This window comes from Adiantum capillus-veneris, chromosome 4 (genome assembly GCF_014529385.1).
Source record: "Adiantum capillus-veneris isolate H3 chromosome 4, ASM1452938v2, whole genome shotgun sequence".
In the NCBI taxonomy this organism is placed as follows: Eukaryota; Viridiplantae; Streptophyta; class Polypodiopsida; order Polypodiales; family Pteridaceae; genus Adiantum; species Adiantum capillus-veneris.
Window position 1 is genome coordinate 162,763,515 of NC_140934.1, and position 72,089 is coordinate 162,835,603.

A 72,089-nucleotide genomic window follows, 5' to 3' on the forward strand; every position below is an offset into this window, starting at 1 on the left:
CAAATTAGCACCTTATTGCCTCTTTGAGTTAGAGCCCTCAATCCAAGCACATCGTCCCAGTGCAGGTTCAATTGCAACACGTTTACCGCCTCTAGGAGTAGTTTGGCTGTTTCTCTGCATCACCATCACCTGCAAGATGTGAGGGTCTAGGCTTCATTAGACCCGACTGGTTCTTCTTCTTCTTCAAGGAGCCGCCTCTGTTTTTTGAAGAACTTTGATTTTTTGAAAAACTATCTGATTTTAAGAGACTGATGGGCCAAGGCCTAGCAAAGATTAACCTCCCGCATTAACTCTGAGCAGTGTGACTGTGTTTCTCAGGCTATTTCTCAAGTTTGCAGGCTGCAAACCTCATCAACCCACCTTCTCCGATCCAACCCACCCCGACGCCAACCTCCTCTAAGAAGACCCCTTTTACCCCGGAAGAAATCCTTGGACTCACAAAGATTCATATCATACAAAGCACCACTTAAGAATAGGGAGAATATGCCCTTGTTGAGAAGATCAAGTGAAGAAAACAACTTGAAACCAAAATTCAAGGGTCTACCCATACGGACGAAAAGAAATGAAGGAGTAGAAGGAAGTAATCCATGCACTATAGAACATCTAAGTATTTATGCTTCTCCTCTTCTTCCAACATTCAATAAACAATAACACTAGTTACTCATACAAACTAATTCCACAAACACAAGGTAAACAAGTATTCTCTTCCACTATGAAGCATACCTTTGATCCTTATGAACTAATTCAAAATTAATAAGAACTTAGCTTAGATTGTGGAGTTATCCATTGCCATGGCCTTTTCATTCCCACAGCAGTGTGAAGGTAATTTGAGGGTGGAATGGGAAGAGGCAATGGAGGAGTAATGGCAAAGGAGGAGGAGCTAGAGGAGAGAGAGCCAAACCAGAGGAGGAGGGGAAGGTAAGGGGGGGATTTGCAAGGACGCCACTATGAATGGTAGCCACTTTGATTGGAAAAGGAGGAGCTTGCCTTGTCGGGGTGATTGGAAAAAGAGAGGCTTGCGTTGCTGAGGTTTTTGGTAGAGGGAAAGGAGAGTTGATCAAGATCTTTACATCCAATTAAACCTTAAAGAGGCCTTGTGGATATGTATATGCTAGGAAGTGATGATAGCACTCCATGTGACCCGTTGCATAGTTGTGCTTTGCTTATGTGACTACCAACTGCATATATGCATGCATAAAACAATTAGTAGGGAGCTAGTGCAATTAGAGAAGTACGAGTAGAGGAAAATAAATGTGAATCCATTAGAAACATAGGTTATAACCAATCCCACATCCTACAAATTATGCGAGTTGCCCATGGTCAGTCAAAGAGACAACTCATTGATAGAAATAATTATACCAATAGAGCCCAATCTAACCATGTTAAAGTTACCCCAAAAGGTTGCATCAAATAAAAGGATATTAGTTATTCAAGACCATAAATATTGCCACATCGAAGGCATAGACTTGAACTAGAAAGAAGAGCACAAGGTGCTCAATTTCAAAATCAAACATCAACAAAAATGACATGGAACTCCAAGTACATCAAGCAACTAAGAGATGCATTCTTTTGGTTTCTTTGGCAGTGATGATAAGTAAAGGAAATGTGTTTGGAATTGAGGTGGTCAAATTTTGATTTCCATCAAAGCTGCAAGTGGACACAATGAGGGTGTGGGAAAAAGGTAGTAGTGCCATACCAATAACGAGGGTACTACCATGAGGAGAATGATATACCGCCTTATAGATAGTTGGGTTGACTCATCATTCAATTTGTTGGTAAGCTCATTGTTGACTGTAATCCATCTCCTTTCGAAGGCATAGGGTGAATAGTATCACAATGCACATCTCTAGATTCAGCTACACCACCACCCTACAAGGATGGTAGGGAAGGATCCATATCCAAATAAAGAGAGTCCCATTTGATGATGCCAATGGCTAACGAGAGCAATGATTGCGTGGGATGAGCATAAAAAGATCCAAAATGTGTTATCAAGTATCTGCAAAAAAAAAGAGCTCTCAACTGATGTGTTTGCGAGCGAGTGTGATGATAGCATGGTCTCTCTATGCAAAATGCCAACGCCTACATCTCAAATGCAATTGTGTTAGGTAGGTAGGAATGGACGTAAGTCTATAGGCGCCAGCTGATACAAGAATGGTATGCATGATCTAGCAATTGGACTATACAGAAACTAGGGGAGAGTTACGTAAGTGAGATGGATGCTTTCATCTCGTCTCGTAGCAAGGGTGTTGGTCAATGAGGAAAAGGACCTGAACTAGTTCATCCCACATTCCTACTACATGCACCTTGATGTGCATGTATCTTTTGCGTATTTATATCCTATACTTTCCCATGGTCACAACTCCTTATGCATTTAACAAATATAGCTACCAATACCAAGCATGGAAAAATCTCACCCAATTGGAACATTCATGCCACATTAGTACCTTCCTCAATGATATCAACAAATCCCAATGTATTGTACCCCTACAAAGAGAGCGCGCGAGCTAAACGCGCTCACACATCTCCTAGAGGTCTATAAGACCTCTCTCTCTCTCTCTCTCTCTCTCTCTCTCTCTCTCACACACACACACACACACACACACACAAAATAATTTTTTGTAGGGCTTTGAGCTATTTGTCCTTCTTTTTTTAAAGATTACCTTTGAAAAACAGAATTGCAGTTTAAATTCTGAGAGCAAAGTGACCAGCAAGGCTCCTTTGCAAAGCAAAACAACAAAAGGAAAATGTTGTCAATTATTGGCACAACAGCTTCAATCCAAGGCATAAGCTGCAATTGACAAGACTCGTGATTTATGAACATGCTACAATAACTTCTCTTTCACAGTGCAACAAGACCTAAAATTGCTCACGGAAAAAGACGCTCAGGTGCCCCAGATCAACAAAAAAGAAATTATTTCAACTGCCCTGTATTGCATGGTTTTGGGGTATTCTATTTCCTTTCGCTAACACATCTCAAAATCTATTTCTTCAGAGATACATTCTATTTATAAAGAACCTTTGCACAATCACTTATGCTCTGTCTTCGAACCTGCAACTGCAGCAGTAGTTGCTGCTGTCATGGCAGCAGTTGCCACGCCTACCTTTGCACCCCCTGTTGCTTTAATGACAGCTGCTACTTTGGCAAAAGCTGCCACTGCCCCTGCTGCCACTGCTCGTAACGCAACAGATATCTTTGCTTCCATCTTGCTACATAAGGCAATAACTAGAACGTCTCTCTCTCTCTCTCTCTCTCTCTCTCTCTCTCTCACACACACACACACACACACACACACACACACAAAAACACACACTGTGAGGTGCAGCATAATTGAAATGGTGAAGATCTAGTTTTACACTTTCTTTCCTTGCATTACTGATTCCTTTAAGCTTAGATGATGGTTCCTTTTACTTTTCCTTGGAGAGAGGGCAATAGAGATGTGTAGAGGGAGAGAGAAAGAGAGAGAACAGGAGAGCGACGCCCGATGGGGTCCCAACCAGCCCTCTCAAGGGTCCCCCACACCGTTGCGGATGTGGTATTTGCTTTAGATTGCGTATGTGGAATGTACACACAATGCAATACCTCGAGTGCAGACTCTACTGACTCGAATGATGACAATCGCCGTAGTAACTCCTCAAGACGAGGCACCTCTGAGGCTGATTTGATGCACCTTTGGATCCTTCTCGATGTGGGATTGCAGATGGCCACCAAGGGGCTGATTTGCACTCCCGATGTGAGAGGAATAAAGGGCTGAAAACACAGATCTCAACGATGCCGATGATGGATAGCAATGGTTTTCCAAGCCGTTCCGCCGCAGGAAGGTGGGCTGAAAATTGAAAACGCTGGACTGATTTTCTTCTGGCTGCTAGCGCTGGGCTAATTGGGCGGAAATCTGCAAGCGATGGGGCTGAAATCCCAAAACACTGGCTGGGCTGAAAACGCTAGGCTGAATGCTGCAAAACGCTGAGGGCTGATCTGCAATCCATTAGCGCTAGCCACATCTGACTTTGATCGCTTGCTCTCTTGGGTCTTTTATAGGGCTGAAATTGCATTTAAATATTTCTTTAGGCTTAGGTAGGGCAATTCGTCCACCACACCCAACAAATAAATCATAAAAATGATTAATTTAAAAGTTAGGTTGAGGGGGATCCAGTTGGGGTGAAACTGTCGCACATCTGTCCACCCGGGAATCCGATCCATGCGGGGAATGGCTCGTTGGATTCCTCTAACCTAGAACTACATGCACGTCATGCCAGATGCCCACCAAAGTGTAATAACATCTATCAAAATGTGTGTGCAAACCATTTATGTTCCAAAATTGGAAAACCTAATCTAATGAATTTGTCTGGACATGGAAGTCATGCGAACAGGCTCACAAAATTTCCGTTACCAATCCTCCTACTATTCTAAACACACCTATCTAGGAAGAAGGAGAAAATTGGCTCTGGAAGTCGATGAAACATGTCCACGTGGCACACTGAGCCATGTGCACAGGACACACACACACACACACACACACACACACACACAAGTCTATATTGTCCTTGGCAAGGAGCCATACAAATCAAAACATATGTACAAGGACTCCAAGCTCAAGGTGGTCTCTAGGAGTCACGGAGGACGGACGAGTGCGGTGGAGAATAATGCCAAGTAAACCGTATCAAGAACAAGTGGCAGCGCTCTTCCATTGCATTGGAGGAGCCGACTGAAGTACCCCACTGACTAAGAAGAGTGTGAACTCAGTCAGCCAAAATACCACTGAGTGTATCAGGGGAAGTGGGAAGCTGACCACCAATAACATGCAAACATCTAGCCTTTCAAATCATCCACAAGGTGCCTTCAACTACGGTAACGAAAATCAGCTCTAGGGAGTGAGACTCAAAAGCATGTATAGAATCTGGCAACATCACCGATGTGCCCCATTGGTGGCCTGGATCTGTTAACAAGAAAAGGGGATCCTCTTCTTCCTCCTCAAAAATAAGGTGAGAACCCGGAACCTGGAACAGCCAACAAAGCCCAAGAAACAAAGCCTCTGCAAAAACCCACGTGACAGAGCAGGGCACAAACTGCACGCCATGCCATATGCACATGTGGGCAAACCCAAAAGCACTGGCTAATATTCTCATCCACATGTAAGGTGCAATGAAAAGTCCGATCATAGCCAACACTGCCAATGCATGTCCCCATTGGCAAACCAGTATGAACCATCAACCACGTGTAGTAAAGAAAACGGCTGCTGATCCATATATCCCAGAGGCAGGAGCATGAGATAGGCCAGCATTGAGCCAACAGTCCAATCGTGTAAGCAGACAATCCAGACTCTGCTGCTGCAATAAAAACAACCAATGCTAGAAGGATATTCCAAAAAGGAGAGTGTCTTGACGTTGATCCGCAGCTGAGGGCCAACACCACAGCCCCGCGATGTCCATGAGGGAGGACTGCTCTCCCAAATCCATAACTGCTACAAGGGAGCATCATTACGTGAGAAAACGGGATCCGCAACGCAGCGCTTGCGCACGAAGTGTCACAACCAGTCCAAGAGCAGGAGTCAAGCACAATGGTAACAAACTCCAACCTCAAGGATGTGGATCGGTCCACCAGCCACGACTTTACAAAAGAGAGGGGGGCAGGGGAGGGGGGGGGGGGGGGGGGGGGGGAAGAGAAAAAAAGCACCAATGGCCCAGTAGGGCCATGGGGAAAAATATGGAAGTCTGCCTTTTCCTCAAGCACATCTGTAGTAGGGTCAAAACCGTGATGCTAATGTCGGAAGTAAGCTTGAGCTGCTTTGATGCCGAGTGGGCTCTTCGAAATCACCTTGGTCGTCATATCTATAGACTCGAACTCGACCTGGTAGTACCCTCTCTCGAAGATTTGGACATTAGTGATCTTGCCCACATCGGACAAAAGACGGGCTTGTAGTAAATCACGAACTTCGCCCCGACTGGGCCGAGTGCCAATGATCTTACAGATAACCGAAGTGGCTTGCAAGCGCTCCACTTCGGCCATCAAGCTCGCTTGCTCTTCTGGCGAAAGAGCAAGTCGAAGGGCCGGCTCCGCGGTGTCGGAGCGAGGGGGCTTCTGTGGAGTCCCTCTGAGGTGGAGCAGAGGCCGCCATTCTGTGTCTGCTGCTGAAAAGATAGGGGCGTTGGTGTCGAGGCGTATACCAGCAAGCTGAAAAAACAGCCTACAGGCAGGCGGAAGGCGAAAAGAGAACAGGAGCCGCGGGGGTGAGTCGGAGGGCTGAGGCCAAGGGGCGGGCAGGTGCAGCGATGGCAAAAGGGGCACGAGGGAAGGCAAATGAGGGGGGGGTGGGCTGGGGCAGCGAGCGCGAGCAGGGGGGTGTCGGTGGGCTGGGGCAGCACGGGTCTGCGGGAGCAGAAACAGGGACAGTGGGCAGCGCGCGGGGGGTGGAGCAGGGCTTCGTGAGCTATAGGGGGGGGAGAGGATGCGATGGCGGGGGGGTGAGCGCAAGCAGCAGCGAGCTCTCAACTGCAATCTTCTTCTTCTGATGTTGCTTGTTCCGGAATTCGGAATCTGTTCTTGATGGTGATTTTATTGAGATCTCTCTAGTCAATGCACATTCTCCAAGATTCGTCTTTCTTTAGTACTAATAAAACCGGAGAACAATAAAGTGAAGTACTAGACTGGACGAGACCCTTTTCAAGAAGGTCTTTCATTTGGTTCATGATTTCTTCATTCTGGGCTCAGCTAACACTGTAAGGTGGCCGGTTCGGTGGTGTGGTTCCAGGCATCAGACCAATAGTGTGGTCCTCAAGATGAGATAGAGGTAACTTGCTTGGCAAGCCTTCTGAGAAACAGTCAGCATGTGTGTGCATAAATTCCGATATGTTCGTTCGTTGTTCATCATTCAATTCTTTCAAATAGATCGAGTAAACAAAAAGACTGGATTTCATTAATTTTGAAATGGCCGAAGCCGATACAATAGGAACGGACTCGCTCTTTAATTTTACATCAAGTACAATTTTCTTGCCTTCTCATTGGTCAAAGTCGCTTTGATGGCCCGATAGTCGACCACGGCCTTGTTCTTATGGTACCAAGGGATTCCTAAGAGGACGTCACACCCTTCCAAAGGCATGATGTAAAAGTCCTCGTGCCCTAAATACCCCTGACAATGCAAACGAAGTTTTCCAATGATAGGTGTAATGGCTACATCCTGTTTGGGCGCCGCTAGAACTGCCTCCGTCGTTGGTCCCATCCTATCGGGCGTAATCTTGAGTCAAGCCACCAATTCAGGTGAAATGAAGTTGGCCGTGGCTCCTCCATCAAAGAAGATGAGGGCTTCTTGATCTTTTACTTTGCCCCATGCACGGCAAAGTTCCGTACTTTCATCCATCTCGCTTAGGTCGGTTCCCATGTAATCCGGTACGAGTCCTGCTTTCATCTTGCCTTTTCTGCCACGTTCTTCCACTGCTCTAGAACTCTAAGGCCTGTCTTCAATCTGTCCTCATTGTGCCTTTTTTAGGCGCCAATTCAGGTGAAATGAAGTTGGCCTTGGCTCCTCCATCAAAGAAGATGAGGGCTTCCTGATCTTTTTACTTTGCCCCATGCGCGGCAAAGTTGTTCTGTACTTTCATCCATCTCGCTTGGGTCGGTTCCCATGGAATTAGGTATCAGTCCTGCTTTCATCTTGCCTTTTCTGCCACGTTCTTCCACTGCTCTAGAACTCTCAGGCCTGTCTTTAGTTTGTCCTCATTGTGCCTTATTGGGGCACTTTGCAGAGATGTGCCCTTGTTTCCCACAACCAAAACACGTCCCCTCTTTGCGATAGTCGGCTCCCTGCTCCGCAGTCAAACGGGGTCGTGCATCCTTCTTTTTCTGGGAGTTGTTCTTCTTTCTATTGTCGTTTGTCGAGGTCTATTTGGTCCTCTGAGTCAAAACTTCATCAGTGGGGTAGGTCAAGTTACCCAAATGTATCGAGAATCCCCGCTTAGTATGTCCCATCAGTCGTTGTATGGACTCGGACTTTTGTTCAAGGCAGTAATCTCCAATCTCTGTAGGGAGTCCGCAGCAAAACCGCTCAATTTGTTCTTTGAATGTGACCTTCTTAAACGAGGAGGTCGGTAGAAAGGAATCCTAAAACCTTTCACAACAGACATCCAAAGTGTCACCATTGGTCATCCGAAGATGGTTCCAAGCGGTTCTCATATCTAGTCGTACTCCTTGGTCAACCAAGAAGAAATAAAGAGTCGTTTGAACTTCAACCACTTGACCGGAGCTTCTTTCCTCAGAAGAAGAGTGGACCACCATGTTCGTGCATTTCCCTTTAAAAATGATGCTACCCTCTTGATCTTGGAGTGCTCTGAGTAATGCCCTCCGGAGAAGGCTACATGAAACTGCTGAATGAAAGCCAAAGCCTTCGAAGCATCTCGGAATCCTAAAAAGGATTCAAATTTCACTGAATGCCCTTGTTCCGTGCAACTAAAACACTTCCCCTCTTTGAGATAGTCAGCTCTCTGCTTCGTAGTCAAACGGGGTCATGCATCCTTCTTTTATTGGAAGTTCTTCTTCTTTCTATTGTCGTTTTTCCAGGTCTGTCTGGTCCTCTGAGTCAAAACTTCATCAGTGGGGTAGGTCAAGTTACCCGAATGTATTGAGAATCCCCACTTAGCATGTCCCATCAATTGTTGTATGGACTCAGACTTTTGTTCAAGGCAGTAATCTCGAATCTCTGTAGGGAGTCCGCAACAAAACCACTCAATTTGTTATTTGAAAGTGACCTTCTTAAACAAGGAGGTCGGTAGAAAAGAATCCCAAAACCTTTCACAATAGGCATCCAAAGTTTCACCATTGGTCATCCGAAGATGGTTCCAAGCAGTTCTCACATCTCGTTCGTACTCCTGGGTCAACCAAGAAGAAATAAAGAGCCATTTGAACTTCAACCACTTGGTCGGAGCTTCTTTCCTCAGAAGAAGAGTGGACCGCCATGTTCGTGCATTTCCCTTTAAAAACGATGCTGCCCTCCTAATCTTGGAGTGCTTTGAGTAATGCCCTCCGGAGAAGGCTATATCAAACTGCTGAATAAAAGGCAAAACCTTCGGAGCATCTCGGAATCCTAAAAAGGATTCAAATTTCACTGACTGTCCACCCTCTTTAAATTCCTTTGTCTCCTTGTTCTTATCTTCGAGGAAATTGTAGCGCGGATAATGTGTCGTGCTCTCTACAGTGGGTGGTCCTCAGTGCAATGTGCGTGACAATCTCACTTAAACAGACTGAATCTCCCTCAAAAAGATGAACAGAAAGGAAACAATAGACGTCAACAGAGCTCTCAAAGACACAACAGCAGACCGGAACATATGACTCGACTATCTCCAAGACTGATACAGACTCTGGCGTGGCAGCACACTCAGCTCCAGCCCAGGACTCTCAGGTACAATCGGGTGTCGAGGCTCAGATGTGTCGGGATGGTGCAGACGTGCTCTGTGTCAGACTCTCCCTAGACGACTACGTGCAAGATAAGATAGATCTGCCCCAAAAATGACTACTCATATGTACAACCATAAGAGCCACCAACGGCCCATAAAGAACATCATCTAAGTCTATCCCCACTGGGTGGCGGTGGTGACCTGGCCACGATGTCCACTAGACCACCCTGCCACGTGTCTGCCCAAGTGTGAACCGACCAGACCAAAGGCCAACTGACCAAAGCCCAACTATAAACTACTGTCATATGAAAGTGAAAGTGACACTGTAGCAAGCTACAGGTTGCCCGCCACAAGTCCGCTGCCCGTCCCGGAGAGCGGAACTGATGAATTGAAATAACGGCGCTCTACTGTTGGTGGTCGGATGATGGAGGAGGAGGTGGCGGAGGCTGATAGTAAGTTGGGTAAGGAGATGGAGGCCAAGTGTATGGTGAGGGGTAGTGGCCATGAGGAGGGTACATCGGGTATGGAGCAGCAGGCTGCGTCATGTTTTGCGGTTGAGTAGGTGGAGCCGGTGGAAACCCAGGAAACGACTGCGCAGGCTGCGAGGGTGGAACCGGTTGTTGGAATCCTGGGAAGCCGTAGAAGTGTTGAGGATAGGATGGAGACTGGGAGGGGGAGGCCATAGAGGGACCCTAAAATTGTGATGAGACCAAGCCTGTTGGTTTAGACTCCATTCTGGTAGGATTTGCTTTTTCTGCTGTTTGAGAGTCCCCTGAATGTGCTTTGGACACGTCCGTCTGTGTCGGTACCTGTGGTGCCAATGCAGGAACTTGCTGAGAAACCGGGGTTGTAGTTGTAGTTGTAGCTTGAACTGCCTGTGAAATGGCTACAGCTTGGTATTTTGCACAAGAAGGACATAGTGTATGTACCACCGGAGAGAGATCCTGAACTGTTGCAGTCATATCATTTGCCTCTTTTAACTGTTTTTGCTGAGTGTGGACGATATGTTTGAGGTCCACTACCTGTTGAGTTAAGATTCTTATACGATCCTGAGATGTAGCAATGAAATTGTCCCTATCCATCGCTCGTTGAAGATGCGTTTGCACTTCCCTTGTCATACCGTTGTAGCAAGAGCGATGCATACCGTTGGTACCTTGCAATGAGAGTGCTGCATTGATAATCGTCGAAATGGCTCTTCTGTCTGCCACTAAAAGTCTGTCAGCTTTAGGTGCAAAAGTCTTATACATGTTATGTTTGTCAGATGTAGGCGCCCCAGAGCTAGATGCCCCTGCAGTATCCTTCAGTGCCCCAGCAGTAAGAGTAGTATGTAGTGCCGGCGAGACAACTGGATGTTGTGTTTTAGTGACGGCAACACTACTCACAATAGGTGGTGTGAAAGTGGAGGTGGCCACAGAAGTAGACATACGCACTGCTGGTGCTGTAGTATGGACGTCCGAGATTTTGACCTGCGATTCTGAGAAAGGTAGTGTTGCCAGCTGCGCAGATGAATCTTTTTGTACCTTTGCCCTCTTGCGCGAGATGCCCTTTCCTTTTGCCATTTTGGAACGTTCTTGCTCTTTCGGATCATCTGGAAGGGTGAGAACTGCCTTTGCATCCGGCTTTTGCTGCATAATCTGTACCACCCAAGACATAATAGGCGCTGCATAGCAATTGAACTTTTCCGCTTTGCCTTTGCGTTGAGTCCGAAACCGCTTTGCCCTGTCCTGTAGCGCTTTAAACAGCAAATTGTGAAATGGGTATGGCAGGCAATGGTAGAGACAAAAGAGAGCATCGCATATTGCTGGAGAACCTGGAGAAGATGAAACCCCTGATCTTTCAGGTGCTCGTAGTAAAAAATAATACTGTAACACTGAATACAGTTGCCGACTCCTGTGATAGTCTGGGTGTGAGTCCAACAAAAGTTCCTGACAAGCATTTGCCGTTTCTTCTGGTGAAAGATTCGAGAAGGTTTTTGTTGCGGGCAGAGGTGTCAGCACAGTCAATATTCCCATTGCCTGTCCGATATCCTCCGCCGTGAGTGCGGTATCATTCAACTTTGGAAAAGTTAGCAAGAGGGAACATAGCTTGGCAGTAGAGATATTGGCAGACAAATCGGTCTCAACCAACTTTTGGAGACCCAAGTGTATCAGTTGTTGTTGAGAGAACACCTCCTTCAGTGCTGGATTCGGAGCCTGTAGATGATATATCATAATTAAAGGTACCTTGGAGAGAGCACCAGACGGGCGAGGCACCTGGAGAGTAGTGACTCTGTCAACAGTGGCTGACTGTGGTGAATCTTCCTCAGAAGATTCCTCTGAAATCTGCTCTGAACTGGGAGTATAGTCTGATTTGCTGTCAGAACCATCCCCATATGCAGAGGACTCGTCCTCCGATTGTAGATGCTTTTCCCTGTTTCGAGTACGAACCATCTTACTAGACTGTGCGTGGGCTTCCAGTGAGAAAGTTGAGTAAGCGGTGTTGAGGAGCTCAGGAGACCTTGCCGCTGATTTGTGAACTGTGAAGACTCTGTGCTGCTGATAAGAAGAATTAGGCTTGAATGAACCTTATATTTACGCTAAAGTAGCTTTTCAGTATTCTTATCAAGCTGCTTTTATTTTTAGGATTTTTATGTTGCTTTTGCGCAAGGCCAGGCTAAGGCGAGGAAAAAAGCGATGGAAAAGGAAGGGCGAGGGCGAGGAGCTAAGACGGAAAAAAAAGCGGCCCAGGCATGGGCTAGGGCGAGGTAAAAGGGTGAGGGCGAGGGCGAGGGCGAGGGCGAGGAGTGGGAGGGGTAGGGCGAGGGCGAGAGGTGGAGGGGCTAGGCGAGGGAAAAGGGCGAGGAGCGAGGGTAGGAGAGGGCGAGGGGGTGGTAGGGCAAGGGCAAGGGCAAGGGCGAGGGCGAGGGCGAGGGCGAGGAGTGGGAGGGGTAGGCGAGGGCGAGAGGTGGAGGGGCTAGGCGAGGGAAAGGGCGAGGGGCGAGGAGGTGGTAGGGTTAGGGCGAGGGCGAGGGCGAGGAGTGGGAGGGGTAGGGCGAGGGCGAGAGGTGGAGGGGCTAGGCGAGGGAAAAGGGCGAGGAGCGAGGGTAGGAGAGGGCGAGGGGGTGGTAGGGCAAGGGCAAGGGCGAGGGCGAGGGCGAGGGCGAGGAGTGGGAGGGGTAGGCGAGGGCGAGAGGTGGAGGGGCTAGGCGAGGGAAAGGGCGAGGGGCGAGGAGGTGGTAGGGTTAGGGCGAGGGCGAGGGCGAGGAGTGGGAGGGGTAGGGCGAGGGCGAGAGGTAAGGGGCTAGGCGAGGGAAAAGGGCGAGGAGCGAGGGTGGGAGAGGGCGAGGGGTGGTAGGGTTAGGGCGAGGGGGTGAGGGCTAGGGCGAGGGCGAGAAAATAGGGGCGAGAGGTGAGAGGGCTAGGGCTAGGGATGGTCTAGGGCTAGGGCGAGAAAATAGAGCGAGGGGTGAGAGGGCTAGGGTTAGGGCGAGAGTTTTAGGGGATGGGAGAGGCCGGGGGTGGGAGGGTTAGGACCAGGGCTAGAGGAAAAGGGGTAGGACGAGGGAGAGAGGGTGAGGGGGAAAGGGCAAGGGACTTGCAATTCTACATAAATTCAGGGCTTATCCCACTAAGCTCAACTAAGCTCCGCTGCAGAAATAGTAGCTTATCATTAGTAGCAGACTGAGCACCACCAAAGGCGCCTTGATTTGGCAACTGTCCCCACATCTAATTTCTAGAGGGGATGTGAAAGTTAGGAGAGGGAGAGGGAAAGGGAAGGATTAGGACAGAGGCTAGGGGAGTTGGTTCAGAGGAGAGACAAGCTGAGGGGAGGAAAAAAAAAACAGTTAGTACTAATCATCAAAACTATCCCAGAGACCTTAAAGATAGAGTAGACCAAAAGAATAACACGCATTGATAATATCGAGTTAGCAGAAAGAATCAGCAATTCATAAACGCGAAGTATCATCCTACATAAATACCCCACTCAAGGCATTTATAGCTTTATGCATCTCCAAGAACTGAGTTTGACTTGAGAGCAAAATCTGAGAAAAGGAACTTATTCAGATCGGGGAGATTAGGTTATGTCCAAGAAAGACAAAGATTGAAGACAGATAGAGTGAAGATAGAGTTGATCAAGTCCAGAAGCAACCTATGAGCTTAACCTAGACCGCGGAAGGAGAGCTGCCTAAGGAAATTTTCTAAGAGAGATAAGATAAATCGGAACAGTAAGATGGGAAAGATAGCGATTCCAAAGTTATTTAAAGGGTCAGGAGTCTGCAAAGCTCAACACCTTCTCTGATTGTCGTGCGGTTAGACCCTTGAGCGTCTCTCAAGCATGATAGCATTTGATCCGAGATCCATTGACCAAAGACAGAGAAACTCCTTCGAGAGTGGCTAATTGTACTGCACCATGGGGTAGAATCTCTATCACCTTATATGGTCCTTGCCATGCTGGGACCAACTTCTTTGCTTTTTTCAGAAACTTGGCCTGATAAAGTAGCACCAATGCTCCTTGTTTTATTTGCGGCTTCCTGAGATGGCGATCATGCCAGGCTTTACGACGAAGCTGCTCTGCTTCTAGGGCCAGTGAAGCCAAACCACGCCTTTCCTCCAAAAGGAAAAGACGAGAGACGGATGCCGACCCCAAATTTCCATTGGCACGAAGACTCCCCACTCGCGGGGACCCTGAGTTGAATTCGAAAGGTGCTACCGCTTCCAAACCGAAAGCCAATTGAAATGGAGTGTGATTGGTTGTGGCTTTGAAAGAAGTTCGATATGCCCAAAGTGTACCGTGGATAGCTTGAGCCCAAGTTGATGGATGAAGATGACATGCTTTCCGCAGGAGTGCTATCAGAACCTTATTAGTGCTCTCTGCCTACCCATTTGCTCTAGGGTAATAAGAACAAGATTTTCTGTGAAAAATCTTGTAGTTGGCCAGCAAGGTAGAAATTGTTTCATTCACAAAGTGACTACCCCTGTCACTGGTGATTTCCAATGGACATCCAAACCTGCACAAAATATTTTCATAGAGAAACTTGGCTACTGTAGTGCCAGTGCAGTCCGTTGTTGCAAGTACCTCTGCCCACTTTGTTGCGTAGTCGGTAGCCACCAAGAGATACTTCCGATTGCCGGGTTGGGCAGAGGGAGTAATTGGGCCTACAAAATCTATGCCCCATCTCTCAAAGGGCTGCCATGCCATAGAGACCTGCAGAGGACGGTTTGACTGTTTGCTTGGTTTAGGACCACAATGCTGACATACATCACATACCTTTACATAGACAATTGCATCGCGGAAAATATAGGGCCACCACAGGCCACACTGGAGAATCTTTTGTGTAGTAATATGGCCAAGGTAATGGCCACCAGTGGGACCACTATGGGCATCCTCTAAAATATACTTGACCTCGTGAGGGGAGACACAGCGCCTCAGAACACCATCTTGCCCTGATTTGTATAGCTGGCCCCCAATGAGAGTGAAAGGCCTAGACTTCAGCAACAGGCGTCTCTTCTGTAGGGGAGAAGCATTCTCTAGGTAGAGGCCACTAGAAAGCAGATGCAAAACATCGCCGTACCATTCCGGTGTAGTATCCACCTTAGGAGACTGCTATCAGGAAAGTCGTCAGCAACCCCTGTTGCTTCTTCACCAGTGTGAACGCGAGAAAGGTGGTCGGCGAGGACATGATGTTTGCCGGGCCTGAGTACCACTTCGAAATCGAACTCTTGAAATAAAAGTAGCCATCGCCATACTCTACCTGCAACCTGCGGCTTGTTGAGCAGATATCAGAGGGCATGGTGATCCGTAATAATTGTGAAGTGGACCCCTAATAAGTAGTGCCGAAATTTTTGCAGAGCATACACAATGGCTAAACCTTCCCTTTCTGTGGTGCTATAGTTACACTCTGCCTTGGTGAGTAGGCGACTTGCATAGTGAACAGGGCGATCCAGGTTATACTCCTTACTAGGCTGGGTCAGCACCGCACCCACAGCCAGTTGACTGACATCTGTATGCACATGAAAGGTGAGAGACCAATCGGGAGCTACTAAGATAGGCGCCTCAGTGAGGCGTTTTTTAAGGTATGCAAAAGCTTCAGACTCTGCCTTTGACCATTGAAAGGGAACAGCAGCACTGGTTAGGCGGGTCAGGGGTTGAGCCACCTGTGAATACATGCGTATAAACCTGCGATGATACCCTGTGTGGCCTACAAAGCTCTGTACCCCTTTTGGGTTGATGGGAGGTGGTAACTTTAAAATTGCCACAATCTTCTCTGGGTCAGGAGCTAAACCTTTAGCCGACACCACATGGCCTAGAAGTGTGCCTTCAGTAACCAAAAAATGACATTTGTTAGGATTTAGCTTTAGGCGTGCCTCTCTGCACCTGAGGAAGACAGCAGAGAGCTGAGAGAGGTGTTCCTCTAGGTTTGCCACTGGGGTTGAACATTGAGCACCTGAGAAGGTCGAAAAATCGTCCATGAAGATGCGAAGATGATCCGTAAGCAAAGGACAAAAGATGAGATATACTACCCTATTGAAAGAAGGTGGGGCATTTTTCAACCCAAAAGACATTCGAGTGTATATAAAAATACCCCAGGGAGTCACAAAGGCCGTTTTCAGTTGATCACCTGGATGGATGCCCAATTGATTGTATCCACTAAACCCATCCATGAAACTGTACAATACATGCCCTGCTACATCTTCGAGCACACGCTCAGTGAAAGGTGTTGGGAACCCATCTGGGATAGTTACCTTGTTTAGAGCACGGTAATCGACGCACACGCGGATTTTGTTGGATTGCTTCTTCGGCGCTATCACCATGGGTGATAACCACTCACAGTGCTCCACAGGTACTATGATCCCTGCCTCTTGCATTTTTTCTAACTCTGCCTTAACCGCCTCAGCATACTTTGGGTTGAGCTTGTAAGCTCGGCCTCTTACAGGCTTAGCCCCTTCGACCAGAGGTATAGTGTGGACACCCAATTCTGGTGGAATCCCCTCTAAATCCTTGTGTGACCAAGCGAAAACATCTTTAAAAGAGTGAATGAAGGAGACGACCTGATTGAGTAGTGTGGGATGCTCCCATAAGCATACTGCTAGCAGTACGTGCTGAGGGTTGTCAGGATCTCCCAGGTTGACTTCTCTGACCGGGTCTGGGGTTGTAGCTGGAGAGGGTGCTTCTGAAGATGAGAGGTGAGCTGCTTCTTGGAGCTTCAAGACATCATGAGCAGGGGTTTGATCGATTGGAAACTCTGCATACTCTTCTTGTAACCATCCCTGTGGGAGCTCCTCGAAGAGCAAATCTTCTGATGCAGACAACCTGACAGAGTGCTTTTGAATGGGGTCCAATTTGGGAGATGCTCCAGGAAGGGGGGAATCTTTTGCTAGCGCATGCAGAGGAGATTTCTTCCCCCTTCGGTGATGTGTGATAGGTTCCCCAAGACCGAGGGCTTCCATCGGCGGTTCATTCGACGCATGAGAATGTGGGGCTGACACACTTACTTCTTCGACTGTTGTACTGTCTGTAGGACTTTGGACATCGGTGTCCTCCTGAGGATTTTGAAGAGAGAGTGTAACTGGCGGCACATGTAAGTTTTGAGTAGAGACCATGTAGCATGGCAGCGAAGCGGTAGCTTCCAACCACTGTAGCAGGTCCTCGTCAGACCCGTCAGGTGGAATGGGCTGCTCCGGGTTAGGGTTGGACTGTACTGTCAATGACCTGTACTGAGCCACTGGATCCATCCCTCCTTCAAGCCGGATTGGTTGCATTTGGGAGCCGGGAGTGGATATCCACATGGCGTCGTTTCCCCAATCATGAAGTGCCTTAGTATGCCGCAACCATGGTCTACCAATCAGCAAGGGAAATCCTCCCTCCACTTGAGAAAGACTGACCACCACAAAATCCAAGCTAAGAGTGAAGTCTTGTACCTTCAAAGGCACCTTCTCTATTATGCCCACAGGATAGACTGTTCGTTGGTCTGCCAATGTAACAGTGAACGGAGCAGGGCGAGTAGGCTGCAGACCTAAGGCTGACATGGTAAATTCGGGCATTAGGTTGATTCCAGACCCGCCATCCACAATGACGCCTGAGAACGACTGCCCTAGAATAGATACAGTAAGGCGTGGAATTTTATAATCGGTGAGGGGAGTAGCCGGATATGAAATCATGTAGGACTCCAGGGGCTGCACAGGTAGGTGCCCGCCACTAGGCCCGGTACCGGGGTACAAAGATTGAATTATTGAGAGTGTGTCACTTCTAAGAGTTGCATCGAGCCGAAGCATCTCATAAAGAGATATTTGCTGAAAGGTGTTCTTCAAGATTGCTTCCGCAGTGGGCCCATCTTCTACAACCTGGGCCTCCTCGGAAACTTTGACCTGTTGCAAATCAGCTACTGCTGCCAGGAAAGCTCCATCAATGTCCGAAAGCATAGAGATTGGCCTATTCTTTGCACCATTTACGAGTGCGCCATTTTGAACAGGTTGCTGAAGTGTTGGACCGGATGGTCCAGTTGGCAACCTTAAACCCAGGGCTGCTCTTTGTGCTCGAGTGAGCACCCCAGTAGGCTCTGTTGCTCGTTGTGGCTGAACTGTATGTGTAGCAGGTGCTGGCTGAGGAGTGGTGTTCAATGTGATTAGATTGATTTTCGGGAATGTAAACTCTTGTTGATTTTGATTTGGGCCTGAAGAAGAGGATGCCCTTTGTTTGAGACAATCTTTACTGTAGTGGTCCTTAGACTCCGGACAATGTCTGCAAGGAGGAGACCCCTTCCGAGAACACAGAGGGAGTATCTATTTGAGGAGAGTTGTTGAAGAGCTTCCTAGCTCCCTCTATTCTAGTAGCAGCTGCGATGAACTCGTCGAGGGTGGCGTCGGGTCGGAGACTCTCTCGGAGTTTTTGCTGAGAAGTTTTGGGAAGCGCCTTCTCCACCCACTTTTTAACCATGAATTCACCGGGTTGTTGGGGAAGCTTGGCCACCAGTGACTTAGTTTTAGTCATAAGCTCCGCAAAAGTCTCCTCAGGCTTGAGCACCATGTTGGCTAACTCATCCAACACCTTCTCTTGGTAGTCTCCCGGCCTAAAAGCTGCACAGAACTGCTGTCTTAAGGCTGCCCAAGTTGCAAAATGGTTCTCTGCAAATTGGTTGTACCACTTATCTGCTAGGCCATCCAGGGTGGATGGAAATAGTACCAAGTAAGTATCTTCTCTGTTCAGCCCACGTCCCCTACAGAGAGATACAAATCTTCTTGCATGGTCGTCAACATCTTCTGAAGACAGCCCTTTGAAGGTAGGGAACTTGATGTTCACCTTGGCCAAAACACTAGCTAGTGGCTCCATGATTTCTTGATGAGTCTGTTGCACAATAGCTTGCTGTAGCAGAATAGGAGAGAGCTTTTCCGGAGAAGGTGATCGCGAAGATGGGGAACCTGATGACGAAGGAACGGGTGAGAGCTTTTCCGGAGAAGGTGATCGGAAAGATGGGGAACCTGATGAAGGAATGGGTGATGTGATATGTGGAGGTATAGGTGATGAGGTTGAAGGATTTCTACAAGGTGTCAAAGGTCGTCTTCTGTGATAGTACTTCAGAGGGCTCAGTAGTGGGCTTTGACGCTCAACTGACCTCCTTGTATGTGTCATGCAGTGACCTCCAATCCAACCAAGCTTTGGGCAAGAAAACCTTGAACTGGCTGAAGACTGGTCGAGACTCTACTAGACCAGACAAGTGACTAGACCAGCTGGACCAGGGACGAGGAGGACTAGACCAGGATCTAGACCAGGCAAGTGACTAGACCAGCTGGACCAGGGACGAGGAGGACTAGACCAGGGTCGAGGGGGTCTAGACCAGAGACGAGGGCAAGTTGGACCAGGGTGAGAGGGGACCAGACCAGCAAGGCGAGAGACTAGACCAGCTAGATTAAGCTATCAAGGGTGAAACTGGACCAGACCAACAGGCTGCACAGGCGAAGCGAAGAAACCAGCTACTCAACAGAGTGAGACTTCAGTTGAGGTCCCACCGTGATCGCCAAAATGAGAGCACCTGTAGCGCGGATAATGTGTCGTGCTCTCTACAGTGGGTGGTCCTCAGTGCAATGTGCGTGACAATCTCACTCAAACAGACTGAATCTCCCTCAAACAGATGAACAGAAAGGAAACAATAGACGTCAACAGAGCTCTCAAAGACACAACAGCAGACCGGAACATATGACTCGACTATCTCCAAGACTGATACAGACTCTTGCGTGGCAGCACACTCAACTCCAGCCCAAGACTCTCAGGTACAATCGGGTGTCGAGGCTCAGATGTGTCGGGATGGTGCAGACGTGCTCTGTGTCAGACTCTCCCTAGACGACTACGTGCAAGATAAGATAGATCTGCCCCAAAAATGACTACTCATATGTACAACCATAAGAGCCACCAACGGCCCATAAAGAACATCATCTAAGTCTATCCCCACTGGGTGGCGGTGGTGACCTGGCCACGATGTCCACTAGACCACCCTGCCACGTGTCTGCCTAAGTGTGAACCGACCAGACCAAAGGCCAACTGACCAAAGCCCAACTATAAACTACTGTCATATGAAAGTGAAAGTGACACTGTAGCAGGCTACAGAAATCGTACTGGTTGGCTCTGTAAAAGTGTTTCTTCTTCGCTACTGCTGCTCGCCCCCCCCTTGCTGCGCCATCGCTACCCTCTCCCCCCCCCCCCCCCCCCCCCCCCCCACTCGCTGCCCCTACGCGCTAACCTCTCCCCCCCCCCCCCCCCCCCCACCCGCTGCCCCTGCGCGCTGCCGCCCGCCCGCTACCCCCCCCTGTTTTCGCGCTGCCCCAAAGGCTGCCCGCTGTCCTCCTCTCGCGTTGCCATCCCCACCCCACCCCCCCGCTCGCTGCCGCTTGTGCACCTGCACATTACCCGGCTGCCCACTTCGCCCTCGCCGTCCCCCCATCCCCCCCCCCCCCCCCCCCCCCCCCGTCCTCTTTGCTCCCAAAGGTTTTCTGCACCTGGCTCGGCAACGCTTTCTCTTCGGACGAGTGCTTGGCGTACTCGTTCGCAGATTTTCTTCATCGCCCGCTTCTTCGACTCAGCAGTAGACACAGATGGAGGCTCCAGCTCCACCTCAGAGCGACTCGCCTGAAGCCCCCTCACCCGACCCCGCTGAGCCCACCATTCGACTTGCTCTTACGCCGGCAGAGCAAGCGAGCCTTGCCACAGAGGTAGAACGCTTGTAGGCGACTTCTGTCATCTGCAAGGTTCTCGGCACTCGTCCCAGCAGAGGAGAGCTGCGAGATCTTCTCCAGGCCCGCCTCCTCGCAGAGGTGGGCAAGATCTTGGATGTCCAGATTCTCGGACGGGGGTACTACCAGATTGAGTTCGCGACTTCCGAGATGGCCTCCAAGGTCATAGCTATGAGTCCATTGGCCATCCGAGCAGCACGCGCCCACTTTCGACAGTGGCGACATGGTTTTGACCCGTCTTCGGATGTGCTAGTAGAGGAGGCGGACATCCCCATATCAGCCTGCTTTCCGGGTTTACGGAGGGAGTACCTTCCACTTCTCTCCAGGATTGGCTCCGCCATCGGAACTGTCCTGGAGACACCTCGTACGGCAGCATCAGTAGCTGCCAAGGCGGCTGGCATCCCTTCAGTTCGAGTTTTGGTCAGAGATACCCACACGCTCCCGAAGGTCATCCTTCTGCCTCGGGTGAGTGGGGGTTGGTTTAGACAGAGTGTGGAGTACTCGGGTCTCCCGAACCAGTGTTTCATTTGCAGACAGATGGGCCACCTAGCGAAGGCCTGTCCACGGAGGAGACCACGACCCGCACCGCAGCCTCAGCCCCAGCTTGCCAAGGCTGGGCCGCAGCCACAGCCAGCGATGCAGAGCACAGATCCAACGCCACCCTCCGAGCCTGGGGCTCCAGCGGAGGAGGGGTGGCAGCAGGCCCGTGGCCGTCAACGCCAGGGGCCACAGCGACAGCCTGGCACTCAGAGTGGCCCCCAGGTGCCTACTCAGCAGCAGTGGGTTCCCACGGGGAACCGCTTTGGTCCTCTTGAGCAGGAGGAGCCCCCTACGCCAGCCTCCACCTCCGCTTCACCCTCGCCAGCCGCTCCGCCTTCCGATCTCCCCTCCTCCTCCTCATGCCCTCCCCCGCCCCCAGCTTCCGCTCACTCCCCACCTCGCCCCCCCCATGTCTCTGCCGCCCCTCCCCGCTTCTCCTCTCCCCCGCCCCCCCCCAGCCCCTTCTCCCCCTCCTCCTGCTTCAGTACCACAGTCGGCTCTGGAGACTGGACCCTTGCCGGCAGCCAGGAGATCTCTTGGCAGCGCCTTCGCCACGAGTCGCCTAGCGAGAGAGGGTCAGCCCTTCTTGCGGCCCCCACTGCAGATTCAGACATCTCCTCTTGCAGCTATCCCTCGTGGTTTGACGTGCTTTGACCTCCGACGCCGCTGGGATTTCTTCGATTACGGGTTTACTCATTTTCTTGGCGATTCCGCAGCAGACCACGAGGCAGCCTGCTTCAGAGTCCACGCTTTGTTCCTCGCCGCTAGGGGGACAGAGGCCTTGGACTCAGCAGTTGGTTTCTCCTTCCCCCTCTGTGGCATGACTGAGACAGAGTGGTCCCTCGACTCAGTGGTGGGATGGTTGCATACACACGTTCTCGAGTTCTCTCACCACATGGGTGAACTTGGCGTTACAGATCTGCTGCAGACTTTGTGGCCACTGGCCAAGTTTGCGGTGACACCCCCAGATTCAGCAGGATGTAGACACATTGTGGTGTACTTTTTTGCTGATACGCAGTGTTTGCCTTGCTATGTATTCATTCATGAGGACTCCTGGACAGAGGAGGTTGCTTTACGCACGGCTCGCTCTACTTGGGCTTGGACCAGGCACTCACTACAGTCTCGCCTATCTAGAGGACGCTCGGATGCGGATTACTCCCCATCCAAGCTTGCTTCGAAGATAGCTCGTCTTGCTGCTGCGGCAGCATCTGTTCTCTCTCGCTCCCCATGAGGATCGTCTCGTGGAACGTGCAGGGACTCGGTGGGCCCCAGTTTCAGCGACAGCGGGGCCGATTGCGTCAGGAGCTTCAGCGATGCCTTGTGGGAGGAGAGATTGATCTCCTTATGCTTCAGGAGCACCATTTGTCTGAGAGCCGCATTCGGCGATGTGGTCAGATTTTGCGTGGACGCTATGATACCTTTTGGTCAGCTGCTTTTGGACCTGGAGGCATCCAGGGTGGGGTATGTATGACTATTGCGGACTCATTACAGCAAGCCATTGTGGGCAGAGGGATTATTGTACCAGGCAGGGCTCAGTGGATTACTATGCAGGTTAAGGGTAGCCTTGTGGGTTTCCTGAACATCTATGCGCCCAATGTGGCGAGTGCTCGTGCAGAGTTTTGGTCACAGATTGTTGAGTCTTTGCCACAGGTTGACCAGTGGTGTGTAGGAGGGGACTTCAACATGTTGGAGGACCCTTCTGACAAAATCGGAGCAGCCATGCTACTATGCATGGAGTCGAGTTAGCAGCTTGGGAGAGGTTTTGTATGACGTTGAGGGTCTCGGATACATGGCAGCATTCTGGCTTTGTGAGGCCTCCAGAGAGTCTTGCCTTCTCTAGATCGGACCGCCGAGTGGGAGGAGTGAATCTATCGCTCATAGATCGCTTCTACACTAGTGACCACTTCAGTGACTTGGGGGGATCAGTGGGCATCCTGGCAGGGACATCCTTCTCGGACCATGCACCAGTGATCCTCACAGTGGCAGACAGGCAGAGGAGTGGGAGCACGATGCTTCGCATCCCAGAGCGGGTCTTGTTGGACTCAGCACTCAGAGGAGGGTCGAGGCTCTATGGACAGAGGGCATGGACAGCCAGGCTCCACCTGCAGACAGAGTGGCCTCAGGCCTAGCTCAACTCAGCCACTTCTTTCTCCAGGAGTCTTTGGCTCGACGGGCTGCAACGAGAGAGGAGGAGCAGCGTCTCAAACGAGGCATTGCTTCACTACAGAGGATGCAGGAGCAGCATCCAGACAGTCCATGGTTGGAGGAGCAGCTTCAACAGGCTCGACAAGAGCTTGCTTGCACAGGGGAGAGGCACCATGAGTTTGCCTTCCACCGGCATGCATCTCAGTGGACTCAGGTGGGTGACAGAGTGACAGGTGTTTTTTTTGAGACTGTGGGACCTCGGCACTCGCATGCCAAGGTGAATCAGTTGAGGAGACCCGATGGGTCAGTTGTTTGCGAGCCAGAGGATATGCGTGCAGTTGCTACTGACTTTTACCGTGAGCTACTGTCGGCTGAGCCAGAGTCAGAGAGACAGGATGCATGCAGGGAGCAGGTTTGGGCACAGATGCCTTGTCTTGTGACTGAGGAGATGCGGCAGAGGCTTGAGTTACCTCTTCAGCTTGAGGAGCTGCACACGGCTCTTAGGGCCCTCCCTCGTGGTAGCTGTCCAGGTGAGGATGGGCTTACTCCCAGCTTCTTCTTGGAGTACTGGGATCTGCTTGGCCCAGATCTTTGTAGTGCCTTTCAGTACATTCTGCACACAGGAGTGATGCCGGATAGCATGAGTGAGGGCCTGATTTACCTCATTCCAAAGGAGGGTGGCTCCTTGGATGAGATTCGACAGTGGCGTCCCATCACCATTCTCAACTCAGCCTACAAAATTCTTGCCAAGGCTCTGAGTTTGAGGATTCAGCCACTTTTGGAGAGCCTTATACATGGGACTCAGACAGGTTTTGTCAAGGAACGCAATATCCTTGACAACATCTTCACTTTTTGGGAGGCTTCTGCCCTTGCACGGCTCCGTGGGGAGGACCTTGTGATTCTTCTTCTCGATTTTGAGAAGGCATACGACAGAGTTGACCTTCTGCTGTGCATCGGGCGCACTGATCAACTGGAGAAAGACAGTGGCTTTCTCAGTTGGTAGTGCTCCTGTGCCAGATTGGATGCCAGGAGAGGGTTTCAGGTGGATTCCTCCAGGGACTGCAGTTCGGTACTTGGGTTGTCAGGTTGGTTTGGATTTGTCCCCCGAGCAGCAGATTGCTCCTCTTCTCCTGTCCATCAGGAGAAAGCGACTATGTGGTACATCACTTCTTGCTGGATCTTCTCGAGTTCTTGTATCAGCCAGGTAGAGAGGCTGATCAGGAACTTCCTTTGGTCTGGTCGCGACACTCAGATTGCCCGAGCCAAGGTGGCTTGGTCGGTCATCACACTTCCTTGTTCTCAGGGAGGGCTTGGGATCATTGATCCAGCACAGCAGAGCAGAGCCCTTCTTGGGAAGTTCGTCGTCAGAGGACTTCTTCCAGGCGAGGAGCCCTGGAAGGAGTTCTTGTTGAAGAGGCTTCGTGCCAGGAGGTCCTTGGCAACCTTCGACCAGATGGATCTTTGCAGAGTTGCGCCGAGTTGGTTTGAGCAGGAGACTGGAGGACCGATTCGCTGTGAGTTTGCTTCGGTCTTGGGAGCTATTGCGGCGTGGCCTAGAGCAGAGACAGCCGACGTGCATGGAGGAGCGCCTACGACAGCCCCTCGTCTGGAACCCCATGGTTAGCACTCAGAGAGGCCACTTGGTTGGGAGTAGGCCTCATGTTTCTTGGGGTCCCATGGCAGCAGGTCCAGCGCGCTCTCTAGGTGACTGGCTAGAGTTCACAGGTTTGTCAGAGGAGGTGCAGGTTGTCCAGCTACAGGGAATGAGAGGGGTTCAGAGCATGTGTCAGGACATCTCAGAGTCAGTTCCAGCTGATTGGCTCACGCCTCTCGAGCCAGTAGCACCCCGGTGGATGGGAGCCTTCACACGACTGGAGGTTCTCATTTCAGTCAGGGCTTGCTCAGAGACTGTCCCAGCCCTGTTCTTCGAGCTTCAGGGTGGGGGACGATTACAGAGAGTTGCAGTAGAGGCCCCGCAGGTAGCAGAGTGTTGTTTCCAGAGGATCCAAGTTGTGGGCATCTGTGGGAGGACTTGCGTCATAGACCCTGACCCAGCAGCTCTTGAGACAGGACACTGGAGGCTATGGGCTTGGGAGTGCTGTACACTGGCACGAGTACAGTGGGATCCTGGTGAGTGGCTATGGAGGGACCCATTCTCTTCTGCAGACCGCCCAGGAGTCCCTTTCTTTCAGTACACTGTTCAGCTTGGACGTCATATACTTGCAGCACAGAGAGAGGCCCGCCCCGCTGCAGCACGTCATTGGCAGGAGGAGGGTCTCACAGTTGAGTTCTTGGCAGCTTTTTGGCAGAGGCTGTGGGACTCCAGACAGCCGAGGCGCGTCACCTTGTTCCAGTGGTTGGTTGCACACAGAGCCACAGCAGTAGGGAGCTGGCTTGTACATAGTGGTCTCTCGGCCGCATGTACAGCCTGTGACCAGTTGGTGGAGAGTCAGCGACAATGTCTTTGGGACTGTCCCTCGGCCCAGCAGGTGTGGCTACGAGTTCTTCGGCTGATGCCTGCCCTCTCCACTGCTCGACAGTACACTTGGGGGGCGGCGGCTTGGTCCACCCTCACGGGCCCGGCACTTCACTTTGAGCTATCTTCCACTAGCAGGATGATAGTGATACAAGGGGGTCCACCTACACTCCAGCCTGCTTCAGACCTTACTCCACTGGAGTGGAGCAGTGAGAGAGCGGAGTGTTGGGAGCTCATTAGCGGCCTTGCTCTCTGGTTCATCTGGCGGGCCCGTTGTTTCCGCATCTTTGAGGCTCGCCTTGTACCACCAGCTGAGACTGTTCGTGACTTTTGGCTAGAGCTGATCCATACTCTCAGAGGACAGCTTGAGAGACTACAGGGCAGCTCCGACCGCATGCGGGAGCGCCGCGAGGCTTTCCTTCGTCTCTGGCGCCCTGGGCCGTTTTACTCCATGGTCCAGGGGGTGCTCAGATGGCACTATTGTCCACCTGTGTGGCTTTTCCCTCCTCCCATCTCTTGATTTAGCCCCATTGTATATATGCTGTTTTTTCATTGGGAGAGTCTCCCCATCATGTTTGTTGTAGCCCTCTCTTGCAGAGGTGGATGTAGCCCTAAGGGCAGCTTTCATTAACTAATAGAAGGATCTCTTTCTCGGAAAAAAAAAAAAGTGTTTCTTCTTTGCATAAAACATGTGATGGTCGGAGTCCGAGCTGTCAGAGGATGACTCCTCCATAGAACTATCGGAAACTGATCGGAATCTGATCTTCTTTGCCTTTTTCTTATTCTTTCCAAAACTTTGTCTTACCCTTTCTGCCCTTCTCACTCAAGTAGGAAGAGGAAGAGCTAGAAGAACTGTCAAGAGGAAGAGAATTCGGTGGTCCTTCGAACGCACATGCTTCTTCTGTTTTCGTGCAGTTGCAAAAGAAGATTGACGGCCCAAGTAACCGAGGCAGTCAGTCCCCTTATTGCGCTTCTTCAATTGCTTCTTCGATGGTTTCTTCGATGGCTTCTTCGTGTCCAAAAGCTGATTAATTCGGGTCTCAACAACATCATGAAGTTCTTCTTCAGTGAACATCCTCGAAGTAGGAGGTTTCTTGATTGCCGGTTTGATTGGTGTCTCAATGGCTTTCTGCCAATAAGTATGCACTTCATCCATCGACTGTTGGGTCAAAAATTTTGCATACTGGGGACCCTTGGCAAACTGAAGCATCTGCTTTGCACACTCGTCAACCTGCTGTCGACATTGCATCTCCATGAGTCCATATTGCGAGGGCCGGGGTGGTCCGTACTCATTCTCTACTAAGTCGCTTGAATTTCCCGTATTGCCTCCCGCCTCAGGGGTGGCAGATAGAGTCGTCTGATTCTCTTTGGAATCCATAAGTGCCGCGAGAAGAAGGATCAAATTTCCCCGTAGAAGAGAAATCGGCCGTGCTCTGATACCATTGTAACAAACTTAGGCACCCCAAGTCTAGGTTCTGTTGCGACACAATAGAGATTCACATAAAAACACTTCACAATTAATGAGTCGACACAGCCCGACGTAGTTCCGTGCCAAGAGAGATTGGCCCCAAAGACTGGCGCCCCTTTCTCGGTATTTCTTTTTGTATTAATGTTTGAGCAAAGTACAACTCCCACAGGTCCTAAGCTCTCAGACTTTGCGTCCAGATGCTCTGAGAAGTAAGGCCCTTAGGCTCCTTATAAACTTACAAAGGGATGCTAAAAGCAAAGCCCCAACAGCATTAACCCCAAAATCACTTGGTCAAAAATCTGCCAGCAAAAAGCAGTCAGTGCAACTTGCGGAATTCTGTACAGTTCTGCTAGGTCAGCAGTCAACGCAAAAAAGTGGGAATCCGTACAGCCACGTCAGCAATCAATCAGTGCGTTATACGACATCCGTACGGCCTGCCACGTCGCCAATCCGTACTGTCAGCTGCCACGTCATCGCGGGTGGTCATGCCACGTCATCGGTTTGTGACAACTTACCTTTGTTGTGCTTCATTTCTTGTGCTAGAGCGATTCTGACGGCGTCATTGTAGTCCGTGGGTTGAAGAATTGCACATCGAACTTGATGTACTCATCCAACAAAAAAAGGAAAGCCTCCTTTCGTTCTGCATCCGATTTTCACAATTGGATGCCAATCTACAAAATACGATTAGAAAAGGACATAACAAGATTGCTATTTTCGTTAAGACCACGCCAATCTTCCTCTAACCAATCTAGGTACTGTGGTGGTATAAAACGAGCCTTGAGCTTGTCTTGGAAGTCGACCCAACAAAGAGAGAGGGGTACACCATCCGCGGCATGCTCAAGATGCTGAGCCAACTATGACTCCTGTCAAGCTTGATACCAATTAATGGCATCACCCGCTGGATACATGACAGCAATCAAAACTTTACTTTTGCTGGTTTTCTTGTTTGTTGCAAAGTAAGCATTAAATTGATGCAACCAAGAATCAAACACAGAAGCATCCATCTTACCATCATACTTACTGAAGTCAACTTCTTAGTGACGGGATTGTTGGAGTCGTCGCCTCTACCTGTGCTACGTGCTGACTTGCCAACCTCCTTGAGTGGCTCGGTCTTCAGAGTGAGTACCTGTAGGATCAACTCCTGCAAGCGTTGGTCCCGCTTTTCTTCGGCCACTATGTGTTGAGCCTCGCGTGCTTGTGCTTGTTCATGCTCAAGCTCCATAGCTACCCTTCTTTCTTCACGGTCTCGATCCAACGCGCCTCTTGTTGTAGCGTCATCTCCATCATTGACTTGACCAAAGTCTCCATAGGGCTTGGTGAAATCCGTGGCGTAGATGGGGATAGGGGAGGACCGGGGAACAATCCTCTTGGTGTAGAGACTTCGTCTCCTCCAACTCCACTCTCATCACCTTCACGCAAAGTATCCATTCTGCTTATGGTGATGACCATGCACTGAGTACTTGGGGTACTTGGATACTTGGGGTACTTGGGGCTCTTGGTACTCGGGTTCTTGGGGTACTTGGGTACTTGGGGTTCTTGGTACTTGGTACTGCTTGCAATCTACATATAAGGAGGCTTTTCTCTTCTTGGTACTTGGTACTGCTTGCAATCTACGTATAAGGAGGCTTTTCTCTTACCGAAGCTCAACTCGTTCCTACGAGTGCACCCCTTTGCGGGCTTGCGCTCACACCAAGGTTGCTTTTTCCCACCTCACGTCGATCGGCCTGCCGCTAAGTGCAAGGTCCGCTCTCAATGAGTGGGAAAGAGGTTGAGGAGAGTTTGGACAAGCCCTTCTTTTTTGGGTTACCTGCCACTCTTCAAAAACACAGATTAGGGATCGACCATAGTTACACGGAACAGGAACGGAAACGGGGGCCTCCGGAATGGGGGGGCTCCGGAACAGCGGAATGGGAACGGGGACCGGAACGGTGAACCTAAAATATGCCATGGGGGGGACTGTTTTTTATTTTGAGAGCTTGAGGGTTTGGATTATCTAGGAGAGGATGAGAAGGATACCCACCTTTCCCCCCAATGAAACCTGTAAGTTGTGCTATATTGATGGTGCTTGAGGCTTGAGCCATATTGATAGCTTTTGAAGAAAAAAGGACCCCCCTCTCGTCCTCCCCGCCCCCCCCCCCCCCCCCCCCCCCTTGTGTGAGTCTTGAGAGGTTTGAAACCTCCCCCAAACGGCCACCTCTCTCACTCTACTTTCTTTGAATTTTGATGCCCGTTCCGTTCGGCCATTCCAACTGCCCGTTATGCCCGTTATGCCCGTTATGCTCGTTATGTTCCAGTTCCAGAATGTTTTTCCGTTCCCGACACTGTTTTGGCGCCCAGAATCGACCGGAACGCTATTTCGATATGATTATCCCCCGTTCCGTCCGATCCCTGTTACTATGGGATCGACACGCCCAAGTGATCTTGGGTTACGTGCGATCACAACAAGCAAAAAAAAGAAAAAAGTGATTCTTTGTGCTTCTTTCCTTGAGTGATGATACCGAACACTGCCAAAGAGCTCTGATACCAACGAATGTGCAGCGGAAGTGATTGATGGTGTATGCTCAGGATGAGTGATCAATGAGTGCTCAAGGTTCCTTTTACTAAAGGGAAGGGAGACCCTTCCTTGACTTAATGAGAGATTGTGCAATGACCAAAACAAAAGAGAGTGGAAACTATGAGAGATAGTGTTGAGAGTGATAGAGAGAGAGAGACAACACCAGATGGGTCCCAAACCCCCTTCCAAGGGCCCCCCTCTCTATTGCTAGAGAGGTATTTGCTTTAGATTGGACAAAGTCTAGTACAATGGTTCTAAATTATGTGATGCTTGATGACGACGATGATGATGTCGAGGATAATGGGCTGAAATCTGAAAACACTGGGGATGCTGATGGACTTCTGCAAGTGCGGCGAGGCTACGGGCTGATCTGTTGTCGTCGACGACAATGGCTGAAAACTGAAAAACGCTAACTGGACTGCTGGCTGAAATCTGAAAATGGTGTCTTGGCCGCGATGGAAAAGGCGACCACGACGAGGTATGGCTGATGTGGTACTGCGCGGCGGGATGCCGATGGAAAAGAAAAAACGCTGCTGCTGCTGAAAACGCTGATGCACAAATGATGGTACTGCTTGAGAAAAACGCCAAGGATGACTGGGTACTACAGGTGCTACTTGGTGCTTCTGCTCCTTGGCTCTCTTTTGCCTTCCTTTAGCACCCAAGGGTTGAGCCAACATCTGGGTGGTTGAGCAGACTTCTAGATGCCCCCACGACCAGGAAGTTGGAAAGCCACTTTATAAATAAAATGCCTGTAAGAGGTGGTTCACGTGCAGTTTGGGAAAAAAGGATCTATGTGGTGAAAATGCTTATGATTGATGCTAGGTACTGATGCTAATGCTAATGGGTTGTGCAATCAAAGAGTATGCATCTACTCTAAGTGCCTAGACATGCACGTCTTGCGTACAGGCTCATAAAGGTGTCAGAACACTTCCTAAGCTCACCTAAACCCTAGAAGTAGGTACAACTTGTCCACATGCACATAGGGTTGGATGTGCACGTGACTGAACATAAGCAAGAAGGGACTTTCGAAGAGGATGAACTCATAAAATATTATGGACAAGTTAATGGTCAAAGGGTCATTGTGTTGTTTGATTCTAGAAGGTCTCATGATGTGATAAGTGAATCTCTTGTGAAACGTGCACAACTTCTGACCTCTCCTGTTCCCACCTCCTGGTGCAGGGGTTCTCTGAAGGCATGGACAGTTTGATCTCTCAAGAGTGTCTCTCAAGAATGTAATGATGTCAATTTACCTCCTTCCTCTTTTGCACGAAACACGCAATATCTAACTATGGTTAATACATTTAGCAAATTTTGCATGTTAATCCCTTGCAAGACCAATGTTATTGCACAAGATGTTGCACAAGTGTTCATAAAGCATTGTTATCGAATGTGTAAACTACCCAAATCAATTCTGTTGGATCGTGATACAAAGTTTACATCACGTTTTTAGCGTGATTTGTTTGAAAAATTTGGCACTAAGTTAAATTTTTTGTCTGCATTTCATCTACGATCTGATGGGCAAAGTGAAATTTACAATGTTCTCAAAGCGTATGTTCATGATAAACAATCTAAGTCGGAACAATATTTGCCATTAGTTCACGCTGTCCTAAATGATTCGTTCTCTAATCCAATCAATCGTACTCCATATGAGGCTGCATTTGGCCGACCTTTTCAATCTTTGTTGACTAGGTCTATTTCCAAATTTAATGATGTTAATTGTGTTAGTCAAATCTATGCAGAGGTACTCGAGAGTGTTAAGTTTCAGCTCAACAAGGCTCAAGAGTCCTACTCTAGGCATGCTAGTTAACAGCATCGACATGATGTCTCATTCAAGGAGGGTGACAGTGTTTTTAAGGATAATGAAGCAACATCTCAAGCAAGTTGATAAGAAGTGTTCTAAACTCTCATTTCGTATGTATAATCCGTTTTCGATCGTCAAAAAGGTAAAATGATATTTACATGCAATTACATTTGCCACCTTCTTGGACAATATATTATGTTTTTCCATGTTTCTTGGCTTAAATTGTTTTAAGGTGAACCTCTAAGGAGCATTCCAGACAAGGAGCAACCAAAGATAATTGATGAAGCCATGTTATGGAGCCGGAATAGATCCTTTTGCATGGATTCAAGCACGGAACAAAGAAGGAAGCAAGGCAATACTTCCTGAAGTTCAAGGATAGAGGAACACATTAAGTTGCTTGGGTGGACGATTTGCTAGCCTTATACAAGGAGGCCATGCAGCTCGGTACCCGTACCTCACCTTAAGCAGGAGGGAAAGTCACGTACACATGGCTGTGTGCCACGTGGACATACTTCATCGACTTCCACAGCCAGTTTTTCCCTATCCCTAGATAGGAGGGTCTAGAATCCTAGGAGGATTAGTACTTGCAATTTTCTAAGCATGTTCGCTGGACTTGCATGTCCGGACAAGTCCATTAGATTAAGTTTTTCAATTTTGGAACTCTCTTGCATAAATAGATTGTACAAGCATTTTATTGTTACACTATGGTGAGCATCTGGCATAACACGCATGTAGTTTTAGGTTAGAGGAATCCAATGAGCCATTCCCCGCATTAATCGGATTGCCAGATGGACAGACGTGCAACAGTTTCACCCAGAAACTTAGCCCTCATCAAACTTATTCACAAATCATTTTAATGATTTTATTTATAAAAATTTGACAAAGGTTTTGCCCTACCTAAGCCTTACGAGATTTATAACCATCGATTCGATGAAATTGAGCAAGCGCTAGCAAGATACCAAGCCTAGCGTTTTCTGCAAGAGCCCTAGCGTTTTTGGCTCCAGGTCAGCCCTAGCATTGCGATTTGCAGTTTTCAGCCTAGCGCTAGCAGAACCATAGCCGATCATCCATCGTTTTCAGTTTTCAGCCCTTCCCTCGCCGGAGGTGCACGAGATCTGCAAGGCCAGCCATTCAGATGTGACATGGAACTTTGGCAGCCCATTAAGACTATTCTTGGCCATTCCCTCGCCGCATCGAATGCTCCGATTGCTGCCCATCATCAACATGATCGAGATCAAATCAGCCCCAGATGGCAGATCCACCCCTTGGTGACCATCCGCAATCCCACATCGAGTCGGGTTCAAAGGAGCATCAAATTAGCCCCGGAGGTGCTTCCTCTCGAAGAGTTACCACAGTGACATTCCCATTCGAGTCAGTAAAGTTTGCATTGAGGTATTGCATGTGTGTATATTACGCAATCAAAAGAAAAAGCAACGGTGTGGGGGGCCTCTCAACGGTGTGGGGGGCCTTTCAGAGGGTTGGTTGGGCCCCAATCGGGTCTCTCTCTCTCTCTCTCTCTCTCTCTCTCTCTCTCTCTCTCTCTCTCTCTCTCTCTCCAAGGAAATAAAAAGAACCATCTCTCTTGGTAAGTAGCACACATTAACACAAGGAAGGAAGTAAAGATTTGTGGAAGTGTAAAGTCTAAATCTTCACAATTTCAATTCCGTTGCACCTGACAGTAAAGCACCATGCCTTGCATGCTATTAAAACATGCTTGGTGGAAGTTTGTCAAACCTAATTTTGAAACTTTTCAAAATAATTTAAATGCACTCGTTAATTTTGAGAAGAAGCTACTTAAGTGAGCCCTCTTGACAAATTGTTACAACTTTCTTTTTGTCTTCCTTGCTCAAATGCCCTCGTTATTTATGAGTTTGTCATTCAGTAACTTCTACTTATGAATGTTATTAAAGTATCGAGCAGAAAATTTTGATTGACACACAAACATGTTATATTACACTGCAACATGTAACACGCAATTGAAGGCAAACAGTCCCTTGCTAGCGATGCATTAATATAAAAGAAACTTGTGTTCCATACCAAAGCATAGAAGATGCACCATAACAACATAATTACTTTTTCAACTTATTCTTATCTACCTTAAAAATCAATCTAAAAGAAGTTTTGCACAAAATAATCTCTTCTAATTAAAACCATAGCAGCTACGGTACGGGACAGGACAGATAATATGGGGCGTATAACAGCGTACTACACATAATTTTTGCGACTAAAAAAAAAATACGTTGATTTTTAAAAAAATATATGTTTTCTTACAAATAGGAAGTATAGGCAATTGACTTGAACATCTAGTTTTGCTCCCAATTTGATTGAAAATTGAAATGTGCAAAGATTAAAGTACACCTAAAACCTCAATGTGATTCCAAAGGTCCCGTTAATAAAAGGCCCAACCCTCGACTTTCAAAAGGATCCACGTTTTTTATCAATAGTACCTACAATACGTTTCAAAACGTGAAGTACTGTACTTTAAATAAAAGAAGTGTAATTTAGCTGCTACGATTAAAATTAATTGAGCTCAATTTTTGCACTCGCATACAATTCTTTTACCTTTTGAATCAAACCTCTATTCTACACAAATATTATACGGGATAAATGTCAAAGTGAATATAGCATTCCTCAGCCCACACTTGCACTTTTGTTGATGTGTTGCAATGGCTCATGATATGATCTTTGAGAAAAGTAAGACAACCAAAACAAGTTCTGCAATCCATCAAAGCTCTTCCATCGCAAAAGGCCTGCCCAAAGGCACGCTCAATGCCACTTGTGTAATTGGTCTTGTAGAATGAGCCATTTTGCGGCGTGTTAAGCACAAGATCTGGTAACAAGGCCACCTTCAACATGGTAGGAAGGAAGCTTGGAGTTGGCATGGAGTCTCCGCCACAGGCTTTCTCCTTGATTTTGAATTCAGAGAGCACAAGTATAGGCAAAGCTTCAATCATCAAAAGGTAAAGAATTAGATGGAAACTAATCTTTTGGCTTGAAAAGGTCACGCGTTTGGCTATTTTCCGCATTTGGAAGAAGAATTGCATATTTTAGTTAGAGAAAGAAGCCTCTATGTGGCAAGCCCAACTCTCTTTCTCTGTAAGACGAAAAAAATGGCAATAGATAGGTAACTGCTTCCAATGCTTTGAAAAAGGTGAATTTGTTCAACTTGAACTCAAATTTAGATAAGAAGGAAATACTAGTCATACAAATATTCTACAAATTTAGCCTCTCTCTCTCTATGTGTGTGTGTGTGCGCGCGCGCGCATGTGTGTAAAAGGTGTTGTATATTGTGTGCAAAAAGACCTCTAGAAATGCTCAAAGGCCTATCACCAATGTTTTTTTTTTTGGTTAAATATCACTAATTTAGCTAAAAGCACAATTTGAACCCTAGGGTTTTGGCTATAACTAGGAGTAAAACTTTATATATTATCGCCAAAAATATGAGCATTAGGTAAGATGTATAAACTTTCATAGCCAATTTGTAATGTTTTATCTAGAGAACATATTGTAAATTAGAAAAAGTATGCTAAGATTTAGAGAATTACCTCTTATAAATGAAAATCATACCACAACTTATTAATCATTTTGACTTGAATAGTGTTTGAGATGCTAATTTTGTTTCTAATGCTATTATAAACCCTGAAAAAAAATTTGACAAATTTTCTCCAAAACTTATAGTTTATCGCCAAACAATTGAGCAAAAATCTTAGGGTCTGCCCCAAAAAAAATACACTGCCTATCACCTAGAGGAAGTTCAAAAGGGAAAGTACAGTATTGAGTTCTATGTATGCATCAATGTGGCATGTAGAAAGAATGCAAAATAAACCATTGAGGAGGTGGATAGTAGGGCTTAAGCCTGCTGAATTATCCCATTGGCTGTAAAGATTATGCAATAGGTCGATCCAAATAGTTGTCAAGGTGGTCAATGTCAATGAAGGCTCTGACACAAGAATGTGAACACGACGAGGCCTCCACATAGTCTATAATGTGATGCTACAAATCGTGGTAAAGACTGCATCCTGCAAGTGGAGATCAAACTAATGTACAGGGGATGGAAGCATCTAAAGCATGCCTCGTTTGTATTCCAAGAATTTAAACAAGAAAACCGAATATGTCGGCAAGCCCTCAAAAAGAGAGTGAGACCCCGAAAATCACAAAAGCCATGCAACAGTCCCCTTCGAAACAAACCCAACATGAACGCCCACTCTAATAAGCAAACATACCGCCCTCCAAACCGGCTATGCATAAGGGATCTTGTTGTAATGTGCATCGCTCACATGTCAGGTCATGACCAATGTGTGTAGCCCAAGTGCCTACAATCAACCATGCTCACAAAAGTGATGACATGGTGTCACATGCACATCTAACCCTATGTGCATGTGGACAAGCTAACTCCTAACTCTAGGAAATGTTCTAGCACCTTTTTGAGCCCTATACGCACTACCTGCATCCCTAAACACTTTAGAGTAGTAGCATACCCTCTGATTGCACATGAGCACCGCTAGTGTTTGCTAGGGGTAGGCTCCGAGGAGTGTTTCCATACAGTTACATTAGTACCCAGCCTAGGTATTTACCTACATGTGCAACTCTTACAGGCTTGGACACTCCAAGCGAGAAATCAATAGCAACACACGAACAAAAACTCCAAAATCACTTAACTTTAAGAGAGAGAGAGAGAGAGAGAGAGAGAGAGAGAGAGACGGCACAGTGGAGTTCTGCGCCCAGATACAGTAGCCCCAAAGACTGGTGTCTCTTTAGGTATTTCTTTATTATTATACTCACAACAATACAACTCCAGACTCTGCGTCCAAATGATCTACAGAGTGAGAGGCCCTCGGCTCTTTATAAATAGTACAAGGGATGCCTAAAAACAGAGCCCCAAAAGCACTTCCAAAAGTGCTTAACCCCAAAAGCATCTTCTCAAAAATCTCACGCTAAGGCTCCCTAGAACTGTCGGCAACGCAAAACACAAAAATCCGTACAATCTGCCACATCAGCATCAACACCACAATGTGCGGAAATCCGTACGGCCTGCCACGTCAGCATATTAGTGTGCTTTACAAAAATCTCTTTCAGAGTTCAAGCTTCTGTCTTTTAGTTTTTTAGGCCTCATGGCTGGTGCTCCAATTGGTTGGCTCAGTTTCTCTTGTCCACTCAACCATTTCTTCCACTTGGGCATGCCACATCTCCACTTTGTGGCAGCAACCCCCTCTTGAAAGAATTGTAATTGCCCTCAGATACACCTGCAACAACAGCCAAAGGACGGAAACTTTCTTCAGTAGACACCGACTCCATGTACTCATGCACCAAACTCTACCAATCCCGCACTTCTTCAAAGCCATCAATCCTTATCAAACACATTTCTGTCGAGGGTCTCAGATACAAATCTTGATTATTGTAACCATTTAGCAATCACATCCAAACCATACTGGTCTTTTCACAAATGTCTTGATCTACTAACTCGTGTTACTATCAGATTCATATCTTTTCTTTTCACGTTTCTATCAAGCAAACCAAGCCCGTAGGGCGGTAGACGTAGGCTCTCACTCAAAACTTTACTTTAAGCTTTAACACACAGAAAAGCCTTGCATAAGGAACCTATAATGGGAATTAACACTTTAAAGCACACGCGTCTTGGAAGCTAGAACGCTCCAAGCAGACACCGACAACCTGTTGGCCCCAAAGATTGGCGCCCCTTTCGGTATTTCTTTATTCTTTTCAAAGAGGGAATAAAACCTGTCTCGCATAATCGGGGCTGAAAAAGACCTTTTCTGGCCCCATTTCGGTAGCATAACCGTACTAGGAAACTTCACAAACAAAATCCCCACGCATTGGATGACTTTCCCGGCCCATACGGGCACTTTCCCAAACCTGGCAAGAATCTGCAGCACACTGAATTCTCTGTTTTCTCCCCCAAAAATGCACCAGATCGCATGTACAGCGATCCCATCGCTTCCCCGGACCTCCTGGGGGTATTAGGGATCAATTAGGGCCAAAACCCTAAACCTGCAAAAATACACAACAGGCTGTAATTCACTGTTTCGGGCTCCATATCGCGTGCCGGTCGCATCCGTAGCAAGCCCTCGAGCTCCCACACCTGTAGGGCTACTTGCCCTTTGAATTGGACGAGATTTCTGGCGTGAAATCTCTCCAAATTCACCTGTACCTACGGGGGATTAGCAACTAGCTAATCCAATACCTGTGCAGAGGCTCTTGCCTCAACAATCGCGCATGAACCCACACAACTATACATACACATGAAAAGCCCTCGAGCCGGGCATCACGTTTCTGAATTCAAAGGGGGAGAGAGATGCACGAGAGCGGAATCATCGCATTACAGAAGACAAGGGAGAAGGCAAGCTTTGCATTAAAGCTGTGAAACCTGCATCCACTACTCACCCACACTTTGTAGTCACTTATGGGCAAAATCAGCCCCCTCTCTCATTTTGGGCGCCCTCTTCATTGCAGACTTGGCAAAATCATTTGCAACTGCCAAGTGTCCACTTTGCCTCTTGAGTTAGTTTCCTAGTACCCACCAACTTATGAGTAGTGAGAGGCCTAAATGACTTTGAAATGAGCCTAGATACCCTTTTACTTCTCAGATTCCAATGCCGACTGGCCCGACCATCTCGTGGCGACCAGCCCTTCCCCACTACGGGTGAAACTCTCAGCCATCGTCCGTTTCACACTCGCCACACAATGTCCAGCCATTTGTCATTTCAAAAAGAGGGTCCCAAAAATTAACTAAAATCGAAGGAAAGAAACCAAAAACTAAGGTTAGTGGTTGCCATGTCCTCGTGACATACCCCCCTCTTGCCATCCCCACAAGACAGTACATCCACATAGCATGCAATTCACAAAATCAAACACTTAGTCCACACAAAACAAGCACTTCCACAAAGACAACAGTACCTGAACATTCAAATCACACTCACATCACTATCCCCATTGAGATATTGGATGGAAAACATGATCTATTGTAACGTATTTGGCAATAACATTCAGATCTCACTAATCTCTTGGGGAAGTCTTGATTGACTAAATCTTGTTACTATCATGTCCACCTCATCTCTCAGGAGAACAAGACCGAAATGCTGCAGCTTTCAAACATGCACTCAAACACTACTCACATGAGAGAGCACATATAACAGATTCATTTCAGGAATTCTGTAACAAACTTGGACACCCCAAGTCAAGATTCTACCTCGACACAACAGAGATTCACTTCAAAACACTTCACAATTCATACTTGAGTCGACACGGCCCGACGTAGTTCCGTACCTAGAGATATTGGCCCCGACGAGACGCCCCTTTCGGTATTTCTTTTTGTATTAATCTGTGTTCAAAGTACAAGAGAGTGGGTAGGTGCTCACTCTCAGACTCTACGTCCAAATGCTCTGAGAAGTGAGGCCCTGCCCACTTATTTATTGGTTACAAGCGATGCCCACAAGCAGAGCCCCAAAAGCTATCAACTTTTAAAAGCTTCTTAAATAAAGCAACTGGCCCAAAAGCTGCCCCAAAAACAGCCAGCGTAAATCTGGAAAATCCGTACATCGGCGTAAAAAGCGGAAATCCGTACGGGTGCCACGTCAGCCTGAATCGCACCGGAAATTGCGGAGCTGCTGTACTGTCTGCCACGTGTACATTCTCGGCTTGTACCTGCTGCCAGCCAGTGTGAGTGTGTCCACACATGCTACGTACCAGTTTGTGACATACCCCCCTCTTGAAAGCATTGTAATCGCCCTCGATTATGCCTACAAAACAGACACAGACCATAAACTATCTTAGCAGACACTAACTGTTAGTACCGACGCACTAGGAACAACACATCGAGCACATGTACCAATCGACAGTCACATCACAAGACATCACTTGACATCACACGACATCACATGACAAATCACATTCAAAATATCAATCCAAATCTCAGACCGTGATTAATCGGCAACGTATTTAGCAATCGCATCTAGATTCAGTCGGGACCTCACAGATGCCCGATTAACTAATCCATATTGCAATCATGTCTTTATAGATTTATGAGACCGAAATGCTGCAGTCAATTCGTCTATCAATTCCTGCACTTAAACAAGTCAAGTACAAATCAATCAGTATCATTTTCATTATCGCGATTTCATAAAGTCATACAACAGAATACTGTCAGCTCAGCGGTATCCTTGAAAACCAAAGGGACATCAGTGACTCTATATCAAATCAAAGTATCGGCGCAATCTGTTGACAAAGGAGCAGAGTGACTCCCCTCTTGTGCATACCCGCTGCACTAGATTCGCCCTTCCTGAAATAGGGGTTCTATCAAAATCTATCAGAGTAGACTATGCTAAACCGAATGCTTCAAGGTAAAGGTTCACAATCTGAGGAGTATTTGCTAGGTCCTCCTCCTCCATCCACTTCGCATCCAATGCGGGATAGTTCTTGAATTTAACCAAGAACCGCCTCATCACTTTACCTTTCATTTTTCTATCTTTAGTGTCAGTATCTGTTCTGGAACGAGTATCTCCTTGCTTTCCTCCACTTCGGGTTGCTCATCTAGCTCCCCATCATCGGGCACATCGCCTTTAAAAGGCTTCAAGAGACTCACACGAAAAGCATTGTCAATTCTCTAAGTATCAGGCAGCTTCAGTCTAAAGGAGACATCATTTATCTTTTCTTTAAACTAGAAAGGTCCATAGTATCTCATGCTAAGCTTTGGAAAAAGCCGGTCCTTTTCCCTTTTTCTTTCTCACGCGTGCCTTCTCAAACCGTAAGAGCACCCAATCGTTCTCCTTTAATTTCAAATCGCGACGGTGTCGATCTGTTGCCTTCTTGTGTCTTTCCTGAGATTTCGCTAAAGCCTCCCGGACCTTGGGAAAAGCAGTATCCAAGTCCCTCGTGTACTAGTTGGCTTCAAAAATCTTATCTTTCGTGCTTAAGGAGGGTGGAACTTTCAATAATCTCAGATGGCGCCTTCCCCGTCGAAGAGTGATCGTGTTATTGTAGGCAAATTCCACCAAAGGTAGAAACCTTTCCCATTGAGTCTTCTAATCCGAAATGTAAGACTTCAATAAATCCAATACGACTGAATTTGCAATCTCAGATTGCCCATCTGTCTGCGGGTGGAAAGATGACGAGAACAGCAACCGTGTGCCAATGTTCTCCCAAATAGCCTTCCAAAACAAACTCGTAAATCGGGGATCTCTGATTATCTCAAGCATGCCATGTAATATGAATATCTAGGCAATGAACAGTCTCGCTAAGTGATCTGGCTTGACTGTTTTCTTCACTAGAATGAAATGAGCTTGCTTGCTAAATCTGTCAATAACACTCCAAATACCATAGTGCCCACTTTGTATCTTTGAGATCCTTTGCTCTCAGACTCTACGTTGTCACGTGACACATCCAACCCTATGTGTCCGTGGACAACCTACAACATGATCAGGGTTCAGTCAGTCCAGTCAGTCTAGATTAGAAGTGATCTGGCACTTTTGTGAGTCTATTCGTAGACCGTGCATGCCCAATCACTTGGTGTAGATGCATATCCTCTGGTTACACACAGCATGATCATAAGCATTCCCATCAGAATTAGTCAAGGAATTTTCCAGTGCATTTAGCCTATTTTACTTATTTTTGGCGCTTTTTGCTAAGTTTGTATATAAGCAAACTAGAGCTAGCACTATTTGACAGAAGAGGCAACAGGAGCCAAGCTCAGCAGGCAACTTCTCAGCAAGACCAAGCCTCGGTGGACCTTCCCTCCAAGCAGCAGATCCCCCTTCCACTAGCGTTTTTGGAAAGCATCACAGCCTGCATCATCGCCAACAGAAGACCTCAGCCTAGCGTTTTTGCAGAACATCAGCCCTAGTGTTTTTGAAGATCTCAGCCTTCGCCGATTTTCAGCAATAGATGAGTAGAGGATTCAGCCCATAAAGAAATAGCAGATTCGGGCCGGAAAGACCTCAGTTTTCAGCCTTAATGAACCTCAGTTTTCAGCCCTTAACCTGCAGATTTTCAGCGTCAAAGACCCATAGAAAACAGCCCCCAAATCAGCGCTTTTGGACTAGTCGCAGATTTCAGCCCATAGCGTTTTTGGACAGCAGTAGCAAGATTGCAAATTTCAACCCTTAGGTCGACTTCGTCATCCCCGTCGTCATCGCCGACATAGCCTAGACTTGCATCGGTCACATGCATTCAGTTTGTACCAGTTTGTGCAATCATAAGTAAACCACTCTCGCCAACGAGAGTGGGGCCTTCAGAGGAGGGTTTTACAACGTCTCTGGTGTCGTATCTCTCTTCTCTCTCTATCTCTCAGTCTCATACACTTGCACGCACAGTGTCCATTCACTTTGTTTGTGATCATAGCATTCTCTCATTAAGAACGGAAGGCTCTCCCTTCCATAAGAACAAAAGGAACATTGAGCACAGTTCGGAGCACTCATCTTGAGCAAAGCGCAAACATTCATTCCGCTGCACCTAACATACGTCCAGATACTCTGCAGAGTGAGACCCAGGGGCTCTTATAAATAGTACAAGGGATGCCCAAAAGCATCAGGTTTAAAAGCACTGAAAACCCAAAAGCACCTGCTCGCAAAAGCTACCACCGTGAATCGTGGAAATCCGTACAACTTGCCACGTCCTCACAGCAGCACAAAACACGAAACCGTACAGCCCTACCAAGTCAACATCCGTACGGTCTGCCACGTCAACATGTCGGCGCGATTTACAAAAATCCTCAGAGTTCAAGCTTTTGGTCTTTTTAGGGTTTCGGGCCTCATGGCCGGTGCTTCAAAGGTTCTTTCAGTTGGTTGGCTCAATTTCTTTTGTCCACTCGGTCATTTCTCTTCTAGTTGGGCATACCACATCATCACGTTGTGACACAAGGTGATTTCCAATTCAATGCAAACAATTCATGAAGTCATTCCGCGAAATACTCAGCCTGTCAATACCCTAAAATCTCAAAGAGAAATTAGTGACTTTATTCAATCTAGGCAATCTATGACAAAGAAGTGGAGTGGATTCCCTCTTGTGCAATCCACACCGCACCAGATTCAACCTTATTGAATCATCAATAACTTTTGACATAAACACTACTAATAGCCCAAAAGCTTCAAGATACAGCTCTCTCTCAAGAGAATTTGCAAGATTCTCTTCCTCCATTTACTTTGCATCGAGGGCCAAAAAGTACCCTTCACCAAATTATCTGGTGAACATAGCTTACCTTTTTGTTCTTTTCTTGTGCCCATTGACCTATTGGTAGCTCTTTTGGCCTCCTTGTCCTTGGCACCTCAATCTGGATCTATGGAATCTCTAATCTACCAATTAATTCTCTATCCTTTCTTTCCTTGTGCGCTAGGACTGTGGGTAGCTTCGCTAGCCTCCCCTGTCCATTGGCACGTCAATCTCAATCCTCGGAACCCTGAGACGCACTATCATCTAATCCCCTTTCTTCTCCAGAATCCTCTGATGAACTTGCATCTCGTTCCCTTAGTTCGTTGGAACCCTCAGATGCGCTACCATCTGATTCTCTTATTGCTCTAGAATCCTATGATGAGCCGTCATCCGAATCCTTTGATTCATTCTCTTCACTGGCAGACTCTTGCCCTGTTGAGATGGATACTATCATGTCCGTAGGATAAGTCAATGAGCCGGCATGCATTCCAAATCCTTGCTCAGCATGTCCCATAAGCCTCTGAATAAAGTCAGACTTCTGGTTTAGACAATACTCTCAAATCTCTTTCGGCAAACCATAGCAAAACTGCTCAATCTGGTCTCTCAAAGTAATCTTCCAAAACAAAGACACTAGCAAATAAGTATCTAAAACCTTTGGCAGTAGTCATCCAATGTATCTTTCTTAGTCATTCTCAAGTGATGCCAAGCCGTGATGACATCTCTTTCATATTCATTTGATATCCAAGTTGACGAGAAAATTTTCTTGAATTTTAACCACGTCGCAGGTGCTTCTCTACATAACAACAGAGAAGACCACCATGTCTGTGCATTTCCTTTAACTTTTAAGTAAGATACCACCCTTCGCACCTTAGAGTGTTCTGTGAACCGACCTCCAGAGAAGGTGACGTGAAACTGTGGTACAAACTCAAGGGCTCGATGGGCAAGAGAAGTTAAATATAATGCACTAGAGGACGACGACCTGTCGAAACGGTCTAAAGACGAAGAAAAATATGAGTCATCCTTGAAACGAGCACACTTCTTGGATCTGCTTGCCTCGACTTCCGACCCAAATAACCAAGGAAAATCCGCCGATTTCCTCTTCTTCCGAGAGTGCTTCAAGCCTTTCATTATCTCATTCATCTTCTTTTCAAGAGCTCTGTCCAGCTCTTTCTATGAGTACCACTTCCCCTCTTCTGCACTTGTCTGTCCTATAGCTCTCCCCGACACTAAACCCTAAGTAAAGAAGCAACAGCAGAAGAAGTTTTACCAACTTGCAAAGTCTTGCCAAGTGGCCTATTTTTAAAGAAGAGTTCCCGCCAACTTATGGGACCCCGTCTGTCACAAGACGGGCACCACGTGCCAATAGAAAAGAACAAACTAAACAGACTTTTAGCACTTCACTAACAACTGAACTGAGAGAGAGAGAGACGACACGCGACACGGAGTGGCGGAATTCCACCCCAGAGAGTATTGGCCCCAAACCTTGGCGCCCCTTTCGATATTTCTTTCTTTATATTGCATCAACACAGTACAAGCCGGTACTCGAGACTCTGCACCTTCACCAGGAAGCATACCAGAGAATGAGCCCTAACCTCATATATAAAGGCATGCATAGAGCTCTTACCTGCGGTTGCAATGCAACAAACGCGACTGCAATGTGACAACCGGAGAGGGAGTAAGAAGCGCGAGAAGGAGAGGAGTGAGCGCCGTTAGCTTAGGCTGTGTATTTCATTATCCAAAAACTTAAAAAATACTTATAAAAATTGTCTTTTATACCTTAGCCAAGGTTTTTGGTGGTCAAAACTAATAATCTGGGAGTTCTACCAAAGATGGGTAATGACAGACTTATACAATCTGGAAGCTTGTAGCCCCGGCTCATTAATTACAGAGTTTATCCGAGATATAGGAGTTACAATATTTCGGATTTATCAAAATAATAAGTGTTTTACAATGAGAACTCCGAAAAATGGTATCCGTGTTAGCTTGCTGCTAACAATCCAAAAGATAATCTTGTGAACGAAATTAAGGAAACAAATCATCCTGGAAACCCAACGTAGAACATGTCCCAAAGGAGAAGAAGGAAACACCAATTACAATGAAAAGCCTTCAAAACTCAAAAGCTTCTGGTCCCAAAAGCTGTCAGCATAATTTACAGAAATCCGTACAGTCTGCCACGTCATCAGCCAATGCAAAACGCAGAAATCCATACAACATGCCACGTCATCAACCAGCGTGATTTTCAAAAATCTGCCACGTCATCAACCAGCTTTGCGATTTCTTGTGTATGTGTGAGTCCTGCTTTATTTTAATTCTTTATGTCACTTGGGGCCCCATCGGACGGAATCCCCATAAGTTGGTAGGACTTCTTCTTCTTCTGCTACTTGTTAATCTTAGGGTTTAGACCCCTCGCCCGGCATCTGTAAGTTGGCTCCATTCTTTAGGCTTTGACACGTCAACAGTTTGTGACATCTCCCCTTCTTGAAAGAGAGTAATCGTCTGCGATTACAACATATCTGCAAAACAACTCAAGTTAGCTCAAAAAAAAAAAATCCAAGGGTCATTCCGAGGGACACTCAGTTTGCTCTTTTTGTTAAGGAGTTAGCTTCTCCTTTCGGCTCTTTTTATCAAGGAATTAGCTTCTCCTTTCGGCTCTTTTGATCAAGGAGTTAGCTTCTCCTTTCGTCCAAATCGGAACTCTTGATATTCCGGCGTAGTAAAATTAGCCATCACACCCAGACCGTGCTGATCGTCCCCTCGGGTGTCTTGATGCACTAAAATTACATCCCAGGCAATCTCATCCAATTAGGAATATTCAGTAATTGGCACATCACAATGCAACACAGATGCTTATATATGCATGTTACAAGACACAACAAACAGCGCCGTTGAGCACTACAAACGGTCTGCGGTATGAAGCTACTCAACGACTACCTCGTCACTCCCCCCGCAAATAACCTAAAAAGGTCCGGGCCATGAGCTCAGAGGACTGTACAGCCAAACGCTCCCCAGACCGCAGTCTGCGTCGCTTGGAGGTTCAAGCATACAACCAAACGCTCCCCAAGCATCTGCCGGTGTCGTTCGGAGGTTTTCTAGCATACAACAGAACGCTCCCCAGGCATCGGTCTGCATCGTTCCGAGGTTCAAACAATACCAAAATAGTATTTCTCGCTTCTCCACCCGGGAGTAAAATCACCAATTATTGAAACCATTATTAAAACCAAAGTCAAACAATTCAAATCGACACCAAGACAAGTTTAAAACAGAAAGCATCCATTTCAAACAAATTTCAAACAAATTTCAAACAATACTTTCTCAAACAATGTTCAAAAGTATCTAACTAGGACAACTGAACTTTGAGGACAACGGGCTTGCCCTTCTGCATCACGGTGATGATTCGGTTCCGGACCTGGAAAGTTGCATCATTCTTGTCGTGCCAAGGCATGCCCAAGAGAACGTCGCAATTGCCCAACTTCATAATGTGGAAATCGGCTTTTCCATGATAACCTTGTATAGTCATTGCAAGTGCACCAATAAGCGGTACCACTTTCTGAGTTTGCCCCGTGGCTAGCTCAGCTTCAATTTCTCCACCCTTTGCATCATAATCAACGTACGTCTGCTTTAAGAATTCTTGATGGATGAAGTTCTCCATAGCTCTGGGGTCAAAGAAAATAAGGGCTTTCAAGCTGTTGACTTTTCCATAAGCTCTGCATAATTCATTAAAACTCTCGAGGTGTATACCATAAATATCGGATACTAGTCCAATAGCAGGTCTAGCCTTCTTGGCCAGAGGTGGCCCCTGGGATCTGTCTGTCGTGGGAGTAGAAGGTTGCACTGAGGACGTCAAGGCTCGCTCAGGACATGTATTGAACGTATGCCCTATTTGGAAACAATCAAAGCATCGGCTTCTTGTAACAAGGCGTCTCGTTGACGTTGTGTCAGACGAGGCCGTTGAGGTTGGTTTTCACGGGATTCCCGAGAAATTATTTGTTGTTGCCGGGAGTTTTGGTTAGTGGCCGGAGGTTCTTCTGTGGTAAACTCCAACTGTCGTTTCATGAGCTTGTAGCCGACCGGGGCATGGTCCATAAGCTCCTGCATGGTAGAGACTTGCTTGGAGAGAGTATTGCTGCAATGGTGATGGTAGTCCAATGGTGTAGCACTCACATTGGTCCTCCAAGGGAATGAACTTAAAGAAGGACACCGGAAGGTACACGTCGAGAAACCTTTGGTTGTAGTCGTCATGGTTTCGGTGGCAAGCATTTTCAAGTTGCCCCACTCTGCCAAAATCTGAACTTCAAACATTGAAGTCATGTAACTACATGCAAAAACTGTCTTGAAAGCTTGCCAGGTCCTTGGAGTATGCGGTTGCGTCGCGATTGAACTCCACCATTGCATAGCATTATCTTTAAGAAATCCCGCTGCTCGAGAAATCTTGGATTCTTCTGTATAGTTCCCCAAAGCATAGATGTTGTCGAATTGCTCTAGGAACTGCAATGCTTTCTTGCGATCTTTTACCCCGGAAAAAGTGAAAAATTTGACTGTCGTGCCACCATCTTTGAAATCTTTGAGTTGGTTAGGCGCATATCCCGGGTATGGATAATAAGGGTATCCATATAGGCTCCAACCATTGTAGCCTGGTGGCGGTGGTGGTCGAGGTGGGGGCAATGGCGGTGGCAAAGGCGGTTGCACTGGATCAGGGTCAGATGGCTGCACCATATTCCTGAAGACTCCCCCGATCACAATAGACGGCTAAGAAGGTTGCCGGTTGGAAGCTCTTGTACTTTCTGCTGCCGGAGGAGGAGATACCACCTGGGGCATCAGAGGGGGTAACATGTAGCTTAAAAATTGTTGAAAACTTTGCAGCATCGGAAGATTCTACTGAGGATGTCGCGAAAGAATGTCGTGAAGCTCGTTGAGCAGAAACTGCAAATATTCTGCCGAATCCATGAATTCCAAGTCTTGGGTTCTTTATGGCTTATGCCCTGTAAGACAGCGATGAGGACGGGAGCGCGCCCCATGCGTGATGAAGACGGGATGGGAGTGGCTAATAGGTCCAGGTTGGAGGGCGAAGATACCTCAAATAAATTTCCAAAAGCTCTGTCTGCTCTTTTGTAGAACCGGTATGCTTTCAGAAAAGCATACGCCTGATGCTCTGATACCACTGTCACAAGACGGGCACCACGTGCCAATAGAAAAGAACAGACTAAACAAACTTTTAGCACTTCATTAACAATTGAACTGAGAGAGAGAGAGAGAGACGACACGCGACACGGAGTGGCGGAATTCCACCCCAAAGAGTATTGGCCCCAAACCTTGGCGCCCCTTTCGGTGTTTCTTTATATTGCATCAACACAGTACAAGCTGGTACTTGAGACTCTGCACCTTCGCCAGGAAGCATGCGAGAGAATGAGCCCTAACCTCATCTTTAAAGGCCCTTGGCCTAAAAGGCAATTACAGTGAAAAGCCTTCAACACTCAAAAGCTTCTGATCCCAAAAGCAATGTCAAAAGCTACCAGCGTAATTTACGGAAATCCGTACAACCTGCCACGTCATCAGCCAACGCAAAACGCGGAAATCCGTACAGCATGCCACGTCATCAACCGGCATGATTTTCGGAAATCTGCCACGTCATCATCCAGCTTCGCAATTTCTTGTGTGTGTGAGTCTTGCTTTATTTTATTCTTTATGTCACTTGGGGCCCCATCGGACGGGGTCCCCATAAGTTAGTAGGACTTCTTCTTCTTCTGCTACTTGTTATTCTTAGGTTTTAGGCCCCTCGGCCGGCATCTGTAAGTTGACTCCATTCTTTAGGCTTGACACATCAACAGTTTGTGACACCGTCCGATGGGGCCTAAGTTACATAAAGGCATTAAAATAAGGATAGACCCTCACACACAAAATAATAGCGTAAAAATTGATGATATGGCAGCTTGTACGGACGCCCGCATTTTACGATGATGAAGTAGCAAGCTTGTACGGATTTCCACGAATTGCGTTGCTGACATGGCAATTGTACGGATTTCCCGCTTTTGCGCTGACAGCTTTTGGACAAGATGCTTTTGAGTTCACTACTTTTCATGTAACTGCTTTTGAGGCCAAGGGCATTTGAATATGTGCAAAGGGCTCACTCTCTCACACTCTCCTGGGTGAAGGTGCAGAGCGCAAGTATCGGCATTGTACAGAGTTCAAGTAATATAAAGAAATACCGAAAGGGGCGCCAAGGTTTGGGGCAATACTCTGTGGGGTGGAATTCCGCCACTCCGTGGCATGTGCTCTCTCTCTCTCTCTTTCAGTTTGGTTGTTATTGAAGTGCTAAAAGTCTGTTCAGTCTGTTCTTTTCTATTGGCACGTGGTGCCCATCTCGTGATAGACTCTGTGTCCAAACTTTAAATGCTCTATAGAGTGAGGCCCCAAGGGCTCTTATAAACAGTACAAGCCATGCCCAAAAGCAGAGCCCCAAAAAGCATCAAGCATCAGGTTCAAAAGCACTAAACCCCAAAAGCTCTGGTTCCCAAAAGCTAGCACTAAAGCTGGGCCTTGGGCCTTTACACATGATTCCTCGGGAAGACTTGCAATTCCAGAGTTGCAAAGCGTCTCTCCCTAGCAGTTGTACCACAAGAAATATAAAAAAAAAGATAAATATAAAAGAAATACCGCAAGCGGCACCAAGGTTTTGGGGCCAAGGCATCTCGGAGGGAACTCCGCCATTCCGTGTCTATTGCATGGGAGATCTCTCTCTCTCTCTCTCTCTCTCTCTCTCTCTCTCTCTCTCTCTCTCTCTCTCTCTCTCTCTCTCTCTCAATGTGTTGAAGTGTTAAAGTCTATCCCATTTCTATTCTTTTCAATTGGTACATGGTGCCCATTTTGTTAAACCCGTGCTTCATCAGCTTGTCGACTTGGCTCTCATAGTGATAGACCTTTTGTCCAGCAACTAAATCAACACCCTCCTACAGTACAACATTGCCTTGCAGCTCTGAGTATAGTGGTACCTTTTGTAATCTTTCTTGAAATTTCTTATATTCAATTGATAAAGGTCATAAGTGTTTGTTGGATATACAAGCGCACTTGAACTATTAATTGTCTTCAATGTTAATGTTTGAACAAGCAGCATGTCTATGTTTGTTGTATGTTGCCACAGTTGTAGAAAATTGTGGAGGTGTTGTCTCTCCTTACTGATGCATTCTCTTTAAAATACGTTATAGACAATCAAGTTCTCGTTTGTACACATTGTGCACTAGTTTTCTTATGGCGAGATCTTTGGAGGGGCCATTTCTTAAACTGCCTAACTTGGCAACTCGACGATTACACATGTATACCATTCTCTTGCTCGCACACCTGCTCCACCCTTTACCTTCTGGTGAGGGAGAGAGGCTACAGAAAAATGTGTGCTCAAACAAGAAGAGGAAATATTTGTGTTTTTGATTTGCATGTATTTGGCGTCTGGCATGCTATTTCACTCAATTTCTCATTCCAGTCTAAAGATGGCAAAAAGCTGGTTTAATGTTCTGTTTGTTGCTAAGTGTCCAAGGGGTACTTCAGGTCCTTTGTAATCAATACTGCACAACTATGAGCTTCACTCGGGTGCACTCTCCTTTCTATATGTGCATGCCAGTTGGGGACTGATTTCAGACCATGACGGGTCTCATTCTTCAAATGTGAGATAGATTAATTGCATGCCAGTTGGGGACTTATTGGAGATTGGTAAAAACGCTTTGTCAGTTGCTATGCTTAAGCATTTTCAAAAGACATCCCGTCCATATTCTCTGCTACGAAGGTACGAGAGATGTGTTCCATCATGGTTTACAACCATGTCCAATTCATACTTCCCTATTATAAGGTGAAGCATGTCACATAGCCATTTCTAATTCCTTGGAAACATGCCGAATTGATCATGGTCCCTGGTCCCATAAAGCACAAGAGCGCAGAGAGAGAGAGAGAGAGAGAGATTTATGGCGTACCTTCGGTTCGGTTGTGCAGGATCGCGCAACAGCACAGAAAGCGGGCTGCCAAAAAACAGTAAATCTTTTTCGTTTATTAGTTAGGCTCTTTCACATCCACGTTGGCGCATTTCATTTCGCCAACCCACCAAAAGTTATATTCTTCTTCTGCATCGTGTGAACAGCAACTCAATGTGAACAAAGTGTGAACTTATCCATGACAACCGGATATATAAACTTAACACGCATACATCTTTTTTAAGTATGTGATAGCTTAACAGTTAGAGTCAATCATAAGGGAGAGAGGGGCCATGGGTCCAAAGATCCAAAAATGTGGGAGCATTCCCTAAACAATCCAACGATCACAATGAACCGACAATCTTGAGCACCGGATGGATGCAAGACATAAAGAAGTGGTTTGGGAGATGGGATGCATTACACTTGCTACATGATGTTTCAATTGACTCCCAAGTGAATGAAGCTTTTCTACAACGCCAATGTATTACGACTTGGGAGAAATCCGATGGGTCACGCTTCATACATTACACCACCCATATTGCCCCCAACTACAAAAGCATGTTCTTCGCGCTGAAAGAGAAAACCGTACTCACATCTACATGCTTGAGCCTATTCCCTTGTCGGCGATACGCACTATCGCATCCATTCGGCTTAGCTCACACTTCCTTTGATGCGAGACAGGGTATTGGGGCAATGGAGAAGAGTCAAATCGATTGTGCACATTATGCCCACTGCAAGTTCGAGAGTCCGAGTACCACACACTACTAGAGTGCTTAACTTTTGGTCACATTCGAACTTGCTTCTCTCACATTTTCAGCCATGACTTAGACATACACACTTTCCTCTCCCAGCCAGTGTGGGCTCTCCATTGCGACTCTTATCACCACACAATTTTGGAGCATCGAGAGTCACTCATCATCCATGCACATACTACATCACCTGTAACTTTGGTCCCATAGGTCATATTTGACCTCCGAGGATGATAATAAAATCTCAATCTCTCTCTCTCTCTCTCTCTCTCTCGTGCAGCCGTTTTTTGACCTAGAAGACATCAACTCACTCTTTTGATTGTAACTTCTTCATCCGAACTTCGATTTGGGTGATCTATAGCCTCAATCGAAGAGCAAGACGCCCTCTACGCATTGATGTAAAGGAACAAAAAAGAGTTATGGAAGGCATTTTTGTAGCAACATTTCTGAAGTGAACAGGTTCAAGAAAGTTGACTCTCATCTGTTATTTTACATACAATATCTTTCGGCACTCGCAAAACCACTTAACCACCGACGACATCAAAAACCATGATCATAGCATACTTGGTATCATTGCAAGAGACCGTAAACAAACAAAGCGAAGACTTACGGGCACTTGCAATGGAGAATGACACGCTAAGGGTACTTGTGGTTGAGAATGAGAATCTCAAGAGGACACTTGAGATGCAAACAACACGTTTAATGCAACTTTAAAAGGAAGTCAAGAAATGTAAACGCTCTCTTGTGGACTTGAATGCTTTGAAGGAGCACATGAGCAAAGTAGGGCATGACCATGTATTGAAAGAGGAGAAATTTGACACCATGAGCCGGGATGTATGCGACATGAAAAATGTATGCACAAACAAGTCTTTGGTTGATGTATGTGGTAACAATGTAGTTCCTAATTCCTTATTCATGCAAGCTATGGATCAAACAAAGAATGTTGAGAATGTGGATGTGGAGGAGTTGAAGGAACGAAAGCGGGAGCGACGTTCCAACAACATTTTTATTCGTGGAATTCCCAAAGAAAAGTTAGAGACGCCTCCTTCTCTTGCCATTGTTATTGAAGATTTCTTCAAACCTCACTTTGGCATGTCCGACGTTATGGTCTATGGAGCACATAGAGTAGGTAAGCAAGGAGCTTCTCGCTCTGTAGAACGGCCAATTGTATGCACCATGCTTGATGAGACCAAATGAAAGATTATCCTTGATAATAGTTGATCTATTTGAGGGATACAAAATGTTTTGTATGTGAAGATCGCAGTATCAAGCAACAAAATATGTGTCGCAAGGCATATGAAGAAAAGAACAAGAAAAACAAGGAGATCTCTCACGAAGAAAATGTGCCCAAGAAGGAGGCAAGTCCCTTGAGCACAACTAAAAATATGCTTTTGGAATTGCAATGGATACCCATGGAATACGGGGGTTGGCATTGATAAACTAACAAGCAAAGTCGATGTTGTACTTCTTGTTGAAACTTGGGAGCATCATACACAAAGGATTAACGGCTTGGAGGATTACAATGTACATTCAATTCATGTGGTCAAAGAATCTAAAGCAACAAAGAGGGCAAGGAGGGGTAGCATGTATGGTTAAGAAAGGATTATAAGATTTTGTATCAATTGTGAAAGATGACAAGTACAAACGTTATGTATGGCTGAAAATTATGACACCAAAAAGAGCACCCATTTTTGTAGCCGGTTGCTACATTCCTCATCATGATTTCCCCTTTTATGCTTGCATGGATAGAGATCAACCATTTTTTGATTTAGAAGAGAACATTTGCTTATTTCAAAGGCGAACGTGATGTTATTGTATTTGGGGATATGAATGCTCGCACAAAAACATTGTAACATGATACTCAACAATTTGATATGCCATACATTTCAAGGGAGTTCACTTGTATGATCGTACTTCAATGGATGAGAAAGAGCCGGATCACTATGAAAAGTTACTTTTACACATGTGTAATAGTACGAGTATGCTCATTGCCAATGGTGTATCTTTGTGGAGTGAGACCAATGAATTTACATGTAGAAAACATAATGGAAATAGTGTGATTGACTATATGCTACTCTCCGAAGCCATCATGTATCGCATAAAGAGTTTTATGTTTGGCCAATGGACCCAAAATCAGACTATTGGACCTTATATATTGACCTTGCATGTGGAGAAGCAACTAAGCATGATAATCTCAGCCAAAGGGAAGAGAAATTATCACTATGTATGGATTTCAAACGGGCACCAATATACAATGAAATGGTTGAGCAAAAGTTATAGATGACAAAAGCTTCAATATGACGCACCATTGGAAATTAAATGGGAAGCTTTCAAGAAGTAATTTGTTCTTGTACCGAACAATGTTTTGCTATAAAGCATCTCTATGGTGTCAACAAAGATAGATCATGCAAAAGGTGGTTTGATAAAGAATATCAAGATGCTCAAAAGTCCTTGATAAAGCTTGATGCAACTATGGACAAAGACAACTATCAAAGTCATTTGCATACATACAAGGCATTGATTCAAAAGAAGAGAAGAAGATTGCAAGTAAAGCAACAAATTTTTCAAGTCCAAGAAAAAGCACGTGCATGTGGAAGATTTTGGAGAGACTTGAGGGGCAAGCGGGGTTGAGAATTTTGGTAACTTGAGTCTTGTGAATATGTACACACATTGTAGGCAATTATATGAGAAACCAAATACTGAAAAAATGTCATTTTATTGTGCACTCCCATGTATACCCTCTTTTTTTTACTATTGAGGATATATGCGGTGGGCTTGAAAAGTTGGCCACTCGCAAAGCAGGAGATCTTCAAGGTATCAAGCCGGAGATGATCAAATGGACGAGAGATTTTATCCATGAGTGGATCTATGATATGTTCAACCTTGCACTTCAACATGGTATGCCTTATGATCGGAGTACTAATTGGGTTAAGCCTTTGCATAAAGGAGGGGATGTAAAGAATGTAAACAACTACCATACTGTAGTGATTGGATCTCTTATGGCAAAGTTGTTTGGGTGCATAATGGAGATGAAATTAAGTGATTGGACTGAAGAGAATGACAAGCGTGCAAAAGGACCAGCGAGGTTTCATCGATGCCATAGCACCATTGATCATCTTGTCACTCTTCGTGTTCTCATGGAGGAAAGTCGGTTGAAAGGCAAGCGATTGTATTGTTGTTTTGTGGAATTTAAGAAAGCCTTTGATATGATTCCATGTAACAATTTGTGGAGAAGGATGGAAGAACTGCAAGTGCCAAGTGAGTTTATGCTTGCGATTTTTTGAATCCATGAGAAGGTGATTTGTCAATTGCGCATGGGAAGAGGAATTTCAAAAAAAATTGTAAGCACTAATGGGGTTAAATAAGGATGTCCGTTGTCACCAACTCTCTTTGGTCTATGCATCGATCAATTGGAACAATTAGTACTTGACTTTATGCAAGAAGAAGGCATTGAAGAGTTCACTATTTGCAATGCAGTAATCATGATTTTGTTGTATATGAATGATATAGTGCTTCTAGCACACACTTTAGAAGATGCACAAAAGCTTATGGTTGTCCTTGAGAACTTTTGCTTTCATAGTGGGCTGATTGTGAATGAATCCAAAACAAAGGTTATGCTTGCCAAAACCAACCATAAGGAGAAGCCATGCATTGTGTACAACAATGAGACACTTGAAGTTGTTGAAAGCTTTAAGTACTTTGGCCTTGAGGTTCCATCCAATCACAAGTGCCATGAATGTGCTATGCGTCATTTGAAAGCAGGAAAGAGAGCATATTATGCATTTAAGAACATGTGTAATGCAGAAAACATCAAGTGTTGGGTTCTCAAGAAGTACCTTTTTTATGCATCGGTAACACCAGTTCTTCTTTATGGAGTTGAAGTGTGGAGCGGAAGCATCTCAAAGTATACTTGGAAAGAGTTGAGAATGTCCAAAAGCGTTTTCTTACAAACTTTCTCCAAGTTAAGACACAAACACCATATATGCTCCTACTTCTTGAGTCGGGGATCTCTTCCAACTAAGGTTATGGGCATGGAAAGGGTTGTGGAGTACATGATAAAGATGCGTCAAAACCCCTCACATTGACTTCCTACCATTGCATGGAAAGAAAGCAAAAAAGTTCAAAAGACGCATAAAAGCAAGATCTTGAGCACAGGATGGATGCAAGACATAAAGAAGTGATTTGGGAGATGGGATGCATTACAGTTGCTACATGATCCTTCAATTGACTCCCAAGTGAATGAAGCTTTTCTACAATGCCAATGTATTACGGGTAGGGAGAAATCCGGTGGGTCATGCTTCATACATTACACCACCCATATTGCCCCCAACTACAAAACCATGTTCTTCGTTGAAAGAGGAAGTCATACGCATACTTACATGCTTGAGCATATCCCCTTGTTCGGCTTAGCCCCCATTCCCTTCGATGCGAGACAGGGCGTTGGGGAAATGGAGAAGAGTCAAATTAACTATGCACATTATGCTCACTGCAAGTTTGAGAGTCTGAGTACCACACACTACTAGAGTGCTCAGCTTTTGGTCACATCCGAACTTTCTTCTCTCACATTTTCAGCCATGGCTTAGACCTACACACTTTCCTCTCCTAGCCACAGTGTGGGCTCTCCATGGTGACTCTCGTCACCACAATTTTGGAGCATTGAGAGTCACTCATCAGCCATACACATACTGCATCACATGTAACTTTGGTCCCATAGGTCATATTTGACCTCCAAGGATGGTAATAAAATTTATCTATCTCTCTCTCTCTCTCTCTCTCTCTCTCTCTATATATATATATATATATATATATATATATATATATCCCTCGCTCTCCCCTTTTCTCTTTCCCTCTTTGAGGGATACAAAATGTTTTTGTATGTGGAGATCGCACTATTAAGCAACAAAATATGTGCCGCAAGGCATATGAGGATATGAATAAGAAAGACAAGGAAATCTCTCATGAAGACAACATGCTGAAGGAAGAGGTAGGCGAGTTGATGTTTGGAGTGAGCATTTTTTAGATATTGTTCAACTGATCAAATCTAGGAAAAAAAAAGCTCGCTCAAAAAAGCTTGCTTGAAAAAGAGTTTTTGGAGGGAGCTTTGTGGAGCGAGCTTTTCATCTCTCTCTCTCTCTCTCTCTTCTCTTGAAATAAGCAAAGAAATGAATTATGTTATAATTTGTCTGGCCCCTAATGGGCCTTTCTTTAGAATACCAAAATATAAAATAATTGTTTTGAAGGGTAATATTGTTTTTTTATGAGTGCATAGCTTCCATGTCTACAAACTATCATTAGAGAAGTGGAGTAGGATAGATCAGTAAAGGTCCAAGGGAGAGGGGCAAGCACTATGGCAAACAGTGGTCTGTGACCACGAGGCAATGAACAATGCACAATGATTCTGAGCATTGAGCATTGGAAATGATTGTATGGATATTAGGTGCTTGTTGATGTGTCCAAAATTTGATGGTGTAGGGGAAAAATTTTGGCCAAGAATTGATAGTAGCGAGAGATAGAGAGAAATAGAGATATATGGAGAGGTAGAGGGAGATAAAAGGGGAGCGAGAGAGAGATATACAGAGAGAGAAGGAGAGAGGGAGAGGGAGGTATATAAAAAGGGGGAGGGGATAGAAGAAGAGAGAGAGAGAGGTAGAGAGAGTGAGAGGGATTGAGAGAGAGAGAAAGAGAGGTGTAAATTTTTTTTACTATTTTTTCATAAACTTACACTATTTTCTATGAAATTTTAGGTGGGACATTTTGTTTCCTCTTGCTCCTAATTTTGTTAGGGATATACCTCAGCAAGCCAAGGAAATCCCTCACAAAGCCTCGATTTGTGCAGGCAACTCTTATCAAGAAACAGGCGCTCGTTTTCATCGCTTAAGCCGCTTAAAAAAATCAAAGTCATCAGCAAATTTTTTATGGCTAACTGCAAGTTCATTCAAGATTTTCCCTAAGCGACGATATCACCCACCTGACTAGAGAAAGGTTGGGCAAGCACGGTATGCCTTGATAGGCCACTAGTCAAAGACAGGAAGAGCACTGATATCGCCTTGAATGTGACCCTCCCCATTGCAACCATTCTCAAGGTCTATCATGCCGCATGCTTTGCACCCAACTGGAATTGATGGTTGCATTGCAATACTCGCCACTGACAATGATGAGCCAGGCAATGAGGACGACCCTTCTGTTGTTTTAGCTCTGACAACCTCTACTGCTGAAATTTGGACCTCAACTCTACCATATCTCTCTCTCCTTCTCTCTCTCTCTCTCTCTCTTTCTATACATATATAGATATCCTCTCTTTCTCTCTCTCGGATATATATATATATATGTATAGAAAGAGAGAGAGAGAGAGAGAGAGAGAGAGAAGGGGAAGCTCTCTCCCCCTTCTCTCTCTATCTCTCTTCCCCTTCTCTCTCTCTCTCTCTCTCTTATAGAGAGAGTCTCGGATATATATATATATATATATGTATAGACTTTCTCGATTTATATATATATCTACCCCTTCTCTCTCTTTCTCTCTTCCCCTTCTCTCTCTCTCTTATAGAGAGAGAGAGAAGGGGAAGAAAGATAGAGAGAGGAGGGGGGAGAGATGTTGCAGTTGCCTTGGATGACAGAGATGTGTCAGATGAGGTATCAGACGCTATCGGTGACAAGGAGGGGTAGCAAAAGGGGTGGCCTCGGGGGTCACAGAGAAAGAGATAGAGGTGGAGGAGGCATAGGGAGAGGGGCTTCACCATTGAGGCAATAACAATAGATGATGGGGGCAGATCAATGATGTGCAGGCTAATAGCACCAGCTAGCTGCTTCTTGGGGGATGGTGCAGCGCCTACTTGCAGCTCTTCCTTAGTCTCTTCAACAATGGGGAAGAGGAGAGAAGTGGGGCAAGGGAAAGTAGGCATTGTCATTGGGTGGGGCAGATGGGGGGAAGAACTTGGACACAAATTGTCAGTGATATTGAAGGGGAAGAGAGGACGGGTAGCCACTGAAGGAACCTACCAAAGTAGCTTCACAAGAAAAGCTCCCCATTTCATCCACCCTGCCCCTTTAATTGTAGTGCATTGTTCCTCAATCAGCCTATCAAAAAGTGCTTGCACTTTGTATTGCTATATTGCCTAGTTATTGGAGTTTTTGACATTTTGAAATACACATTTTAAAATGTCATAGTTATAAACACTCGAGTTTAATCGCATTGTTAAATTTATTATGAGAGAGAGAGAGAGAGGAACACACACACACACACACAGAGAGAGAGAGAGAGAGAGAGAGAGAGAGAGAGAGAGAAAATAAAAAATGCCTTCTCCAAAAGCTCGCTCTGTATCAATCCCAGAAGCTTATGGAGTGAGCTATGAAATGCAAGCAAAAAGAGGGAAAAATCTCACTCCAAAGCTTGCTTCAAAAGCTCCCTCCATATCAATCATTGAGGCAAGTCCCTTGAGCAAATAGGAATGTGCGACCTATGAGGTTGAGTTACAATTGAAAAATATGTGACCTATGAGATTGAGTTACAATTGAAAATATGGTTTTTGAATAGCAATGGATACCTATGGAATGAGGAGGTTGGCATAGATAAACCAACAAACAAAGCTTGTTGTTATAATTCTTGTCGAAACTTGGGAGCATAATACACAAAGGATCAATGGATTGGACGATTGCAATGTAAATTCATTGATGTGGTCAAAAAATCTCGAGCAACGAAGAGGGCAAGGGGAAATAGTGCATGTATGATTAAGAAAGGAGTGGAAGATTTTGTATCACTGTGGAAGATAACAAGCCAAAAACAACACCAATTTTTGTAGCGAATTGCTATATTCCTCATCATGATTCCCCCTTTTATGCTTGCATGGATAGAGGTCAGCCATTTGTTGATTTAGAGGAGGACATTGCTTATTTTAAAGGCATAGGTGATGTTATTGTCTTTGGGGATATGGATGCTCGCACAAAAACATTGTAGCATGATACTCAAAAATTTGATCTACCACACATTTCAAGGGTGTTGGATGAAGGTCACTTATATGATCATTCATACTTCAATGGAAGAGAAAGATCTAGATCACTAGGGAAAGTTACTTCTACACATGTGCAATAGCACGAGTATGCTTATTTCCAATGCTGTATCTTTGTGGAGTGGAACCGAGGGATTTACATGTAGAAACCACAATGGGGATAGTGTGATTGACTATATGCTACTCTCCAAAGCCATCATGAGAGTTTTACGCTTGGCCAATGGACCCCGGAATCAAACCATTGGATCTTATGTATTGACCTTACATGTAAAGAAAAAACTAAGTATGATAAGTTATCTTTTTACACTTGGCCAAAGGAAAGAGAAGTTATCTTGTATGGATTTCAAATGGGTAACAATGTATATTGAAATGGTTGAGAAAAATTTATGTATGACAAAGCTTCAATAGGATGAACCATTGGAAACTAAATGGGAAGCTTTTGAGAAAGTTATTTGTTCTTGTGTCGAAGAATGTTTTGCTATAAAGCATGTCCATGGTATCAACTAAGATAGATCACGCTATCGTGTTTGACACGTGCACAATGTGAAATAAAAACATTCACCTCACTTTTGACACCTTTTGATTCATGGAAATAAAAGCAATCATGTACATATTTTGATATATGTTGAAGCAGCTATTGCGGTTTCTATCATGTTTATACCTATCTAGGGATGTGGTTTTGTGTGTGCTTTTTTACTTGTTAAGATGCCTAATTTGGTTTTATAATGTACATATTCCAAGTGTTTTATGGTGGCACACTCATCTTGCCTACAAAGATTAAAGCGGACAAAAACTGCCAAAAATAGCAACTAACAGATGTTGTCGTAAAATTGCATGGAAAGTGATCCAAAATGGAATATTGAGAAAAATTGATGCATATCTATGTTTTTTATGCTTATGCAAGTTATCCCACAAATTTAGGGTTTTTTTTTTACTTTGTTTGGGATTCTTCACATAAAAATGGTGTTTTTTGGGTCAAAAATGAGCTGAAAATGACCTATTGTGCTATGGCACGTGCACAATGTAAAATAAAAACATTCACCTCACTTTTGACACCTTTTGATGCATGGAAATAAAAGCAATCATGTACATATTGTGATATATGCTGAAGCGGCTAATGCGGTCGCTATCATGTACATACCTATCTAGGGAGTTGTCACCTTGGATGTGGCACCATGCGTGTTTTCCAATTGTTAGGATTCCTAATATGGTTTTATAATGTACATATTCCAATTGTTTCATGGTCGCACACTCATCTCGCCTACAAAGATTGAAGTGGGCAAAAACTGCAAAAAGTAGAAACTAACGGATGCCATCGTAAAATTGCATGGAAAGTGACCCAAAATGGAATATTGATGAAAATTGATGCATATCTCTGCTTTTTATGCTTATGCAAGTGATCCCATAAATTAAGGAATTTTTTGACTTTGTTTGGGATTTTTCACATAAAATATGGTCTTTTTTGGGTCAAAATTGAGCTGAAAATGACCTAGTTTTGGTCCAAAGTGGCAAAATGGCCCAAAAATTGACACATCAGCTCATATTTCCATGGGGAACAGAAAGAGAGATCTATTTTTTAGTGAAAAAACTGACAATTTCCCCCTTCTCTGCATTTCCCTTCGTGGTTGCTCAATCTATGTCTAGTGTAGTCCGGCTCTTTGTTATCTATATCTAATGCACTTCTGCCTCTTTGCAATCTTGTATCTGAGATTGTAGGGAGTGAATTAGGGTTTCCCTTTATCAAAATGGTGTGTGGGTTTCAATATAGAAGCTCTTAAATCTCTAAAAAATCATAAAATGGTTGTCATGAAGGTGGAAGCTCGTGATCTCCTTTCAACTGTTTGAAGTTACGACTATGTAATTGGGGGCGTGGCTACATAATTCCAGGAAAGAGGTTTGGGTTTTGAATATTTGTGCTTGTATGAGATTTGAGGTTTCACGGCTGAAATTGTAGTGTTTTTAATTGCTACTTTTAAGTAAAATTGGATGTGAATTGATAATCCTTTCATCACGAACTCGCTTCCAAAAATAAGCAAATCCAAGCACAATAGGAGAGAGGGTTTGTGCTTGTTTTTTCACAAACGCTCTTAGAATTTAAAGTGTTTGTGATTCTCACACGAACTCTCACAGCTAAAGGTTCCGCACCTCCCCAGCTAAACCGCTCAACTTCTTGACATTCTTGGTGAATCCAACGTGAAGCAACTGAGGTGAGAGTTGGAAAATTTGTTTTCAAAGGTTTAAATACAAATAATTAAAGCTATGGATCAATAAGAGCATCATGGCATGCATTTTGATCAAGGCACAATGCAAATATTTCAAGCATTTGCTATGTTTATGCAACAACAACAGACTGCAGAAAGAAGTGAGGTGTTAGCAACCAAATCCCTTCAAGCTACTATGAACAAAATAGACCAATTTGAAGGGAAATATGTCACAAAGTATCATCGTGGTTATGTGAAGAAAATGGAGCTACAAGGGGTTCCAGAGGTGGATATTATTCATAGTGTTGAGCTTGTTGTGGTCCCGAAATTAGAGATCATGTAAGGGGGATCAAGGAGGAGCATGGAGGAGGCTGGGAGAAATTCAAATTACCCTTAAAGGAGAAATACTTCATGGACTTTGAAAGGGTAACAAAAAGAGCTTTCTTGGAATGGGTTGCAAAGCCAAAAGAAGAACTTTCCATCAGTGAACTATTGAGAGAGTTTGAGTGACACTATGCTCAGCTATGAGGAATAGAATGAGATACTTTGGATAGTGAAAAGATTGATATACTCCTTCAAGCTTTAGGTCTTGGGCTCCAAGCAAAGTTAGAGCTACTCCTTGAAGACAAGAATACAAAACAAGGTCTAAAGGTTGAGTGGAAAGAGGTTGAGTATATAGTGCCATTACTTGCTAAGAGGAAACACTATAGAGACAAGATGATATTGAATGTGCTACTTTCACCTCCAACGTGTCTGAGATCCCACCAAATCTTGCTCTTGTGGGTCCAAAAGGTGATAATTCTATGCTTGATGAGCTTGTTAAGGGCATGCAAGAAACATGGCAGAAGGGATTGTGATAGCTTTAGTGATGCCTTGAAAAGAGATCTTGTGTTTTTTAAGGATGGGAAGATCCATCTATGGGAGAAAAGTATGCCATTAGGAACTAAATTTGGAAAAGGGGGTATGCGAAAGTTAGTGGAGGATATGGTGACCAGGCATGCCATCTCTGCAATGGAGGCTGCTACCTATGGGGCAAAGATAGAGCTAATTCAAAACAAAGGGCCAAAGCCTACTCAAGATGCTTTTGAGGAGGTCAATAGCTTGTGCCGTATGTAGTGGCGTCATCCAGAAAAGGAAAGGTAACTAAATAGATTTTACATGAAGCTAGTGATTGCATGCGCCATACAATAGGTTGTTGGGATGATCTTGTGGACTCTTTATCAGTGCATGCCTATCTTGCAAAATGCCATAATAATGAAGCAATTGTGTAAGAGAATCATAGATGTGAGAATGGAGATGCAAGTCCCTCTACTTCAAAGAGGTTACAAGAGCTGGAGGAAGAAAGGATCCATGACCTTCTTATGAGGCCTCACCATAGGTGCCTCCTCCTCTTTTGAGGTTCCTATGGAGGAAGCATCTACTAGAAAGAAGAAAGAGCAAGGAAAACCAAAAGCAAAAGGCTCTGCATACAGTCTAAGATCTGACATTGAAGCTGCCACAAACTTAAAAGCATGTATTGGGAGGAAAGGATTTTGAATAGCAAAGTTGTGTTTACCTTGGGTGAAGTTCTTGGCATAGCTAAACACGAGTTTTATGAAGAAATTATAGATATCATAAAAAGAAAGAGGCAAACTCTTAATGAGTCTATCCACAATCCCAGGGTGAAGGAGAATCTTTGAAGGCACAAGGGATACATGTACAACAGAGTGATTGTGATGACATTGTGGTAGGATGTGTTACCATATACATGTAGTAGTGATGTGTGTGAACACACTTAGGACTGTTGGGGCATTTTTTCCCTCACTAGGAGGTTTTTTCCCTCGTGAATTGTATATACGTCCATCACTCTAGGGATAAATAATCTTTCCATTGTACACTAAGTAATACACACTCCGTTGTGTGCCTTGAGCTTCCTTCATCTTCTCCAAGCTGTTTGTGTTTTCCTCAACCCTAATTCCAACAATTGGTATCAGAGCAGGTCATCCTCCCGGCCTTAGTCGCCAGCAGCTTCAACACATGCCTGCTTACTTTCTCCAATTTTTGTGAGCTTGGGTGAGCTTGGGTGAGCTTTCACAGGTTGATAGATATTCCGAGTAAGCTCTTAGAGCTTGGTTTGCTCAGATTTTTTATTTGAGCTCATTTCGGCCTCCGTTTCCACTACAGGCAGTCTTGCGCAGACTATTTTGTCATTTTGTGGAAATTTTTTGTCAGTGCCTTTTTTGCATAATAGGTCTCTTACAGTCTTCTACGATTTGTGCTATATAGCAAGTGGTGTTCCCTCTTTCTTTCTCCTCTTTTTGGGCAGTTTTCACATTAGGTGCAACATTTGCCATGGCTAACAACAACACATATGTGTTCAAGATGTTTCTACTAAGGAAAGATTGGATGGGAACAATTACCCTATGTGGGCTTACATGATGCAACATGTCCTTGTGTCAAAGGGTGTTTCGGTCAAGGCAATTGGAAAGTTTGTGCTTATTGCTGCAAATGGCAGTTCTTTCACACTTGTTGATGCATTGTATGTACGTGGGATCAAGAAGAATCTTTTATCTGTATCTGAACTTGCTAGACTTGTTCTTGTAGTCAAATTTATGGATGACAGATGTAAAGTACATGATCTCAGTTTTGGTGATGAAATTGTTGCATCTGGAATTTTATGCCGTGGGTTGTATAAGCTCACTATAACAAGTGTGGGCAAAATTTTGCAAATGCAGTTGTGGATTATAGGGCTATTTCAGATGCAAAACTTTGGCATGCACGTTTTGGGCATCTGAATTTTGCTAGTTTGCTACGTTTGCAATAATTTGATATGGTTGAATCTTTGCCACCTCTTGAAGCACCTATCAAACATGTTTGTGAAGGCTGCAGTTTGGGTACGATGCAGGGTTCTAAGTTTCAAAGGATGGTTTCAGTCAGGGCCAGATGCAGGTTGCAACTTGTGCATAGTGATGTTTGTGGGCCCATGCAAACTCCATCCTTGGGCAATTATCTATACTTTGTGACTTTTATTGATGATTACGCCAGGCATGCATGGGTATATCCGCTTAAAGCTAAGTCCGAATTGTTTTGTGCTACAATCAATTTCTGACTGTGGCTGAAAATGTCTCAAAATGTACTATGGGCACCCTCCGTTTCGATCGAGCGGGGGAGTATATGTCTCATGAATTTAATGCATTTCTGGCTAGTCGTCGGATAAAACACCAATGTTTAGTGCCTTATACACCTCAACAAAATGGTGCTTCTGAGAGGAAAAACAGGTCACTTACGAAAATGGCACAATGTATGGTCAAAAGTCAAGCTTTGTCACATTCGTTGACTTGAGGCCATCATGTGTTCCACTTATGTACTAAACAGGTATCCTACAAAAGCTTTGCAGTCTATGACTCCATATGAAGCATGGCATGATAGAAAGCCTTCTATTGAGCACATGCATGTTTTTGGTTGTTTGGCATATGCTTTGGTGCCACAAACGTAGCGCACAAAATTGGATGATAAGACTATCAAACGTATTCTTGTTGGTTATAGTGTTGAAAGAAAAGGTTACAGGTTTTATCATCCACAAACAAATCATATCTTGGTCTCACAAGATGTCGTGTTTGTGGAAGATTCTTTTCAACCCTTGCTGTCATCTACTAGAGACAGTAATGTAAGCTCGTAGGACATTTATGACACTTTGTTGCCTCTTTTCAATGGTAGAAGTTTGCATGTAAATTCCAATGAGGAAAATGTACAACCTATGGGGTTTTTTGAAAATGTTACAGATCAGCCTATTACTGATGCAGATGTACATGATGTACTTGATGAGGAAAGGGTTGAGAATGAGCAGGATAGAGGTATGCCTAAATGGCTGGTGCATACTTTATGTGACAGTAAATTGGATGCACCTTTGTCTAGTTGTACTCATTCAGGTTCTAACCATGCATCTTATGCATTAGATTGTTATGCTTTGGTTGTGTCTAGCTTACATGATGTTGAGAACCTCTGTCTTTTGATGAAGCACATAATTTAAAAAATTGGATGGATGCCATGCAATCAAAATATGATGCACTTATAGAAAATGACACATGGAATTTATGTGATTTGCGTCCTGGCAAAAAGGCAATTCGTACAAAGTGGGTTTACAAGTTGAAAGGCAAGCTGGATGGTGAGGTTGATCGCCATAAGGCTCGACTTGTTGCAAAAGGCTATGCACAACAGAAAGGCATAGATTATGAACAAACTTTTGCTCCCACTTGTTGTATGACTACTATTCATTTTCTATGTGCATTGGCAGCTCATTTTGGTTGGGATGTACATCAATCCGATATTGTTACTGCTTTCTTGAATGGTGGCATTTTTTAGGAAGTTTATGTAACACAGCCTCGTGGTTTTGTCATTTTGTCATTAAAGGGTAGGAAGATAAAATGTACAAATGTAAGAAAGTGTTGTATGGGTTAAAGCAATCTCCCCATGCTTGGTATGAGAAGGCTTACACTCATTTGGTCAAACGAGGCTTTCGTAATAGTCCAACAAAAAGTACATTGTATGTAAAGCGTGAGGGTGATGTAGTTCTCATTGTGGTTCTCTATGTGGATGATTTGTTGATCACTGGACCAAATGAGAGACATATTGTTGAATTTAAGGCTGATTTAAATGCTAGCTGTTGCATCATTACTTGGGTATATATTTTAAGCAGTGTGATGGTGGTATTGCCTTGTGTTAGAAAAGTTACATAGAGACATTGCTATGTAAGTTTGGACTTGAGGATTGCAAACCTATTGCCACTCCCATGGAAACAGGTTTGAAGTTGATTCTTCATGATGATGGTGATCCTGCCGATGTCACTCTTTACCAAATTATTGTTGGCTGCCTTATTTATGCATGCAACACAAGGCCAGATATTCAGTTTACAGTCTCACAGGTTAGTAGATTCATGCCTAGCCCATAGTCTAAGCATTGGCAGGCTATCAAGAGGGGTTTTTGCTACTTGAGTGGCACTTTACCTCTTTGCTTGTTTTATCCCAAGGGGGGATCATTGCTACCATATTCACATGCTTTTTTGGACTCAAATTGGGCTGGTTGTTTTGACACACGAGTGTCCACAAGTGGTTTTTGTTTCATGCTTGGCAGCTCATGCATATCATGGTTAAGCAAGAAGCAACCTACTATGGCCACTTCCAGTTGTGAGGCTGAGTACATGGCAATCTTCACAGCTACGGTTGGGTGTGTATGGCTCAGATGCCTTATGAGACCGATTTGGGTGTTGGATAGGACACTGCCAACACTATCTACATTGACAGTCAAAGCGCATTGCTAGTTGCAAGGAACCTAGTTTTTCATGCTCATACAAAGCACATTGAGGTGCATTACCACTATTTCAGGGAAAGGCTCTCAGTAGGAGAGATGATCTTGGCTTATGTGTCAACACAGGACAACCTTGCAGATCTTTTCACAAAGGCATTGTCTCGTGAGAAGTTTGAAGCTTTTTGTAAAGCTTTAAGCTTACTCCCCTTTGTGAACTGATCATGCTTGGGATAGTTAATGCTTTCTACAAATTTATGTTATGCTTGTGATGCATGAAGCTTTCCATCCTCACAGTCCTCTCGGCATGGCACTTCCCTATACTCTCTGTGACAACTCTCTTTCACCGCATCACTCCCAGGGGGGAAATGTTACCATATGCATGTGGTAGTGATGTGTGTGAACGCACTTAGGACCATCGGGGATTTTTTTTACCTCACAAGGAAGTTTTTTCCCCCATGCATTGTATATACGTCCATCACTCTAGGGCTAACCACTCTTTCCATTGCGCGCTAAGTAATACACTCTCTATTGTGTGCCTTGAGCTTCCTTCATCTTCTCCAAGCTGTATGTGTTTTCCTTCAACCCTAATTCCAACAGGATGCTACCAGTCTTCTTGAAGAGATATGCATGCTAGATTTTTGGAGGATGATGATGAAGATGAAGCCTCCTATAAAATCCACTACTCCAAAAGTCATTGGACAAGAGCTACAAAAAAAAGGGTAGGAGTTCTTGAGGAGCCGTATGTTAATAGATCATGGCTCCGAAATCAATCTTATGTCTAAGAATCTTTACATGAAGGGCAAGTGGCCGATAGACATAGACCATGATTGAATGATTAGAGCTACAAATAACTCATTAGGATATTTGTATGGGGCTTGTACATATGTGAAAGGGACCATTGGTACTCTCAAAGATGAGCAAAACTTCTTTGTGTATGAGATGTCTACACATCCTCTTATCCTTGGGCACCCATACATCACAACCGTTCACATGGAAACAAAGGTCTTGGATGATTGATCTACTTATGCCAGGATAAAAAGTAGAGATCGAAAGCGAGCTGTGCAGTTCTTCATCATGTGTGTGAATCATGAGAGGAACCGTGATAGTCTTCATGAGTATCCTCTACCAAAAGAAAACAAAGAGTTCAAAGACTACATGGAGACAAGGGGTTTTAGCCATGTACCATTGTAAAGCGGAATTGCAATGGTACAAGAAAAAAAAATTCTCACCTAACACAAAGCAAGAAGAAGCTTTTCCTATAGGTTTTTAGGGATTAACAGAGCATGGGTTAGTATGTTTTATTAAATTTGAGGATATGAAAGTAATACACAAAAATATGTATATAATGTACAAAAATACATGAAGGAAAATGGTTTCATAGAGGATACTGAATGCATTTCAAGATTCTTTGAACAAGTTTCTCATGTAGATACTATGCTTGAGCTTGAAGCTATAATGGATTCTAACATTGAAGATGGAATCCACATTGTGGAAGTATGATTTATGGAAATGTATGATGTGATTGAGGCTTTTGAAGATCAGAAAGATTTCAATGCTAATGAAGGATTGGAAGTGCATGTGGAGACCAAGTACAAAACTATGGCAAAGAAAGTGAGATCGGTGGCCTCACCTTTACCATCAGATTGCAAGAAAAAGCTAGAACAATCTTCTTTGCAGCCAAATCTCAGGGATCCAAAAAGATATGGACACAAGTTCACAATGGAATCCCTAAAAGAGATAAATGTTGGTTGTGAGGAGTTTTTAACAAAATAAGAGAAGAAGTGTTTTAAGGAGATGCTTTCAGGACATGGTAAGGATTTTGATTTCTAGCCACATGAGATAGGGTGTGTTTATCCTAGTTTTGTTGCACCTATGGTGATCTTCACTATCCCGCATGTATCTTGGAATCTACGTCCAATCTTGTTTCCAAAAGCACATTTACAAAATTTAATAGAACTACTCAGTGAAAAGATTAGCATGGGTATTTTGGAGCCTTCTTGTGCACCATATTCAAATAGGTGGTTCACTATGCCTTAGAAGAATGGAGCTTTGTGGTTCATACAAGACATGTAAACAAGGTTACCATCCGGAATGTGGGTAGAGGACCAATAGTGGATGAATTTACAACGGCATTTGCATGAAGGTAAATTTACTCAATGGGAGATCTCTATTCATATTACAATCAATTTTAGCTAGATGTTGAGAGTAGAGATTTGACAACCATGAAAACACCATTGGGATTGGTAAGGATGTGTACCTTACCTCAAGGAGCAATAAATTCAGCTGCACATATGATGAATGGGATAAACAAGGTTCTATGTGACTTCATACCTCAAACCACACTACCATTACTTGATGATGTGCCCATCAAAGGATGTGGAGACAAAGATGAAGATGAAGCTATGGATTCGGAGGAGTTTTGTAAGTTTGTTGCAAACCATATCGAAGACTATAAGAAGATTTTATCAAGGTTGGAAGAAGTTAATCTTATCTTGTTAGGATAAAAATTTGTACTTGGAGCTCATAAAGTGTTGATTGTGGGGCATATGTGTGGTCCTTATGGTAGATGGCCTTGTCCTAAAAAGATGGATGCAATCAAAAACATGAAAGAAACATGTACAAATATAATTGAAGTTCAAAAATTCTTGGTGCCTGCATCTTCTATCTTATTTGGTACAACATTATGCACATGTAGCAGATCTTCTTTACAGGTTTTTGAGAAAGAATCAAAAGTTTCAATGGGAAGAAGAGCGCACCAAAGCCATGAGGAAGCTAAAGAAGCACATCTTTCATCACCAACCTTGAGAAAGGTACACTAGTATGCAATAGACATATCATTGTGACAGTGGACACGAGTCCTATAAGGATAGGATAGGCAGTAGGGCAAGATGGTGATGAAGGAATAAGTTATGTGGTGAGGTTTGGGGCCAAGGTTCTGAGTTCTCGCCAACGAGATTGTGCAGGTAAAAAGGGAATTATGGGGAGTGGTCATAACATTGAGATGTGACAAGGAGTACTTGATAGGAGCATTAGTGGTTGTGGAAACTATTTGTTTGCCTCTTCTGAGAGTGATTACAAATTGTTCGACTCTTGATATTGCAATGCTGCGATGGATAGCCTACATAAAGTCCTTAAATCCTGAGTTCAGGCATATTGCAATGAAGGACAATCCAATGGTAGAAATCCTGTCTAGGGCAAGGTATGAAGATAAACATGACATGAATGTTGAGGGAGATGATGTAGGCACACAATTTTACACTATTGCTCATGCAAAGAGTAACCATGCATGTTTTGTATCTTTACTCAAATCCTTTTTAGAGGAGCTATATGAGGGTGAATGATCTTGATACATTAATACTTAAGTACCTTGTAGAAACGGGATGATTGGAATAAGCAAGAAAAGAGGATAATAAAGAAAGCATATGGATACTTCTTGAGGGATGGCTTCTTACAAAAACATCCTAAAAGAAGAGATGGGACTCCATTGCGAGTAATATGTGATAAGCCTACTCATCTCAAAATTATCAAAGAGATTCATGAAAGTCTATATGCTGGACATCGAGGTTTATGTGTTCCTTTTGCCAAAGTGAAAGAAAGATATTGGTGGAAAGGCATGTATAAAGGATATAGTGGATTTTGTGGAGTCTTATGTCACATTCCAAATGTATTCTAATGTACGCTTCACCATTGTGATGGATTGCATCCTACCTATCCATTAGCCATGCACTATAAATGGGTTGCTAATCTAGTCACTGTTGGGATTCAGGTCAAATGGCCGAACATATTCCCACTTACTACTAACCCATCTACTAACTTCACATGTATACACTTATTCTTTAATACAACAGAATAAGGAGTTGCAAACAACAGGATAATGTTGATATGCACTCCACCCATAGTAGGTCTCTCTCTCTTCTCTCACACTTGTACTCACACACGCTTCCCGCGGCACCTTCAACTAGTATCAGAGCAAGGATTGTGCTTGCCGTTTTCACGTCCGCGCACACGCGCACTTTCAAAAGTGCAAATAGGTTTTCAATTTTGGCATCGGTAAATTCAGCGTTCCGAGAGCGTTTCCAACAGGTGTCCTGCGATTTTATCCCCCTTTCAAAGCTGTTCGTGCAGTCGAAAGCTTCATCCAAGCTACTCTTCAGGAGTTGTATTTTTCAACTCCACTTTTGCTACAGCTACAGGTACAAGTACAAGACACAGGTGCAAGTTGTTCAAAGAGTATTTTCGGATTGTATATAGCCATTTTATGGCTATTATGTGCTATTGAGACCTGTTTATGGGTTGATTAGGAGCACTTTTTGGCATCGACATTGTCTCAGGTCTTTTCCAAGCATCCATCTCCTCACATGTTCTTGCATACATACACGACATTTAGGTTTCTTACAGGTTGCAGTGTTTTGCATCAGCACATATTTCAGGGGGAGTACTTGATGCGCATATGCATTAGTTTGGCACTTTTGATAGTGGTTGAGCTCTTTTAAGAGAGGTTTTACTCCCCGCAGGGATTTGTTTACTGCTTGCACATTTTGTTTGGCGCCTGTTTGAGCGCGTATACTGCACCTTGCAGTACTGTTGACAGTGCATGTACGTTGAATTGCAAAAACTGCCACATGTACCTTTCATGGAGCGAATTTGGCTTGTTTCTGCCAGTCCCGATTGCTGCTGAGACTTGGTTCGGAGACCCTTTCTGAAACTGGGCTAGTTTCTTGTCTACATAACCATTTGTGAGGGTCATTATCGTGAGGTTTTCTTGAGCTGGGGGATTCTCGAATGTTGAGATCATTTCAATGATACAGGTTGCTAGAGTACCCCTTCTCCATGGGCTCACCATAGGACATGGAGAATGATACAGGTTGCTAGAGTACCCCTTCTCCATGGCCTCACCACAAGACATGTATAGAGAGGGCTAGGTGCATTTGACGCCGTGTTTGGCAGTCTTGGGTCAGCTTTTGACTTTTGTTGCATAGTTAGTGGTTGATGCGCATGTCTTATGCTCTGAGAGCATTACTTTTGATGCGTTACTAATCTCTTGTGACAATTTTGGATTGAGATTTTGTCAAACTCAGCCGAATTTTTTCCAGAATTACCAGTGTTTATCGCCATATTATCTTTAGCTTGCAGCTATGTCATCTAGTGGTGAGAAGGATATTTACAATATCCAGAAAT

General features: G+C 45.1%; 1 protein-coding gene across 2 annotated transcripts; it reads right to left on the reverse strand.

The window, feature by feature from the left end:
- Nucleotides 1-1,163: 1,163 nt before the first annotated feature.
- Nucleotides 1,164-50,836, reverse strand: LOC147460282 (uncharacterized). Of its 2 annotated transcripts, XM_086511365.1 has the most exons (6): nucleotides 5,099-5,571; nucleotides 4,852-4,995; nucleotides 3,102-3,203; nucleotides 2,661-2,716; nucleotides 1,874-1,996; nucleotides 1,445-1,805 (listed from the first exon to the last, which is right to left on the reverse strand). In XM_086511365.1, the coding sequence occupies exons 1-6, from the start codon at nucleotides 5,474-5,476 to the stop codon at nucleotides 1,625-1,627; spliced, it is 984 nt and encodes a 327-aa protein (XP_086367491.1). In that variant the 5' UTR covers nucleotides 5,477-5,571; the 3' UTR covers nucleotides 1,445-1,624. The 2 variants fall into 2 exon arrangements, 1 of the variants encoding a protein (XP_086367491.1); XR_015187955.1 differs by lacking the exons at nucleotides 4,852-4,995; nucleotides 5,099-5,571 and adding exons at nucleotides 1,164-1,178; nucleotides 50,679-50,836 and having other exon boundaries at nucleotides 1,697-1,996; nucleotides 2,661-3,207.
- Between the last annotated feature and the right edge of the window lie 21,253 nt (nucleotides 50,837-72,089).

Bases quoted from the DNA above. Each gene is read 5' to 3' on its own strand.
- LOC147460282 (XM_086511365.1), bottom strand. From the start codon at position 5,476: ATGATGCTCCCTTGTAGCAGTTATGGATTTGGGAGAGCAGTCCTCCCT. The intron at 4,996-5,098 runs GTTTGCCCACAT...TGGCTGTTCCAG, and splicing joins ATATTAGCCAGTGCTTTTGG to GTTCCGGGTTCTCACCTTAT. The intron at 3,204-4,851 runs GTTACCGTAGTT...TTATGTAGCAAG, and splicing joins ACTCCCTAGAGCTGATTTTC to ATGGAAGCAAAGATATCTGT.